At 38.8% G+C, this 72,089-nt stretch overlaps 2 protein-coding genes and 1 long non-coding RNA gene across 5 annotated transcripts; all 3 read left to right on the top strand.

Moving 5' to 3' along the window:
- The first annotated feature begins 3,152 nt into the window (after window positions 1–3,152).
- Window positions 3,153–4,287, top strand: LOC121398345 (protein kinase C theta type-like). Its single transcript, XM_041577511.1, has 2 exons — window positions 3,153–3,335; window positions 3,908–4,287. Exons 1-2 carry the CDS (start codon window positions 3,213–3,215, stop codon window positions 4,037–4,039), a joined length of 255 nt encoding a protein of 84 aa, XP_041433445.1. The 5' UTR covers window positions 3,153–3,212; the 3' UTR covers window positions 4,040–4,287.
- Window positions 4,288–29,055: 24,768 nt separating this feature from the next.
- Window positions 29,056–47,495, top strand: pitx2.S (paired like homeodomain 2 S homeolog). 3 transcript variants are annotated; one of them, XM_018232456.2, is made up of 5 exons: window positions 29,056–29,272; window positions 33,169–33,222; window positions 33,624–33,764; window positions 42,736–42,941; window positions 46,087–47,495. In XM_018232456.2, exons 2-5 carry the CDS (start codon window positions 33,177–33,179, stop codon window positions 46,642–46,644), a joined length of 951 nt encoding a protein of 316 aa, XP_018087945.1. In that variant the 5' UTR covers window positions 29,056–29,272; window positions 33,169–33,176; the 3' UTR covers window positions 46,645–47,495.
- Window positions 47,496–50,209: 2,714 nt separating this feature from the next.
- On the top strand, window positions 50,210–51,747 carry LOC108706704. The gene is made up of 2 exons (XR_001934126.2): window positions 50,210–50,282; window positions 51,050–51,747. It is a non-coding gene; the product is annotated as an uncharacterized LOC108706704 (long non-coding RNA).
- The last annotated feature ends 20,342 nt before the right edge of the window (window positions 51,748–72,089 follow it).

Genomic DNA, 72,089 nt, shown 5'->3' on the forward strand with positions numbered 1-72,089 from the left:
TGGCCTCCCTATATGCTGTACATATAGACCTGCAATATAAGCATGAGATCAATTAAAACAAGCAATATGTTGCATTAATGTTTAGAAAAAAAATCCTGGATTGTAACACAGTAAAAATATTTTACTTAAATTGAGTAATTACTAGTAAAATAAGTTATTTTTATTTTAAAGGGGTCATGATGTTTATTCTTAACGAGGTTGTTCTGTAATTTTTTTCCCCTGAAAAAGGTTCTATTCAGCAGAGATGGCGTGTGGCCTGGAGTTCCTGCATAGTAGAGACATCACTCATCGGTAAGTATTACTCTTTTATTTCAACTCTGGTCTCTTGCTATCTTTTTACCTTTACCTCTCCTGGTCTGGTTTTTTACATTAAAAAAGTGTAAAAAATGTAAAGGGAATGAGTTGTAATGCTTTATCTATATGCCATTTCATGAGTCTTAATTTAATGGGGCAATACATCTTGCTTATAGAGCTGCCATTTAGCCAAGTATCACCAGTGAATTCAGAAGCTGACACTCTTGTGTCATATTTGCACAGTGCAATTACCACGTACCAAACAGCAGTGTGTTTCCTATTCAATGGTTTAACAAGCAGATTAAGGGAGACACAGACATTCATGGCTTCCTTTCCACAACTACTTCTTTTTTGTGTAATAACTAATTGCATTAAATCTATATTCCAGAGATCTGAAACCAGAAAATATTTTGCTGGACCAAGAAGGCCACATCAAAATATCCGATTTTGGCCTAGCAGTAGAAACATCATTTGGAGAAACCATCACCAGTAAAACAGGAACCATAGGCTACATGGCACCAGAGGTAAGGAATACAGTTCTAGAGTACTTTTAACATAGATCATGTAACAGGACCAATGCCTGGGAAATGTACGCAAAATATTGTGATTATGATATGTATCTCAACCAGAAGCTGTCATTCACAATTATTGGGATACCTAGTAAAACTAATGTGTAGTGAATGGTACAACTGCAATTAATACATTGCACTTGATATGGCCACAAACTTGGCCTTTGATTTGCACATTTTATTCCTGAATGTGACTATTCACTTTAAAAGGTTACATTAAATGAAATGTTCAATTAAACTTTTGTCAAAAGACATTTCAATTCTAAGTTACTTTTCAATACATGTGAATTAAACATTTCAAGTGTTTTTTTAGCTGTTTATACTGATTTAGTAGTATTATTTTTTTCGGATTTACATAGCCTTTATAGAAAGCCTAATAATTACAAGACTAAAATGATTAAAATGTCAAAAAGTCCACATAGATAGTGACAAATGGGGAGTTATTGTACTATAATGTATACTATAAACATCACTGAAAAATAATTTCATTTTGACTATGGCTAGAATCTTGCACTTATTCGGCATATCTGTTTTGAGAGACACAAAGTGCAACATCTAAAGAGAAAGGCCAAAAATAACCCATTCTATTTAGATGTTGCACTTTGTGTGTAACAAAACAGATACACCGAATTAGTGCAACATTCTAGCCATAGTCAAAATGAAATTATACAATTAACTAGAAGTATCTATCTCTACCCAAGATCTTTCAAGAAGAGGAATATAATTCGGCAGTGGACTGGTGGTCCTTCGGTATCATCACATGTGAAATGGCCACAGGAAGGTCCCCATTCTTTGATGGCCATGACAGAGAGAAGGTCATCACGTCCATCATTCGCGATGAGCCCGACATACCAGATTGGCTCAGTAAAGATCTACAACATTTTCTGCAAAAGGTGGGTATGAACAGAGTTACAGAGAAATTCTAACCTTTATAAACATACAATAATGCCTGTTTCCATGACATTAGAGGGCAAATTTACTTAAGGTCGAATATCGAGGGTTAATTAACCCTCGATATTCGTCTGCCGTATTGAAATCCTTCGACTTCGAATATCGAAGTGGAAGGATTTACCGCAATTCGTTCGATCGAACAATTAAATCCGAATGATTTTTCTTCGACCTAAAAAAGATAGCAAAGCCTATGGGGACCTTCCCCATAGGCTAACATTGACTTCGGTAGCTTTTAGGTGGCGAACTAGGGGGTCAAAGTTTTTTTTTAAAGAGACAGTACTTCAACTACCGAATGGTTAAATAGTTTTAGTTGGAATCGTTCTATTCAAAGTCGTAGTTGAAGGTCGAAGTAGCCCATTCAATGGTCAAAGTAGCCAAAAAAAAATTTGAAATTCGAAGATTTTTTCCTCTATTCCTTCACTCGAGCTAAGTAAATGGGCCCCTCGATGTTTTAAACATAAGAGCTATTGCTTATGCTGTGTAAAATGAAATTTGAAAAAAAAGCAGTGTAAAAAGCTGTTTAAAATAAATGGTGAATTTATCAAGGTCTGTTTTATTTTACACCATGCAAACACCAGATTTGCTTTGCTGCTGGGGTTCTCTACTTTAGATCTTTGTAAAATATCACCGTTTTTACACCTTTATTTACATGGTGTTGCCTTGCAATCTGTGGCAAATTATTCCGCTGTTTTTACACTAAGGGGCAGATTTACCTAGGGTCGAATATCGAGGGTTTATTAACCCTCGATATTCGTCTGCTGAATTGAAATCCTTCGACTTCGAATATCGAAGTCGAAGGATTTAGTGCTATTCCTACGATCGAACGATCGAAGGAATAATCGTTCGAACGATTCGAAGGATTTTAATCCATCGATCGAACGATTTTCCTTCGATCAGAAAATTGTTAGGAAGCCTATGGGGACCTTCCCCATAGACTAACATTGGCCTCGGTAGGTTTTAGGTGGCGAACTAGGGGGTCGAAGTTTTTTTTTTTAAAGAGACAGTACTTCGACTATCGAATAGTCGAACGATTTTTACTTCGAATCATTAGATTCGAAGTCGAAGTTGTAGTTGTAGTCGAAGTTCGAAGTAGCCTATTCGATGGTCGAAGTAGCCATATTCGACCATTCGAAATTCAAAGTATTTTTTCTTCTAATCCTTAAGTAAATGGGCCCCTAAATAATATATCTGCCCCTAAATGTGCAGCTACCATCTGCAAATTATATGTTATTTTAACCTTTACCATCTTAAATTTTGAAAATATGTATACCACTGATAATGTGTTGCCTTCACTTGTTGAAAAGCACATAGATATCATTAACATTAAAGGTAATGTCACATGCACCAGGATTGTTTTAAAGGGAAAATAATTTTTTTTCTGTTTCACTTTAGCTACTGATGAAGGAGCCGCACCGGCGTCTGGGAGTCTATGGAGACATAAGATACCACCCATTCTACTCGTCCATCAATTGGGTGGAACTGGAACAAAAGAAGATACCACCACCTTTCCAGCTAACAGAAGTAAGTACATGATTGCTGAATAGTTATTAAAGTCAGGGAAAAGGGGAAGACAGGGAAACACAGGTGCAGTACTGAAGTAGAAGATCCTAGGCCTGTAGGCCCTGAAAGGGAGGAAAATTCCTAAGTATCGGCACACACAATTTTGCCTGATTTGCATGAATTTTTGCAGCCTGCACTTTGATCTTGCAATAATAAATGTTAGTGACAGGTAAATAATAAAAAAAGCCCCCCCCCCCAAATAGGGATACAAAACAGATTTTTCAGAATATCAAATGTTTACACCATGTAAATAGTATAATAAGGTGAATATGCCAATAATTACTAGAATAAACACAAATTACATGAGGGGATAGCTGCCACCTGTTTCATCTAAAGGGATGTATCATCCAAAATATTGGCATCAATTATAGTTAAAGACAAAAAATATGGTTATCGTTGAAACTCAATGGGTTAACTCATCGTGTGCCCAGTATATTCATACAGTACATTTTGTTTTCAACTATGACTAATTACTAGACTATAGCCTTTCTGCAATACTGTTAACAATAAAGGAAACAATGTTTTTCTTGCAGCCATCAAGTGAAGACGTCACAAAGTGCACAGGAAAGCGACTGTCATCATTCCTGAAAATTAACGAGTCAACAGAGAAAATCCACAATATTCCAGACCTTTCTTACATAGGTTCCTCTTGGCAGAACGAATGAGCAGACTCTGTATCGCTGAGGCTCAGCTGTGCATCTGATCCACCTGATGCACCTAGATCATACCAACGCCATCATCACCTGCTCCAGCACCACACAGATTGATGGTCGTCCATTAGTCCTGCATCAAAGTGGATAAAGATTGTTAAATAGGATAAATAGATAAATAGAGATAGGCATAGAATCAGTTGTATAAACAAGCTAAAAGTTATAAAAGTTATAAGTATGTTCAATTTAAGAAACCAGCATCAAGTTATCAGTTAATAAATTAAATATATAAAAAAATAACTTACCGTGTTTTCTGTTTCTGTCCCATTACCTGCACAAATGTTTGGATTTTCTTACAATGTATATGTGTGTGTACAATGCTTAAATCCTTCCTCAGCTATTTAGCATGCTTGAAATCTAATGGTTGTGATATAAATATATCATAACATATACAGTATAACATAAGTCTATGAAGATCTCCGTTATGATTAAGATTCTCTAAAGAAAACGAGGAGTTCCGACTTTCTAAATAAAGGGGGAATCAAAGAAGAGTTTGCAAATTAGTAAACAGGGAGTGATTGGGCGTGTGTGTAATAACAGTGATGTTTGCACTCATTAACATTTTCCACATTAAATAAACATGGGCAGGTATGACAGGCACTGTAAAAAGTGGGAGCCAGAAAATGACGTGTGTGAAATAGTATGGTATTGAAAATATGCAGTGGGTAACTTGTTCTTTGGGATGGGTTTCAGAATAAGGCTGAAAGTATCTTATCTTTCCATTTAGGCCCTCCTCTATTTAGATTCCTGTCTCTCTTGCAAACCACAGTCTGGTTGCTAGTATAAATTGGATCATAACAACCGGATAGCTGCTGAAATTACAAAGTGGATAGCTGCTGAATAAAAAGCCAAATTATTCAAAAACTGTAAATAATACAAAAAAAAACAAACAGCTGCAAACCAGTTTCAGTCTCAGAATACATTATACTAAACATGAATTTAAAGCCAAACAACCCCTTTAAAGATGATGTGCTGCATGCTTCAGAAAATAATTTTCCTGTTATAAACAGATGGGTATTTGGACTGGCAGGACACCAGGAAACTACCCAGTGGGCTCCGGCCCTCATGGGCCCCACCAACCCAAACCCACTCCCTAGAGTTATGCCATGGGTGGAGGGACGGGTGGTAGAGCTTGTGATTGGGTTAGGGGGGCCCAGGGCCGGATTTATATAATGGGCGCCCCTAGGCCCACTGCCTATCATCACCCCTGTCCCCTCCCCTTTATTTATGCAAATTTTCATCAATGGGGATTGGCAAATAGTAAATTTAAAAAATGGTCGTATCTCCAGTGCATCTCCAGTGTTTTTGAACCAATGTGGGTGTGGTTGGGCAGCATGCCGTCCCCCTAAAATCCTGCCGCCCTAGGTGGCCTTTCCATAAATCCGGGCCTTGGGGGACCACAACAGGGTTAACCCCGTACATTCCACTCCGATACTAAGACTATACAAGAGGAAAAGAAATGGTTCATGTATCGTTATGGATAGAGAATCGCACAAAAGTTCTACAGCATCAAACATCATCCTATTTATCAATAAGACTACTGTATCAGAAGGCAAGTGAATGATGTATAATAAGTAAAATTCGGTAAGTTAGGTTGAAAAAATTCACACGTCCATCAAGTACAACCTTTTAACTTGCCTAACTGCTAGTTGATCCAGAGGAAGGCAAAAAATCCATTTGAAGCCTCTCCAATTTGCCTCAGAGGGGGAAAAAAAATCCTTCCTGACTCCAAAATGGCAATCGGACTAGTGCCTGGATCAACTTGTACTATGAGCTATCTTCCATAACCCTGTATTCCCTCACTTGCTAAAAAGCCATCCCATCCCTTCTTAAAGCTATCTAATGTATCAGCCTGTACAACTGATTCAGGGAGAGAATTACACATCTTCACAGCTCTCACTGTATAAAACCCATTCCAGATATTTAGGCGGAACCTCTTTTCTTCTAATTTTAATGGAATGGGTAACCTTGCACCAACTGGAAAGACCTACTGGTAAATAAAGCATTAGAGAGATTATTATATTATCCCCTTATATATTTATACATAGTTATAATATCACCCCTTAAGCTCCTCTTCTCCAGCATGAACATCCCCAATTTGCCCGGTTTTTTCTCATAGCTAAGATTTTCCATACACAGCAATAAAACCGGAAGTCGGAAGCCGGCAGTGTAAGGTGCAGCAGCACGGATCCCGTGGAAATCGTCCATGTAGTCCTACCCTAACTGTAACAGGAAGAAGTGTGGAAGCAAAAGACAGAACTCTTTTGGCTCATGTGACCTAACATGTATAGTTTGTTAGGTATGTTTGTGTGCATTGTGAATCCTACGATCCCAGAGGGCTGCCCTTGTTTTTTAAAATGGCAGTTTTCTATTTATAATTACCCAATGGCACATACTACTAACAAAGTATATTATTATGAAAATAGTTTATTTACATGAAGCAGGGTTTTACATATGAGCTGTTTAATGCGATTTTTTTATAGAGACCTACATTGTTTGAGGGGTATAGTTTTCCTTTAAGTTTAAGGAGCATTCATTTTAAGATCTCTTTACCTTTAAATGAATGTCCATAGTCCTTTAGTGATTGCCTTCTATTCTTCACTTGTGTACTCCAGTTAATAAAGAAAGACTAAATAATTTTCACATCCAGTCTCCTGCATTCACTAATACCATTTCATTATTTATCCCTCCTGTTACAATATTGAACTACCCTGCCCGCCATCCTATTGTTTCTCTCATATCTTTGTAAAGGAAGAAGCAGTTGCTGTAACACTGAGGGTACCTCAATTTCCAGCTGCCACAGAGTCTAACTTCCTGGAAGTTTAGGCTGGAGCAGAGTTCAGCCAATCAGGAGGCAGTATGTTATACTGTCACGTGCAGAAGCAAGGGCTAAGTTCAACCAATCAGCAGGCAGTGTATTACTGCAAGCGGTAGGGCACTGTTCTCTTTCCATAGGGGCCTTGCCGCTGCTTTATTAAAACTCTCAGAAATATGTTCTATTTATACTATACATTTATTTTAGCTCTCTTCGTCCCAGAGGGAAGGCACAGATTTTTCTAATAGTATAAAAATAGCTTCTCTCTCTAATATACACTTGCATATTATTTAACAGTAAATAATAGAGGCAGCTCCATCATAGCAAATGTATTTGACACCATGTGACCCTTTTGTGGCAGGTGAATGATTATTATATATTATTACTATGAATTGAGTTTCTCCTACACTCCAAAAACATACAGGTCCACACTGAGATTCATAATTGGCCCTGGCATTTCAACTATGCAGAATCCCAAACAACTCTCCATAGGCCCAATAAATAGGAACTGTCTATGGCAGGGCTGTCCAACTGGCGGCCCACGACCCCCCCTTCTGTGACCCCTCCATATGATGAGTCTGTTCACCATATGTAAAATTTAAAAGGTATCACTACAGAGATTAAGTGGCCCCTGCATTGTTTAAACCTCAAATTCAGACTAATCCCCTGTATTGTTCACACCTGTGATCCCCCTGCATTATTCACACTTGCAACACCTCTATTGTTCACACCCCTACAGCCCTGTACTGTTCACACCTGAGGTCCAGACTGAAAGGTTCACACTTTATTCAAAATGCTAATGGGGCACCAGCACTGTGTCACTGTTTGTAGTACATATTAGAATGATAGCTTTCCCTGTCTCCTGCTCTGTTCTGCCTTCCCTCCCTGTGTGTGCCATTGTCTGCTTGCCCAGTGCTGCTTGTGTGTGCTATTCTCTGCTTAATCAGTGCTGCTTGTGTGTGCCATTCTCTGCTTGCCTAGTGCTGCTTGTGTGTGCTATTCTCTGCTTACTCAGTGCTGCTTGTGTGTGCCATTCTCTGCTTGCCCAGTGCTGCTTGTGTGTGCTATTCTCTACTTGCGTGCCCTTCTCTGCTTACCCAGTGCTGCTTGTGTGTGCCATTCTCTGCTTGCCCAGTGCTGCCTGTGTGTGCCATTCTCTGCTTACTCAGTGCTGCTTGTGTTTGCCATTCTCTGCTTGCCCAGTGCTGCTTGTTTGCCATTCTCTGCTTGCCCAGTGCTGCCTGTGTGTGCCATTCTCTGCTTGCCCAGTGCTGCTTGTGTGCCATTCTCTGCTTGCCCAGTGCTGCTTGTGTGTGCCATTCTCTGCTTGCCCAGTGCTGCCTGTGTGTGCCATTCTCTGCTTACTCAGTGCTGCTTTTGTGTGCCATTTTCTGCTTGCCCAGTGCTGCTTGTGTGTGACATTCTCTGATTGCCCAGTGCTGCTGGGGTGTGCCATTCACTGCTTGCCCAGTGCTGCTTGTGTGCCATTCTCTGCTTGCCCAGTGCTGCTTGTGTGTGCCATTCTCTGCTTGCCCAGTGCTGCTTGTGTGTGCCATTCTCTGCTTGCCCAGTGCTGCTTGTGTTCCATTCTCTGCTTGCCCAGTGCTGCTTGTGTGTGCCATTCTCTGCTTGCCCAGTGCTGCTTGTGTGTGCCATTCTCTGCTTGCCCAGTGATGCTTATGTGTGCCATTCTCTGCTTACTCAGTGCTGCTTGTGTGTGCCATTCTCTGCTTACTCAGTGCTGCTTGTGTGTGCCATTCTCTGCTTACTCAGTGCTGCTTGTGTGTGCCATTCTCTGCTTACTCAGTGATGCTTGTGTGTGCCATTCTCTGCTTACTCAGTGCTGCGTGTGTGTGCCATTCTCTGCTTGCCCAGTGCTGCTTGTGTGCCATTATCTGCTTGCCCAGTGCTGCTTGTGTGTGCCATTCTCTGCTTGCCCAGTGCTGCTGGGGTGTGCCATTCGCTGCTTGCCCAGTGCTGCTTGTGTGTGTCATTCTCTGCTTGCACAGTGCTGTTTGTGTGTGCCATTCTCTGCTTGCCCTACGCTACCTGTGGGATGTAAGCCTGTTAGGGGTTTGTTCTTGGGGTTTGTTAGCATTGGAAATTGTTGTTAAGGGCCCCTAAGGTTTTTAATCATGTGTTGGGGGGTTGTTGTATTATCCACAGGGGAGGATTAGACATATGGATTTAAGGGTATGTTTTTCACATATGAGAGATTTCCCTGCAGTGAGCACCAACTATTTGGTTTTTTGTTGGCCCTCAGTACCATAGAAGTTGGACAGCACTGACTTAGAAAGTTTCCTTATTTTATTGACAATTTGCTCTCTATGGAATATTTTAGCAATGCAGTATGGTAGAAGAGAAGGTCAATAAACTGTTTAGGAACAGTAATTTATTGCCCCGTGAAGCACAAAAGATTTCAGTAGCAGTTTTTATATAATGAAATCACTGTTATTTATTTATAAAAATATATGGGGGAATGTAATATGGGGGAATGTAACTAATGCAAAAATCGTTCACAATCCCTTGCCTTTGTGAACACTTTGCCCCTCATACGACAGTAAAATAGGGATTGCTAATTTTATAGTTTGTGATAGTGTGCAGTGTATGTAATAACATTTTGCAAACCATTTTTTGCAACAAAATATTTAAACGAAAATGCAGAGCAGGTTTTAAAGGTTGGCAATGCGCAATTAGGATTCGCAATGCCATAACCTAACGAAAAATATTACATTGCGACAGGTGAATTTTTGCTTTTTGATAATTATATTACATTTCCCCGTTCTGTTTTACCAAGTTGTTTAGCTGTGAAATAACGTATTTTTAAGATGTGTCTATTTGACCACCAGCAACTGCATTTCTGAAGACAAATTAAAGCAGTGGTTTGCCTTGTAGAGAAAAGCTTTTTTTAGCTTACAGAATACTCTGCAGCAAACAAAGTTTTGCCACAAACAGGCATTGAAGTCTGCACATGTCAACTAGCTACATGTATTGGCTGCATACATTTCTGTTCCTGTGAAAATGTGGGACCTTAAACGGTTTAGAGAAACAAAAAATGAAAGTGTTTTAAGGTAATGAAAATATAATGCAGTATTGCTCTCCACTTGTATAACTCGTGTGTTTTCTTCAGAATCACTACTATAGGTTTTAGAAACAAGCTCTTGTGTAGCCATGAGGATAGCCATTGAAGTTGGAAAAAAGGAGAAAAGGCACAGGATACACAGCAGATAACAGATACGCTCTGTAGCATACAATGGGATTCTTCAGGACTTATCTGTTATCTACTGTGTATCCTGTGCTTGAATGGCTGCCCCCATGACTACACAACAGCTTATTTATATAAACTATAGTTGTGTTTCTAAAGCAAACTTGCCAGATTTACCAGTGCAGGGCAACAGTAAACACTTTCATTTTTGGTATCACTGTTCTCAATTAGAATTTGAGAGCAACAGATCTTAAGGAGTCACTGTGAAATATGCTAATATACTTTTATGGTATCCCATATCTCACTATGAATAAAGTTATGTTTTTTTCCTACCACTCCAGGTCATGGTCTTTTCTATTGATGACCATTTCTGGTCTGTGCACCATAGTACCTCCTAAGGGGATTGTCACACTTCAAAAGAGCTATTGCAGGAGATATGGATGTTTGTGTCAAGAAAGAAAAGTCCTGGAGCTATTAGCACAGGGGCTGCAGGACAAGGGATCCAAATGACCAGCAGTCAGATTACACTGGTCTAGGCAGAATCACATGTGTTTAGTTGAGAAGGAATGAGTTAAAGGAATTGTTCAGTGGAAAAATAAAAAGTGGGTAAATAGATCGGCTGTGCAAAATAAAAAATATTTCTAATATAGTTAGTTAGCCAAAAATGTAATGTATAAAGGCTGGAGTGATTTGACGTATAACATGTCAGTCAGATCAGTACTTTCTGCTTTTCAGCTCTCTTGGTTTACACTGACTGGTTACCAGGCAGTAACCAATCAGAGACTTGAGGGGGGGCCACATGGGTCATATCTGTTGCTTTTGAATCGGAGCTGAATGCTGAGGATCAATTACAAACTCACTGAACAGAAATGTACCATGTGGCTCCCCTTCAAGTCGCTGAATAACTCAGAGTTATAGAGCTGAAAAGCAGGAAGTTGGATTCTGGTTGTTTTATTAGACATCCAGTCACTCCAGCCTTTATGTATTACATTTTTGCCTAACTAACTATATTACAAACATTTTTTATTTTGCACAGCCTATTTACACAGTTTTTATTTTCACACTGAACTATTCCTTTAAGGCAGAATATGGCTGGGCCCAACACCATTGGGTTCAGGAAGGATTTTTTTCCCCCTTGAAGCACAATTGGCACTGGATACTGGCTGTGTTTTTTTGTTTTGTTTTTTGCCTCCTTCTGGATCGAAACAGTGGATAAATGATCTATTTTAAGTTTTATTTGTCACAGCAGTAGTAGGACCTTGCCAGAGTAGTGCACAAAATATTTTAGAAGAGGGAGAAAGGAGGTTCTCTCCTGTGACTGCACTGTGGGTTGATTGATACAGGCGCTACTACTGCTTGCGCTAAGTGACAGCCTGCTTGGATCATCATCAAGACACTGCAGATTCAGGGCAGACAGCAGGGCAGGGCTGCTGAACTTCTCTCATGTATAATAGCATAATATTGTTAAATTCTGGCTTTAGAATATTGCCTTGAGTTAGGTCCTATCTATATTGATGTTTAAGGGCTCATTTACAAGTGCATATATATATATATATATATATATATGCTGTGCCTACAGTTGGCAAATCAAAGCTAATATTAAATTGGCTGCTATAGAAAATTCAGACCCAATGTTTTTACTGTTCGTCATAGTTTCACAAACTCTGAAACTGGGGTGCATGGTTGTGTGCTTTTAGAATGATGTTCTATATATGTTTGTATGGATGTGTTTGTATATGTGTGTGTGTGGTTATACATACAGTATATTTTGGTGTATTTCTGTGTCTGTGAGCTGTAATTTCGGAACAAAGTCATTGCTCTATGTTTAGAAAACTTAATGTTATTCCTACACATATTGCTAATATACATTTATTTTACGCTAGATTAAAAGTGAGAATGCATGTCATGATATAGTTGGCATGTTGCCTGATATTTAACTATAATCTTCATCCATCTGAGCATATAGCAATTTTGGCATGAGCTTTTATAAGGGTCCACTACTGAATTACAGTTGATCTGTATAAAAACAAAACTTCATCTGCTGATGCTTCTTCTCCTTTGGTTGAAGAACCATTAACAAATGTAGAACTGAAAAGATGCATAGTGTTGGTTACTTACATACCAGAATCTTATTATTAAACAAGACTCTAAGGGGCAGATTTCAACAGTCAAAGTGAATTTTCAAATTCAATAAATTCCAATTATGAGCTATTTTTTTGTGTACTTCGACTAGAGAATAGTCCAAATTTGATTCAAATTTGAAAAAAATGTACTGTCTATTCGCCATCTAAAACCTGCTGAATTGCTGTTTTAGCCTATGGTGAACCTCCTAGACCCTATTTGGAGTCAATTGGTGGACTTTGAAAAATCTACATTTTTTTGGGGGAAAACTTTGAATCGAATTCGATCGAATACGCTATTCCTTCGATTCCAACGACATGATTTTGCCTGAATATGGACCTATTAGATCAAAAATTGACCTATTCGACCAAAAAATACCTTTGACTTAATTTTGGTTGGTCTTTTTGAATTCGAATTTCAAAGTTTTTTCAATTCGAAATTCGACCCTTGATAAATGCCCCCCCCCCTAAAGCTGGCCATAGACGCAAAGACCTGATCAGGGGCTGAACATCGGCTGGTGGCAGGTCGGGAGATGGGGAACAGGGGCGATCCTGGCCCATCCGCTGCCTGAGGCAGCAGCAGTTGCTGCTGCCCCCCCTCCCCCGGAAATTCGCTCTTAAAGTACCAGGAGCAGCATTTTTGCTGCCCCTGGTACCTAGTGGGGTGCTTCAGCCTCAACTTGCCTCATTGGCGAAGCACCCCTGATGGGGAAGACCGATCGTACGTTGATTCGTACGATTGGATCTTTGCGTCTGTGGCGAGAATTTCTGGAAAACATGTTGCTCAAGAAAATGGTTTCCTGAGCCCAACTGTTGCAAGCCTTGTAGTCTATCTATACCAACTGTAGACAGGGTGTGAATTTCTGTAGCTATAGTCCTAACTCGTGTCCTAATTGAGGTTAACCCTTTGACCTCTGGTAGCAGGGCCTTGATATTATATGAGCAGTGTCGGACTGGGATGCCAGGGGTCCACCAGAAAACCTTAGACCGTGGGCCCACTTTCCCAACTATTCCTCCTCTCCTCACTCTCCTATTCTTTTATCTCTACATACTATACTCTATTCTTCCATTATTAAGCCTCTTAAAGAAATAGGGAATGGCCATGAAATAGGCCAATTGATTAGAAGCATGAGGACCCACTGACACCTGGGCCCACAGGGAGTTTTCCTGGTATCCCGGTGGGCCAGTCTGACACTGTATATGAGCATAGTTTTATATTGCTTTACTGGAGCACCATTAACCTCCTGCACCCACCTGACTTAGGTTTTGTCTCTGCGTATTAAGAAACTGGGGGTGCAGTTAACATTTTATATTATATTATTTGTCCCTTTATACAGACAATTACCCATCATGGGTGGGTGGTTCCCTTCAATAGTTACTTTTAGTTTCTGTTCAAATCCATGCAGATAGGCACATTTCAATAAAACCCAACCCTTCAACTTGTGGGCTGATTATCTGAATATCCACCTGTGCATAGCCATATTAACTACAACTTTCCTTTAAAATACAAAAATAAAAGTACAAAAGGTCCCCTTCTCTGCACTATTGATCTACAGCGCAGGCTTGAATGACTACTTCTATTCCATTTCCCAATAAGGCACTCAACTTAAGAAGATCTTTTTATTGGTCTCCTCTTAATGTCAGGTTTTAATATACTTTTCATCCATCTACACCTCTTCAATCACAACAACATAACAAAAGGTTACTTTTAGCAGAAGCAATGGTGGGACATTATTACAATTCGTCAGAGTGCCATTTTTTCTCCACAAATTCTTCTACTTTATTCATATACTGGCATAAAAATGAAAGGCCATAAATTAAAGGGATTAATTTGGAAAGCAAGTGCAAATCATTTATATAGGGCATGTATAAAATGATGTATAGCATTTCTTATTTCACATTATGAAATAGTACACCCACAAACCACAAATGCAGTGTATTTCCTACCACAAAGAGTTTACACAACCTGAATCTGACTGGAGGATCCCCATTCCTCTATGGATATTGTTGCCTTGCACACCAGAAACCAGCTAAGCAAACACATTCTCATTGCTCACTTGTTTATATAGCTGATGATGTCACTGCTAAATATATGTATATACTGGAATTTAATGCTGTTAAACATAGCACCTATCTGATAAATTAGGAGTTGTGTGTTGACATTATATAAGCTCTTCTTTATCCAAAAATGCTTTCATACCATCAAAAATGGAACCCTCAATTTTAATCTGATTTTATATGTTCACTTTAAAAAGACCTCTTAGCAAAATGTATATAAATTATTGCACTAATGTATATATAAAAGATGACAGGCGTATCCAGTGGTATAATGGAAAGCATTTTGGGAAGTAAGCATGGCCAGTATGGAGTGTGTGGTAGTGATGAGACAGCGAAAAATTTGTGAAACGCATTGAAGTCAACGGGAGTCAAAAATAATTTTCTGCACTTCCATTTTTTTCGCTCCAAATGCATTAAAGTCAATAGCTGTTTTTTTGCCCAAATGTATTAGGGCAGTAGCACACAGGAAGATTTGTTGTCCTCAATTTTTTAGATGTGGCTGCGGGCGACAAATCTCACAAAGTTTGCTCTGGAGGCATCTTCAGGCTATTTAGCGATCAGTTAGTCATACCACCAGCGATTTTAATATACAGGCATTTTTTGGGAGATTTGTTGCATTCAGTCTTGTCTAAAAAAAAAAACACGGGCGACAAATCTACCCGTGAGTCACTGCCCTTAACGTCAATGGGCATTAATTTGTTGCAGAGTTTTTTTAATTGCGTGACTTTTTTGTCATAAAGACTTTTTTTGTCACAGTAAGTTTTCTGCAGTGAATTTTTGCAGCAGTTTTGTGAAAAAAATTGCAGATGGAGAAATGTGTAATTTCACCTTAAATCCATGACTGGCGAAAAAATTCACCCATCATTAGTGTGTGGTCATTCAGCATAGATAGATACATTTTCAAACATTGCAAGCCCAGTCAAGTTGGGAACACTGCAAATTAAATGTCCTTATTATATAATTTGGAAATTTGTAGCCTTGGTAGTTGCAAGTTCCAATAAAAAAACTTTTAGATTCAATTTCTTTAATTCAACATTTCTGCATGTATACCAGAGAAAGACTCAGAAGGTTGTCTGAGATGCCACCCTTGTTCTCAACTGTTGGGTGGGGAAATATTTGAAGGTAAGGGTGATCCATCCCAGTCTCCTAACCTTTAGCTAAAAAGTGAAGGGGCTGAAACATAGAAGAAGCTGTAGGCATCATTCACATGCCTGTTCCCTCAATGCTCCCTTTCTGAGTAAGTAAATAAAACCATGACAGCCATACCTCTGCCCTATGTAATGTAATGTAATGTTTTTATGAGACCCATTCACTTCAGGTGATATTTAGAATGAATATTTATGTGCTGCCATAGACAGTTTGAAAATTTAGCACTATAGGGCTTAGTTATTGGGCACAAGTGTTAAACACAATTGAAGGAATTAATTAAAATCACAAGCGTTACTTAAAATGGTGTTTTTGCGAATCTGTAGCACTGAAAAAGCATTTGCTGGTGAACAGGTCTGGACTGAGAATTAAAATAGGCCCTGGCATTTCAGGTACACAGAGGCCCAATCAGCCCACAAAGAGGCCCAAACAGCCCCCACCAGCCCACTAAATACTGACTTTCTATGGCACTTTATAGCCGCCCCTCTGTCATTTGCCAGAACCCACAGATTGCCAGTCCGGACCTGCTGGTGAATATTACATTGCGCATTATTACTAAGCAAAGGTTAGATTTAACACCTGCTCTGGAATTTCGTTAATTATTTTCTCGCAATAAAATGATTGTGCGATTGTAATATTTTATTGCATAAACTGCAAATATTTGTAACAGTCATTTGGTCACAAACTTTGCAAGGAAGTCATTGAGGTCTGTAATAAGTCAAAATGGGATTCAAACTTGGTCTCTAACATTCAAACGTTTTTTGCGTTAGAAACACATATTACATTGCCCCAATGGAGTGTTTGCTGTCCTGCGTATATTAGACTGGTTTCATTTGTGAGAGTGTATCTGGCTCAGGGTGCTCAAGGGAACTTGGAACTTGCATTCAAATGTCATTCAAATGAATGGTATGTAAATGTTGCACAGCAAAAGGGTTGCCATATGTCTGCCCATAAGACACCTCTTGCTCTGCACTTATTTTGCTCTGAATTTCAAATTCCCCTTTGAGTTACTTTTAGTATGATATAGAGAGAGATGTTCTGAGACAATTTGCAGTTGGTTTTTAGTTTTTTTATTATTTGTGATTTTTGAGTTATTTAGCTTTCTATTTGACAGCTCTCCAATTTGCAATTTCAGCTGGTAGCTAGGGTACCAATAACTCTAGCAACCATAAATTGATTTGAATAAGAGACTGAAATATGAATAGGAGATTCGTAAATTGAAAGATGAGTAAGAAAATTTAGCAACAACATTAAGGGTGTTATTTATCAAAATCCAATTTTTTCTGGGTTTTTTGTAAATAAAAAAGTCAGACTAAACTAAAACGCACAATTTGACCTTATTAAAAAAGCAAAAGTTAATGAAATCGGGGGAAAACTTGATAAAATAGAGCGAAACCCCGAATCACACAATTTTTCAGAGGTTTTTCCTGAATTGTATGATTTTTTTGGGATTTTTGCTGAAAAGCCCGAAATACTGTATATACTCGAGTATAAGCCGACCCGAGTATAAGCCGAGGTACCTAATTTTACCTACGAAAACTGGGAAAACTTATTGACTCGAGTATAAGCCTAGACACAACTACAGCCCTGTCTCCCAGCAGCGCACATTCCACCAAAGTGACCCCCCCCAGCGATCAACCAGATTTCTTTGCAAAGTTGATGGTGACAGAGAATTGCCAAACGGATTACTGTGTGCATTGTCCCACTGTCCCACTACCATGTGCAGAGGGTGCTGTATGATATTGCCATCATGGTTAATATATATGTATAACCAACAGAGGGCGCTGTGTGATATTGCAGTCACTACTATTCTTTCATATAACCAACAGAGGGCGCTGTGTGATATTGCAGTCACTACTATTCTTTCATATAACCAACAGAGGGCGCTGTGTAATATTGCAGTCACTACTATTCTTTCATATAACCAACAGAGGGCGCTGTGTGATATTGCAGTCACTGCTATTCTTTCATATAACCAACAGAGGGCGCTGTGTGATATTGCAGTCTCTCCCCAAGCGAACTGTTGGTATAGGAAAGATTAAAAGTGACTGCAATCTCAGCTACTGCCCACTGACTCGAGTATAAGCTGAGGTAGACTTTTTCAGCACATTTTGGATGCTGAAAAACTCGGCTTACACTCAAGTATATATACGGTCAGATTTTCAGGCTAAATCCAGCACAGACCACAGAAACTTCCGAATAGAATAGACCTCTCCCACTGACTTATGTACAACCTCGGCAAGTCTGAGATGGCGAATTTTCAGATTCTGACTTTTTGCAGCATTGGACTTCCCAAAAAAATTTGAGCTAAAAAAAAAAAAACTAAAAACTTGAGTTTTGCACCAAAAAGCCCAACCGGACATTAGTAAATAACCCCCTTTATTCATGTGTAGGGTTACAGAGCATTTGTTTTTCAGATGGGTCATGGACCCCCACTTGAAAGCTGGAAAGAGAAAAAAGGAGGCAAATAATTCAAAAACTATTAAAAAAAAAAGATATAAAGAAAACCAATTGAAAAGTTGCTTAGAACTGACCTTTCTATAACATACTAAAAGTTGACCTAAAGGAAGACCACCCCTTTAAAGCTGTGCATCCTATACCAGAATTGTAAAGATTTGCACCAGACATTGTTAAGTGCAAAGAAGGTGAGTACAGTACATTATGGGCAAAAACACGGCACAGTTTTTTAACTTTGCATCTTTTTTTTTTATTATTGGTGAACCCTTATGGCTTTTAAAATAATGTGTTTGTATATCTGCAACATTGTTTATTGTTGTGTAATGGGGGGACTCACCGATTGAAATCAAGAAGCCTAAAAACATTTCCACTGCTATAATACATTTTATAGCACCTTCTAGCAGATGGGGCAGGAAAGATGAGATATTTACGGAGTGCTGAGATTACATTGTACTTGCCATCATTTGTATTATGATTTTTGCCACATTTCTCTTTACTAAACGCACATTACTAAAATAGCAAAATGTATCGAAAATGTCAAATATAGAGCTGAATGTTCTATTGGCAGAACATATTTAAATACTATTATACACAAAAATTGTGTTTGTGTATCTGTGTTTGCCCTACCAGCTTACTTGGCCTACCTTACTTGAATTGAAGAGGTAGCTTATTATTCACCATCGTAATTTGCATGAATTTTAGATGCTGAATTCTCTCCCTGAAGCATTTCACAAGCAGATACATATGATAGTTTTAAGGATAGATTGGATGCCTTTTTATCAGTTGAGAAAATGTGAAGTTACTGATAGCTATGCCTTTAGTACAGAGTTGATACAGAGGCCGGTCTTATTGCCCTATTAGAATTAAGAAGGATTTTTTTCTAATCACAGGCAAACTGAAGATACTTCAGATGGATTCTTTCAAATGCCTCTGCATCAGTGGATCCTTGGTGGTCTAGTGTGATGCCTCCTGCCTATCATAATTGCATGCAGGCATTGTGCAGGGAAATAAAGCCACACTTCACCTATAACCAAAACAGTTGGTTTGTTTGTTTGTCTAAATCTCTGTGGGAAATGTCATACATTATACCAGAGCTTTCTGGATAAATGGTTTCCAGATAATAGATGCCATACCTGGACCATGGATTTTTGTATCATGAATTCAGATTTGAAATTTGTTTTAGCTACACCTAACGTGTTTGGAAAATGAAATACATGTGTTGGAAATTGTACAGTGTTCATATGTGCACACAGTCTAATCCATTCTTTCTAATTCATCTGTCTCTTGAAGCTGTCTTGATCACACACCTAGGGGCAGATTCACTAACTTCGAGTGAAGGATTCGAATGAAAAAAATTCGAATTTCGAAGTATTTTTTGGGTACTTCGACCATCGAATTGGTTAAATTCGTTCGAATTCGAACGAAATCGAACGATTCAAAGTAGAAATCGTTCGACTATTCGACCATTCGATAGTCGAAGTACTTTCCCTTTAAAAAAGAACTTCGACCCCCTACTTCGGCAGATAAAACCTACCGAAGTCAATGTTAGCCTATGGGGAAGGTCCCCATAGGTTTGCTAACCTTTTTTTGATCGAAGGATTTTCCTTCGATCGTTGGATTAAAATCGAAATCGAACGAAAAATCCTTCGATCGATCGATCGCAGGATTAGCGCTAAATCCTTCGACTTCGATATTCGAAGTCGAAGGATTTCAATTCGAGGGTCGAATTTCGAAGTATTTTTAACTTTGAAATTCGACCCTTAGTGAATCTGCCCCCTAATGTACTTTATCCACCTCTTTTAACTTTGCCCATCTCATCCTGTTTTAGCCTTTTAAGATAAATCTGAGTGAAGTATTTTATATGCAAATAGTGCACTTTAGGTGTGTTTGTAATCCGCTGAATGATTGTCCTGGAGGTTGCAATGAGCATCCAATTAGTCTAAAAGGCCTTACCTTAACATCACACTTGTTATACTCCATACCAGCATATGTTACCGGCTTAGCTTCAGTAGGCAAAACAAATCCTTAATTTGATCCCTCTGTGAAGAAGACTGTTGCAGATCTAGTAGTACAGACTTTTCTTACAGTATGGATTTTGTTAATCAAATATATGGTTTTGGTTTGGTTTTTGTCACTTAATGTTGTGCATAATATTTTACCATTTATTAAAGGTATAGGTATGGGATCCACTATCTGAAACCCCATTCTCCACAAAGTTCCAAATTATAGGAATGCAGTGTCCCACGTACTCCATTTTAATCAATAATTCCAATTTTTAAAATTGTTTTTCTTTTCCTCTACTACAATAGAACAGTACTGTCTCTTTGATCCCACCACAGATATATATATAATCCTTATCAGAGGAAAAACAATCTTATTGGGTTTAATTAATGTTTACATTATTTTTTAGTAGACTTAAGAACCCTTATCTGGATAACCCCAGGTCCTGAGCATTCCGGGTAATAGGCCCCATACCTGTACTTGCATCTAAAGGTGCTCCTTGCACTTATGTATTGTTGCTCCTGGTGCTGCTGCCTTTGCCCTGGAGCTATTGCCACCTCCAGAGGTGCTGGTAGCTTCAGAGTTCCCTTAAAGAAGAACTAAAGCTTAAAGGAGAACTAAACCCTAAAGTTAAAAAAACCCTACCCCCCTACCCTACATAGATTCCCCTCCCTCCTTTTCTCCCCCAGCCTAACTGTTACCCCGGGCAAATGCCCCTAAGTCTTTACTTACATCTCCGTGCAGAATCTGTCCAGTGGAGTTCACGGTAGCTATCTTCTTTTCTTCAGTAATCTTCGGAATAAGACTGTACTAGCCCAAGGCAACCACAACCCTTTAGCAGGGAAGATCTGTGTCTCCAAAGATGCCCCAGTATCAGTGGCGTAACTAGTTGTTACTGGGCCCCATAGCAAATTCAATTTAGGGCCCCAAAATATTTATAAGTTGGCCTATTTTACCAAGAAGATATATTAAAATTGCTAATTAATTAGGGTCTCACCGGGCCCCCTACACTCCTGGGCCCCCCTGCAACCGCAGGGTCTGCTTCCTCTATAGTTACGCCCCTGCCCAGTATCTCCCCATTTTTATTTCTGCTGATTTACTGCACATGCTCTGTGCTGCTGTCACTTACTGAGCTTAGGGACCCACTCACAATATTCAGTACCCATAGAATAGAAATGTCACAGTATAAGGCTGATTAGAAATTAATACAGATAATTAATACATGGCAGCACAGAAACCAGTGCAATAGCATCCGAATTTAATAATCAGCCTTGTAGAATCAGCTTATATTAAAGGACAACCTCATTTTCTGCTTGATAATTTGCAACGACCCTGAAGCTTAGCTTCTCAACAGCTGCTCAGAGCCCACTGAGCTTGTAAGTGTTGCAGACATTTTCCAAGATGGTGACCCCCTGTGACCTAGATCATTGCTGCTATTGAGAAGCTGAAACTTTAGGCTGGTGCAATAAGTTCAGTATATAAAATATGGCATTTTTAGCCATTTTCATTTTAATGGTTCAGTTCTCCTTTTACTGCCTTCACCAATAGACACATGGCACTTGTGCCTAAATAATTGTGTACAGACATAATTTGGAGGCCAAGTGCTGAAAGTGACACCATACAGATGTAGAAAATTGTCATTGTAAATGAGTTGACAGTTATCTAACTGGGCTGCAACTGCATCAGGTGCATTAAGAACGCAGTTATACGGGAATTTAAGGGGTGGTTAACCTTCCAACACTTTTTTCAGTTCAGTTGGTTTTAGATTGTTCACCAAAAATAAAGACTTTTTCAAATGACTTTCTATTTTCTAGTTGCAACCTTTTTTCTAATATTGAAGTTTAAAGGAACATTTTTCACCTTCTTATGTCTTTCTGAAGTAGCTCTGGGGGGTCGCTGACTCTGTAAGTAGCTCTGGGGGGGTCGCTGACTGTAAATTGTTCTAAACTGATGCAAAGTTGATACATTTGTTATTTTTGTCCCTGCTATAGAGAAACCCTGATGCGCCTGAGAAATGTATCAATTAAATGTAGCACACTGTAACAATTGCTACAATTAAATGTAACAATTCAGAGTCAGCCAGACTGAAACACCAGGGACAAGAACATTCAACTTTAGACTTTTTCGCACCTATTGACACATGCACAGCGACGTATGTGGAAGTAACATCACAATGTACTGCAGATGCTTGTGATGTCACCCTGCTGTGACCCACACTTAATATACCTACCCCCCCCCCACACACACACACACATCTGCAGCAGAATTTCATGGGAATATATCCAGCAGCAGGAGAAGAGTTTTTTTGTTTTGTTTTGTTTTTTTTCTATTTTTGTAAAAAAATATTATTAACCATTCAGGCCTCCAAAGGCTGCCCCCCTTAAAGCTGCTGGCCTAGGCACAGACCCTGTAGTCAGGGCCGCCATCAGGGGGGGGGCCCCTGCCACCAATGTTTTTTTTTTACATTTTTTTTTGTTGGGGCCCCAAGTTTTTTTTTAACTTATAAGGGGGCCCCTGCCACCAATGTTTTTTTAAAAAAACATTTTTTTTTTACATTTTTTTTTTTTTGGGGCCCAATTTTTTATAAGGGTGCCCTGACCATCAATAGCTTTTTATAACTTGTGGGGGGGGGGTTACTTTTTTAGCGCTGATGTCTGTGTGGTCTTTTAACTGCGATGTGGAGTGGGTGGCATATGGGGTGGAGCTTGGTCGTCAGTGTGGGTGGGGCCCAGGGGGCCCCAAAAATTTTGTTGTACGGGCCCGTGATTTCTAATGGCGGCCCTGCCTGTAGTGCCTATATGGGAAATAAGATAAGCAAACTATTGTGGGTGAAAAAATATGCCAACATGAAATTACACTTCTCTTGTGGAAACTAAATCTAAATGATCCCTTATAACTATGTCCTTGGTTGCAAACAATCCAGATAAGATAAGCAGATAAGAAGCACTTCTTTCACTAAAGATAGCAAGGATCTCACTTTTATATATCTACTGTGTGCCCTCGTAAAAATATTCTAATAATTAACGCTAGCTAAAATGTTCTATATGCTCCATTAGATTAATAATATTTGTACAGGTAAGATTATATTTAGCATTGAGGGAGAGGGTTACTGTAAAGCTGATGCCACTCTCCAACTCATTTGAGCTAGAGAATATTGTACCCTTCACAAGCTGGTGCCTTGTATAAATTGGCAAATTGAGGTCTGCCCTTATTAGGCAGCAATGCTCAGGGGACAACAGAGCCTGAGCACATAACGGTGCCAATATTACTCTGGTTATGATACCTGATCGAAACATATTCTGCTCATCTAGCGCTGATTTATCTCTCTGAGTAAAGACACAAGTCAGGAGTTGAAGGTTAAATCTCTTTGTGATATAATGTAGTGAAGATGAATCCAATCGATTGGCATGCTAGTGGCCAAGCAAGGTGGGTTAGTAGCCAGAAGCAGGAGGTAGAGAGAGATTAGTAAATGGGGCAGGGGAGAAGGCTGAGCCCTGCTAATTAAGATACAGGGGTAGATGTCTGCAGCAGGTCACTTCTCGGATTGCAAATACTTGCATGCGTCCTTGCGCGCAGCCAAAGATGAAGATGACAAGTGCAGATCAATAAGTGTTTGAAATAATAAAAGGGCAGCGAGTTATCCCCCCAGGCTACACATTTCCCATCCCAAGACTTTTTCTTTCACTTTTTTCCCTGTCTGAACTTCTAGATTCCGCCACAGATCTTCTCTGTGAAGAAGCAGCTGCTTTGGTTTGTTGTGGTCTCCAGGCGCAGGTAGGTTATGTTTTTTACGATTAAAGTCTGTCTGTTCAGCCGCAGCTAGGGCAAGGCAACTGTTTTGGATTGGTGGGGGGGAGTGATGCTATAGAGAAAGTAACATTAAGCAGAAACAGCTGCGCTGGGGCTTTAGGTCACCAAAACGCATTGGTTAAATTGAGATCAAACCTTGTTATTAACAATACAACACTCATTATTTTAATAGTGGAGTCTTATGACAGGCAAAGTTGCAGTGATCAGACTCTCAGCACACACACACAATATAAATATGTATATAGATATATATATAGTCAGTGATAAGTCATATACTAATCTGTTTATTGATGCATAACCCTTCCCCTGCCAGAAACTTACCAGATGGGCCTCTCTCTCCCAGTAATAGGGTGACTGCCTTATATTTCACTGAGCTCAGCGATCCTCATGCCCACTTCCCAGCTCTATTCTAACACTCTATTTTTATTATAGTCTCAACATAAACATAACCGGCTTCTTACACATGTTCTTTGACAGCAAGTGATGATGGAATATTTAATGAAATGGACAGTGAAAATATCACTATAACTCCAGCCGAATCGGTTGTATTTAGCAGAAATGAGCTGAGGGGCAGATAATTTTAATTTATATGCAGATCCATTAAGCTTTTAAAATGTTTTTCTATTTTTTTTTCTAGCTGGGATTGTATTATGGGAAAAGGCATGGATGGGTAACCATGAATGAGCACATTATTACTACAGGGATGACAATTTCGAACATCCATCAAATCGATACTGTTTGGGGTTGTTAAACAGATAGCGATGTGTTATTTACATATACCTACTTGTCAAGAATCTAGTTAGGAAAATGCCTGGGCACAGTTCATAATCCATCACTGATGAAAGCAAAGTGCATGTGCTTTCCCCAAAGCTCTGAATGAATAGCAGATCACTGCCCTTAACATGGTACTCATCCAGCCGTGCAGCTTTTTCTAAGTCACTATACTGTACATATGTAATCGTGTTGTATGAATGTAATAATATTGCTAAACGCAAAGACCATATTGACAATGATGCCTCTCCAGCAATGCCTTCCCAAACCAGTGCATAGATAAAGAGAAACTATTGTGATAGAATTAGTAGTAAAATGTATATATTGGCAAAGTTATTTTTTTATTTCTTTTTATTTCCAAGACAGTAAGGAGCAAGTCATAGCTCATGTTATATGATATAATCGCAATAAACAGTGATAGGTTAGTCATTTATTGGCAAATTTACAAAGAACTCCCACCCCTTACATCTTTTAGATTATGTAAAGAGAGCTATATATTATGATAAATCATGAATAGACAGAGATGACAGAAAGAAGATGATAGATAGAAGATAGATAGATAGACAGACAGACAGACAGACAGACAGACAGACAGACAGACAGACAGACAGACAGACAGACAGATAGATAGATAGATAGATAGATAGATAGATAGATAATAAATGGATGGATGGATGGATTGATAGAGATAGATAGATGATAGATGATAGATAGATAGATAGATAGATAGATAGATAGATAGATAGATAGATAGATAGATAGATAGATAGATAAATAGATAGATAGATAGATGATAGATAGATAGATAGATAGATAGATAGATAGATAGATAGATAGATGATAGATAGATAGATAGATAGATAGATAGATAGATAGATAGATAGATAGATAGATGATAGATAGATAGATAAATAGATAGATAGATAGATGATAGATAGATAGATAGATAGATAGATAGATAGATAGATAGATAGATAGATGATAGATAGATAGATAGATAGATAGATAGATAGATAGATAGATAGATAGATAGATGATAGACAGTGAGATGAGGTTCTAGTGTGAGCAGAGACACCCCAACCGAGCTCCCCTGTGTAGCCCTGGCCTCTGAGCCCGTAGCTTTATACAGCAGCAGTAATGTGAGAGTGCACGGCCTGTCTGGATCAGTCTAATCGGGTTATTGCTTTGGATATGATTTGGCACAAACAACAGGAATCTAGGGCTGGAGTCTCCTCCACGGATTGCACTGAGCTCTCTCGGGCCCTCCTTTGCGAGCAGCATATCTAATGTAGAATTCCTTGGTGATTCGGGGACATTAATTAGTTGTTTAATGGGAGTATGACTAAAAATGTAAAAGAAGGATTAGGAGCGTGAAACGTATGTCCAGCTCGTTCCTCACACTCGAGAAGGGGATGAAAATCATTCTGGATCTGTTATTTCTTTACGGGCTAGTTCCATTTTTCAACAGCTGCTCACTTCAGCTGCAGCCAGCACTCAGCCCAGTCACAGTCAGTCCTTCCCAGCATCCCATTAGTGGCAGTATGAACAGCCTGCCCTTCCCACAATGCACCAGGGTTAGTATAAAATCCCCAGCAACCCATTAGTGGCAGGATGAACAGCCTGCTATACCCACAATGCATCAGGGTGAGTATAAAATCCCCAGCATTCCTTCAGTGTCAGGAAGAACAGCCTGTTATACCCACAATGCACCAGGGTTGGTATGAAATTCCCAGCATTCCTTCAGTGGCAGGATGAACATCCTGTTATACCCACAATGCACCAGGGTTAGTATAAAATCCCCAACATCCCATTAATGGCAGGATGAACAGCTTGTTATACCCACAATGCACCAGGGTAAGTATAAAATCCCCAGCATCCCATTAGTGGCAGGATGAACATCCTGTTATACCCACAATGCACCAGGGTAAGTATAAAATCCCCAGCATCCCATTAGTGGCAGGATGAACATCCTGTTATACCCACAATGCACCAGGGTTAGTATAAAATCCCCAACATCCCATTAGTGGCAGGATGAACAGCCTTTATAAGTTATAGAGAAAAAGAACCCCTTATTAACCAATATATTAAATTACCATTCCCTAGTTAGGGTTAAAGTTATAGGATGAACAGCCTGTTGTATCACAATGCACCAGAGTTAATATGATGTAGTCAACATCCCATTAGTGACAGGATCCTATTAGTGGCTAAGATGGACAGCCTGTACTACCCAGAATGCACCCTGGCCCTGGGTGAGCCATAGTGATGCCATCTTCATTACATAAAGACACAACTTCATCAGGGTCAGTTTGACAGACTTGCTGCTTACCATAACACCAAATCTAATACAAACAGGCACAGCTTGCCCTGTCCAAAATACATACCATGGCCAGTATTACCAGACAACGGTAACCCTTTTTATTGTTTCTACAGGGATAAAAACTTCATTACCCAGGATACATGCAGGGCCAATGAAGACTCAGCTTCCCTTCCTTACACCAACTTGGCCAGTATAAATAGATGGAATAAAAGTCTGATAGAAACAAATAGCACGAGGAAACATTCAGAGAGACCAGTAAGAAACAGCAAATTATATAGCCTAGACTCCATGGGAACAGACAGTTCCTATGACATTGGTACCCAAACTCAGAGATGCTTAGAGTCATGGCTGAAGACTAGAGCCCAAGCCTCACCATAACTTAACTAATCAACGGCTGGACCCCCAAGGGGAGGGTTCCTTGGTGGCATGGTTAACCAGTGTCTTGTTTTTGAGAGGTGGCTGAATACTGTAAATCTTTGAACCCCCTGGTACATTCTTTAGATATTTTTAGCTCCAGATCCATCAGAACAGCCACTGTCAACTTGCAGTATTCAAACCAGAAGCCTATATTATATACAATGATAATCTGCCTGTAAGAGGAAAGGATTTCGCTAGCACAAGTTGATCGTTATATGGATACTCGGGCGTTCGTTTCTATCGACGGAAATTGGCTAACATGTGGGTACACTGATCGCTCATTCTGCAGCAAACGAGAATGGCAAATAAAGACAGACAGAAAATGCAACTGTGCCACTGAATGTTTGTGGGTTTTGCTATAATAAATAGATGTCGGTTGGAGGCATTATGCAAACGAAATGTGCTGTTCATCGGCTTATATAACCCCTTACAAAAACAAACATGCTTTTCCACTATACTCCCCTGTTATTTATATGTCATCTACAGTATATGTTAAATACATGTGTTGTTTTCGTTATCAAATAAGGACATGTTTTTATTCTATTACTTATTTATTCATTTGTCTACACTGATGCATTATCACTTTCCCTCATAAAAAAAAACGTTTTTATGCCAAATAAATCCAAGTTTGGCCGGGACTTTTTCTTGTTGGGGTTTTGTCCCACAAAACAGCAAAAGAATAAATAAAGCCATCATTAAAGAATGATTGTACATTTTATTATTAAAAGCACAGGGCATCATCATTTATATGTGTATACATTCTACCAATTATTTAACAGTCAAATTGAATACAAATCCGATTTTTATTATTATTATTACCTTTTGATCCCTCTTATTAAACAGGAGAAAGAATTTGTCTGATCCCCAGTAGTGAGTGAGTGCAAGGAAGCTGCCATACATCCCACTGCTGGTCGCTCTGGAAGAGATTTTCCCACCCTGTACGCTTGCCTGTTGTTTAATACTGGTTTCAGTCTTGACTTTAAAAGAAAAATGACTTATCAGTGACCCCGGGTGAACTTGCGGTTGTATTTACAGCAAATGAAATTCAAGCCTTAACTATGCTTTTTTTTTTGGGGGGGGGGGGTCTTGTTCATAGCAAGACCTCTGTCCGCGTAAAACGCATTGCAGTCTGTAGCAGAGTGTCCATAGATTCGCAGGGCCCAATTTTACGCACCGATCCATATTTCTCAGACTTGCTCTATATCCATTTAATAATCTAGCACACACACACACATTACATTTTAATCCTTAATTCAGCATGGTTTCTTTAATCGTAGAAATTAACGGAGCACTATTTGCTGTTTTAAACCCTCAATAAAAAATGTCGGCTCGTGTATGTGCGTGATTGTTCGTGATTGTACGGGCTGTTGTGTATCGAACAATCTCCAATAAGAGAACCCTGGCTTTAATTTTGCTGGGAAGTGCCACCTAGAAGGCTAATGAATTCCCTTGGCTGATGTAACCTCTCACCCATCCATTTTTATGAGATTCTGCAGCTACTGTCTCATTTCCTTGATTCACTTTCATTACTTGACTAATCCCCTAGTACTGATTGTCTTATTAACTTTTCATGCTCTTTTTTATTAGTATTATTTCTTAATCATTTTTTTTTTCATAGTGTTTGCCAGATTTCACTAATGTTGTCCCTGTCAGCCTTTCTCAGTTGTCCTGACCCCCTGATCATTGTTTGCTCCCTAACCTGCCTCCCCTACCCTTGCCTCCTGCTCCTGATGTCTATCCCTGACCCCTCTCCCCCCTCCTGCTCTGCCTGAGTTTGGTGGAATCTCTCCTGACGTCACGCCCTTCCCTCTGCAGCAGGAGAAAGAGACAGGGGGAAAGAGAGAGAGAAAGAGAGGGAGAGAGAACTGTGAATAAGGCACCTCGCATCTCCCAGCTGGAGCTCCCAACCCACGGGAACTTGGGATATTGTCTTGGGTTGTTTCCCTTTGCCTTGGATTGTCCTTTTCCTATGCGCTTCTCTGGTTCCACAACCAAAAGTGCCTCCAGGATTTCTCTGCAGCAAGGAAAGCAGAGGGCAGAAAGCAGAGGGAATCTACTACTAAGTCAACCGGTAGGTACATAGCCAGGGGTCTCCCTCCTACCCAGACCCAATATAAAAGGATTTTTCATCCCTGTGGGCTATGGTCACCTTTCCACCTGTATTTCCAGCCATCTCTGTGTTGCAGTACTGCAATGCTTGGGCTGAGTTCTAGATAGAAAGGCTGCTGGAAATTGAATATTTCACCTATTAGACAAAAGAATGCAGTTTACATTTATTTCACATGGCAACTAACATCACAAGCTATTAGCCAATGCTAATCTGTAACGTGGTTGGGATTGTAAAAAGAGGTTTTGCGTCTCAGCGCAAGGCCTTGCATGGGGCAACTGCAATGTGAAACTTTCATTGCAATATATTTAAGAGCAGAGAACAATCTATATTACTCGGGGCGGGGGACACTTTGGGTAACGTTGTAACAGAAAACTAATCCAAATGGGTCCAGACAAGAGGATATGAGTGTATGAATCTGACTGTAGCAGAGGCATAAATGTAGCAGTAATGTGCTTCCCTTTCCTAAACCGAATGTTGCTAAACTTTTAGACTCGATAATATATTTTCAAACACACCCGCACTGTAATTCAGCAAGGCTATTGCAATTATCGGGGGAGTAAATTCGCATATTGAATCTGTTTTCTTGTAAAACACTTTCAGTTTCAAGAGACTTTTGCATCTAGGAATCTTCTATCAGGCTTTGTTTCTATTTGGGCCCTGGTATGTTGTTACAAGTATTTCCAGATGAAAAAGCCCCAGTCAAACGGAATAAAAGTCACTCTGTGCTTGTAGAGTAGCGACTAAAATCAGAAAAGTAAACCTTCTAAGTGAGCTTTAGGCCTACACGCTCTCTACCTCAACTGGAACTTTCTACCAAAGGGAACTGCACTAATGGCTGTTATTATTTGGTTTTACCCTGCGACGACATTAGCTGTGAAAAATACAGGCATGTGTAGATTTATTAGAAATAGATAGATAGATAGATAGATAGATAGATAGATAGATAGATAGATAGATAGATAGATAGATAGATAGATAGATAGCCGTCCCCATAATAAACTGAAAGTGTATTAATCTTCTATCTATGTCTATCTATATTTCTCTCTCTGTGTAATTTGATATGACATTAATTAATAAACTTAACACCAGTGCATAAAATAAAAGTATTGGAAAATATGTCTGCCTGTTCTGTATCTGTCTATCATCTATCTATCTATCTATCTATCTATCTATCTATCTATCTATCTATCATCTATCTATCTATCTATCCTATCTATATGGGTATTATATGTATCCATTATCTTTACTCTATCTGTATCACCTTATAAACATTTATCTATCATTCAATCACAAACGTTAAACTGAGACTGTAGAGCAATATTGTTTGTGGTGGAATTTAAGATCATGTTTTTAAATTCTATATTTGGCTGTATTTTAATATGTATTAGAATAGTTGCTGCCTAGATAGACAGACGATAGATAGATAGATAGATAGATAGATAGATAGATAGATAGATAGATAGATGATAGATATATGACAGATAGAGATGACAGAATGTGCTGATTAAATCCCCATTCTTTATAATAGTATAATTTATTAAAGGTCCATGGGTTGGGGTCAGGGGGGCTCCATCAAGCAGACGCTAGCTAATCATTGAGGCAGTGCAGACATTAGAAAGAAAAAGATTACAGAGATGATGACATGCAAATTTCCACCCAAATTATCATAAGTAAACATTTCAATCCTGGGCTAATAAAATCCCATCTGTGTTACTTCATATCGAGTTAGTAGGGAGCTGTGATAATGAATTCTGTAATATCTTCCGGACAGACATCTCAATCAGTTACTAATCCTGCGATTTTACTGCAGAATCACTCAGATCTGGGGCAGCCAAACGCCTGCTCCCTGGCACAGATCTGGGCAAAGGAAACTGCACCAGCACCGAGGCAAATGGGAGCAAATAGTAAACAGAGGGGAAGGTGGGAGTGAGCTGGGGGGGGGGCTGCAATTGTCCTTCTTGTGCCTCAGAATAGTATCCACTTGCTTCAATCGCTTGCTCCTGTCACACTCCATTTCGGCAGCAGCTCAATTATTGGCCTGATCACAATGAAGATAAAACTATCATGCCAGCACTGGAAGAGAAATAATCCACGTTAATATAATGATTTTGCGCAAGTGATCTTTATGGGCGAATCACATAAATGCGCCCTAGCCTGTGTGCTTTAAATTAGCTCAAATAAGCGCACAGGCGATTTTTTTGGTGTACAAACGAAATTGTTTCATTTCATTGCACACTTGCACGTTAATTCGGGATTGGACCGATTTACAGTGTAGGTGAAAGCTTATTATTTAAAATCTAATTTCGCACTGGCTTGTAGATGTGGTAGGGCTTCCTATAATTAGCCAATGTCTAATTACTAAAGGTAATTACATAAATTAATGATGAGGAATGCAGGAGGATGCACAATATACTATTGTTCTTGGTACATTTATTGTGCTGTCATACTGAGGATGCTGCAGTCAGTTATATCACAATGTATTTACTGGTGACTGATTCCTAATTGCACCCCAAAAATCCTTACATGCTGTCATTCCAATCTTCTTTTTATAGTCACACATCTCGGCATACATATAAAGCATGTGAGCTATTTAATAATCTATTGTTTAGTCATTCCTAAAAGGATATAAAACCTATATCTGCAATGCACAGGATATATGACCTGTATATCCAATGTTTGTCTGCAGGAATGGGGAAATAGCACAGATGTAAAGCAATGGGCGTTATTCACTCGGTGGTTATATTTCCTCGTAATCTTTCCTTTTTCCGTGGTAAAGATGCATAGAGTTTTTCCACTACCATCTGGCATTAACGAAATTCCCTTTAACAAAAAGGAACGGACATAGAGCGTGACACTGATCCATAATAATTATTACTAACTTATCCATGATTTACCTATAAAATGAGCTGGGAAATTTTTCACCAATAAAATGAGCCAGCAATTTAGATCGTTAGTATTAGCGCCTCTGGAGTCGTGTTCTACATTAGAGTAATCAAATACAAGAGTCCTCTGTATTAGACACCCACTGGTGTCTAATAAAAGGGCAGCCAAGTATGGAGGTTTACTTTGAAAGCAGGAAGTTAAGTTGCAGGTAAAACCAAGTCCCTTTGTAAAATGTATAATGAAGCAATAGAATTCTTAATGAATCAGATAAAATTGAGCATAGGACTGGCCAGATATGGGATGACTTTGACGTAGTTGGCCAGCTTAAATATATTGCAATATATGGACAAACAATCCCTGTTTTGTTTAAAGGGTAAGGCATTTTTTAGTAGCAGTATGCACAAAATGTCGCTGTCTTAAATATATTGATAATGGGTTGAGTGCAGAGGACTCTTGTATTTGACTATATGTATTTTGTGGTCACACCCTCATTGCACCCCCGCCTAATGGTTTTAAAAAATAATGGTGAGCACAACTTTCCCTTGTTTGCTACATTAGAGTAAAACATAAGCATTATATTGCCCACCTATAAAATGGAAAACATTTATAACTGTATTATATAACACTTATTTTGTGTTGTCCATTACATATCTGCAAATAAATCTGTTAATCCATTTTTTTTTCCTATTTATTTTCAAATAATAAATCCTGGCCTGGCCTGATGTTCATTTAATTTTTCTCGTTATTTGGCCTAATGTAAAATAAATTTTTAAAAAATCAGCCACCTGTTCAAATAAAATAAAATAACATTGTCTTCTTCATTGACTGCCTTTTATTGTGTGTCTTTAGTGTTAGGTTCTGCACACATTGTTTATGAAGCAATTAATTACATAATTAAGATCTTATGTTATCAGTCTGTACGACTGTGGTTGAATACAACGGAATTCTATATTTGTGCCTCTTTTCTCTCGCAGGTAACAGAATGGACAGCAACTGCCGCAAACTGGTGACAACCTGTGTCCAACTAGGTGAGCCATTCCCCATTCCTTTGTGTAGGGATTAGGGAAGATCTGGAGGGTTAGAGATTAGGTAGAAAAGGTGCACATTTGTTTTTCATTTCATTTGCTTTTTCATTTCATTTGCAACCATTCCACCAAAAAAAATAAAAATAAAAATATTGATAGAAACGGTTTCGTGTGTTCTTTTAACAGTAAATATAATAATGCACCGCTCACAAGACTTTTAAATCCAACAGGTGATTTATTTGGGAACAAGCCAAACGTTTCGGCTGGATCCCCAGCCTTTGTCTAGTATAGTTAGGATCTCATTGTCATTTTTACGCAAAGAAAACTGAGGAGTAGAACTCAGAGTTACAACATTTGCTTTATGTTAGTTGTGGTCGTAACGTTGTTCCTGTGTGTGATTGCAGGAGTGCAGCCCTCGGCAGTGGAGTGTCTCTTTTCTAAGGAGTCTGATATGAAGAAGGGGGGTTTTCCTGCTGCAGATGGAACCGAAGGAAACCGCAAGGAAACTGGAAAACGGTTTAGCCGGATTCACCAAAGTGGCAGTGGTAAGGCCTTGCTTTGTCTTGAATTGAGTGTGGGATCAGGGTGCAATGATTACTTTACAGGGCTAAATAAGGAAGTTCAAATAATATAAATTGATGTAAAATGGTATGCAGGGTTATTTCATAGAGGTACATATTTAGCTTTTGAGTTACTTTAAACCTTGCAGCTAAAAATGTTCATTAGACGCGGCGACTGAAGGGACTGACCTCCCTGCGATTACTGGTCCCCAGCTGTAAGATCGCTTTGTGCTGGGACCAGACCAGCAGTTCATTTTTGTGATAAACTGATAAATTAAGGGCCTGGTATGTTGCCTCTTAGCCATGATCTTAAAGCGCCCTCTGGTGGCAGGCAAATGAAGGGCAGGAATGAATGCTAAAGTTTGGTGATGTCCAACCTGCAATAGTTAATCATCTGGTGGGATTACTTTCTGAGATTGGGATCCCGTTTGCAACCTGTACAAAGAGGAAAGCTGGGATCTGAGAGTTGTAGGTCAGGCTATATCAAAAAGGTTTGGCACCAGCCTTACATATGGAGAGACTAAGGCAATGGGCACACAGACTTTTGGTTCTGGCTGTTGTCAGTCTGCGTATTTCTGCAGGCTGAGAGAAGCGGATCTGCTCAGTGTCCCTGCTCCATTGATTTGAAACCTATCAGCCTGTGTGCTGTCACACAAAAACAGTAAAGCTGAAGCTGAGCTTAGTATTTGGGCTGACCTCAGCCTGTGTGATGAGAATCATAAAAGTCGTACACTAAATTACCCAAGTAAATCATTATAACATGTAGATTCGTGTACAAGGTTTCTGGCAAAGAATGAATTAATAGCTTCATTACAAGAAGGTTACTGTATGTAGGTGGCAGGTGGCAGGAGGTGACCCTATAGCAATATAAAATTTAGAAGGTTCTTATCTGGGTATTCTATCCTGAATCACAGACTGGACATGGATTGGGATTTCCATGTCATTTATGGCAGTTCATAGAAATAGGAAGCCTGAATTATTATTATTTATATTTCTTTGTACTGTAGTTCAGGAGTAGTTCACCTTTCACAAGACACACCAGCACAACATGGATAACTCCAGCAGGATTTGACCTTGCTCGTTTATTTGCGGATGCAACGTTTCGGGGCGTGACCCGCCCCGAAACGTTGCATCCGCAAAAAAGGTCAAATCCTGCTGGAGTTATCCATGTTGTGCTGGTGTGTCTTGTGTCTATACTGCTTCCGAGGTTGTCCAATTCCTCTAAACATCTAGCACCTGGAGTTCGTTTGACTTCGGACGGCCAGGGTGTGCGAGAATAAGTTTTTCTTTTTTGTAGTTCACCTTTCAAACACTTTTCAGTTTCATTGTTTTCATATTGTTCACCAGAAACAAAGACTTATTTCAATTGCTTTCGTTTTTTCCTAAACTGAAGTTTAAAATATAATGTTTGTGTCGCTGGCGTCTCAGTCTGGCAGCCCAGTGATCCAGGAGCAGATTCTGAACTGTAACAATTGGATACATTTAGTAGCTACATGAGTTGATACATTTATCCGAGTTGTGTTTGGAATATTAGCAACTATTGTATCAATTTTAACAGCTGCCTTTAATGAAACTCAGGGATGCTGCTCAACAGGGACAAAGGTAAAAAATGTATCAGTTTAAAACCGCTTCAGAGTCGGCGACCCCCCCAGAGCTGCTTTAGAGTATGAAAACTGAAGTTTTACAAAAGATCACAAATAGAATATAGAAAGTAACTGGAAAAATCTTTATTTCTGAAAACAACTAAAGTGGGAAAAGTTTTGAAGGTGAACAACCCCTTTAAATGGGTGGTTCACCTTTATGTTAACTTTTAGTATGTTATAGAACTTTTAAATTGGTCTTCATTATTTTTTTTTATAATTTTTTCCAGCTTTCAAATAGGGGCCACTGATTCCATCTAAAAACAAATGCTCTGTAAGGCTACACATGTATTGTTTTTGAAACTCATCTTTTTATTCAGGACTCTCCTATTCATATTCCAGTCCCTTTTTTAATTCAATGCATGGTTACTACTGTAATTTGGACCCTAGCAACCAGACTGCAGAAGTTGCAAACTAGAGAGGTGCTGAATCAAAAACTAAATAACTCAAAAACTACAAATAATAAAAAAATGAAAACCGATGGCAATTTGTTTCAAATTATCACTCTGTACATCACACTAAAAGTAAATTCAAAGATGAACAATCCCTTTAAGGGTACTCTGCTTAAATTTATAAGATACTGAAGGGAAAATACCATTGTTGTAAGATTAAAAAAAAGTAACATACTTTGTACCATAAAACAGCCCATGCTCATGTGACATGCCAGCTGTACCTGCTATTATGAAGCAGTTAGTGAGCCCTATTAGTAGTTACCTTGCCTATTTGAGATTATGTTAATGGTCATTTTGCTTTGCCGTATAATCCTTTAATAATCTCTGTTCTGTGACGCCATACCAGCAAAGTAGGCTCATTTTCACCTAATCCCATTTTTAACTATAATCATTGGCCGCCCTATACGTGGTATTATAATCTACATTTCTGCCAAAGTCACAGCATTTATAAGCTCAGAACATTCACCCAATCTCTTTGACAGTGATAAAAAAAAGACTTTGAAATCCACAATATATAAAGAGAACTGAGAATATTCCACCTTAATAGATGATTTCATATTAAAGTGGGTGCAGAGGGAAAATCGTATGTTTAAAATTAAAACTTCTGCTTTTTAAATGGAAATAAATTGTTCATAGTAATATGTTCACATATAATACCATATATGTGTGTGTCATGTGACTACCTGTATGGCTGTTTTTCTGTATAGTGTCCATATATGTAATGGTTGGTGTCACTAGTAAATGAGTTATTTCTGGCTAACTAAGCGCATCCTTGTTTTAAAAGCAAATGTGTGGATAAAATAATTTTGGTTCTTTTTTTTCTCCCCGTTGCAATAATATATGCAAGAATTGCTTGATGACTCCAGGGAACAGGAGATGTGCAAGGAGAGCCTCTCCGTGAGCAGGAATATACTAATGGAACAATCTCATGTCTGCTTAATCCTGCGTAAAAAGAATTGTCTTTTGCTTAATATTGACTGAATAGGTAATTAATGGCTCTCCATCAGGGACTGGGCAGTAATGTGAATGGCAGAATCAAGAGACAGGGAGACTAGCAGGAAGGCAACGATTTATCCCTCAGGGGCATCTAAATGCAATAACTGGCAAATACTAGTGTGCAGTGGGTTTGGGCAAACACATACAGGGCAAAGAAATACTATTAAGTCCCTATTTATCTGTGTATAGCCCAGCACTGGGCAATTCCTCATTCACTCTCACAAATTAGTGCCACATGGGTGCCTAGATCTCTAACTAAATATTGTATTAATGGAAGAAATCAGTGATATGGAAGAATGCCCAAGGTTTGCGCTTGGATTTACAGTGAATAGCAAGGTGTCTGGGTATACTGCCAATGGGTACGGTTCAAAGGCTATGGCCATTAGCTGGTTTTGTAAATTAGGGTTATAATGTTCACTAAAGGGGTTCTCAGCCTATAAACTTCTTCTTTTTGCGCAATGAAAAGAAGTCAGTTGTCCTCCACGTCTCGCTTTCTGCTGCATTGGTTCAGGAGTCAGAACCGGCAGTGCAAATATACAACTAGACGGGCACTGTTTTCATTAAAGCTAAGGTTCTTCATAATTACATTTTCTTTCATGATGAAGAAAAATAATTTGGGTGTGGAGATACCCTTTAAAAAATGTAATTGTTTATAGTTAATGTTTGATCTTACTCCTTTAGAGAAGTATATGAAGATACAATGTATGTATTTGTAGAATAAAGAGAAAAAAATTGTAGTTTTACCTTTTACCTTCAGAGAGGCAGAAATCCGAATATTATGGTAAATGTTATATGCTGACTGATAACCGGTTCAAACCAACCCAGTGCCACTCACATTTAAGGAGTAAGGACTATTAGAAACCTTCACATTCTCATAGACCTTTTAGCATAAATTTTGTTAGAACAATATACCTCCCTTAGGATCAACCATATCATAAGGCTTATATCACCTTAGCCCTGATGTTTATATGTAAGATCCAAGCAGAGTTCTAGAAGATTTCCTTTGTGCATATGTACTGTACTGTATATAGCAACAGTGGGGTTGTAGATATTCTCCTATTCGTAGTGACTGTTACCAATCATCTATTTATTTGATTGATGGATGTGACTCTTTATACATTTGTCTTGCACTGGTCGGTTTAGTTTATACAGAACGCATATGCGATCTGGTAATATATATGTAGATATTTGTAATAATAAAATCAAGACATTTCGCTATACTTTTTTTTTTATATTGCTTCTGATTCATTTCATTTTGCAAATCAAAACGTGCACTTGAAAATATGAATCGAATTCTTTCTATATGCAAATTCTTTTATTGATGTAAATATAGTGATAATAAATATTCACCTATTTATGAATGAGTGTAGGTTGTGATATACCATCTAACCAAAGGGCCATACAATGTTACAATCACATTGACATTTATTCACCTGTAAGTTATTATTGCTAAAATTAACAATTTACGATCAATTTCATTAAATATTATAATTTAGCTCTAAGATATGTCTTCTGTAGGATTCGCTGCTTCACAAGTCACTAATGATGGTTTCAGAATGCAGTTCTATTAATTTGAATAGAAAACGGTTGCGGTGTAAATTAGCATCTTGGAAATATATTTACAAAAATTGTGCTTTAAAATATTATTTGCAATGGTTCAGTGTGGTAATATAAACTTTTATATAGCTTTTACCTTTAGCTAAAGGCCTTTAATTGTCCTATGGACACTGGTAGGTGATATAACGATATATATCTATTTACCTATCTATCCATATTTTTTGCCATATCGTATAGATATTATTTATGTGTATTAGATAAGCATAAAGGGGAATGTAAAGAATTGGAGCTGAAATTATATAAAGTAATTAAAATGTATTTTTTTTTTGCTTTTTCTTTTCCCATTCCCCTTTCCCGTGCGTGTGTGTGTTTAATTGTGTAGAGTAGTACATATATAGGTGGATAGAGAGAAGGAAAAACATACGCACCCTCAGCTCTGGTCTGTAGAGTCCCAGAAGACTGGGCTGGTGCCCCCTGTCACACACACCTATAATAATCTATGCTAATAGAGCACCGGTTAGTGATGTAAATGATCAAAATTAGCCATTATACTCTCTCCAGATTTTCCCACCCATTTTGAGACCTCCCTCTCCTGATCCCCCACTCACCTAAGATATATAGTTAATAAACAAATAGTTCAAGATTGATCCAGAATCACGTTGACTTGGTTATAGGTCATCAACAGCAGAGTGGAAAAAATGGAAATATTTACTTTCACTGTATACTTTATCATCTGGTGGGAATTAAAGGAAATTCAATAAGAAAAATGACAAGGACCAGCCTAAACCCCTATTTAAAAGACTTAGGCAAATGAGAGTCTTATCAGATTAAAAAGCACTAGAATTGGAAGTGCATTGTCTCTGCCGAAACGCTGTGGGGTCTGAGAGAGATTCTGGGCCAAATCTTAGGCTAAGGCCACACTAGGCGATAGCGCCGCGATTTGATAAAAAAAGCACCATTTAGGCATCAGATAATGAAAGGAATTTAAATTAATTTAACCTAATGTTATTTCTCATTGTTTGACTGCCAAGGGGCAGATGTAGAGGAAAGAATTGATAGTTGATATGAGTACAGATATAAGTACAGATAGATAGATGATAGCTAGATGATGATAGATAGATAGATGATAGATAGATAGATAGATAGATAGATAGATAGATAGATTGATAGATAATATATAGATAGATAATAGAGAGATAGATAATAGAGAGATATATAGATGATAAATGGATGGATGGATGATAGATATATAGATGATATATTGTTTAGTGTAAATATAAGGCCTTATATAACTGACTGCAAATGGAAAAGACATTTGTATCTCTTTCTCGGAGACAAGTTTTGGGGGTAAATAAATGAGAGTGTAGCAGTCTTCAGATTCCGTCCCTACCTACAGGTGTAAATTTGCAAATCAGTAATTATTATTTATTTTTTTTATGACCTTTGGCGAGACTTTTTTAATTGTAAATATCCGGACTGTATAAAGAATGTAACAGTATATAGAAATTGTTACAACTTTCTCAATAAAAACAAAGCAGCTTCCCCGTATAGCAATGCAGTTGTGAAGATCCCCTATTTTTCTATGGTAGAACATGAATCTCCTTGCCATTTCCAAGTCTTCTATCACATTCAGCCGGGTGTGATCTTGCAGGAGTGATCTCCCCGCGCGCTTCTATCTGTATTGCACCAACTGCTTGGGGATGTCAAGCTTAGAGCCCGCCCTTACCTACTGCCGATTGGCCACTATTATTACAATCGCCACGCCCCTGGAGACCACGTTGCCGGTCGATATCCTCCGATTGGCCAATACGAGCCCTGCAGGACGGACGAGCCCGTTAGGGAGGGGGCGTGATAGCGGCCGGTGACGTCACAGTGCTAGGGTAGGACAAATGTCTGATGTGACAGGGTTAGTCAAATAGGGAAGCGGCTGAGCCTTCGCCTGGGTCTCCATTGCGCTGCTGTTAGTGAATAAGAGCAGCATCCCTTGTGCAAGTCCTGAGGCTGGATACAGTTTAATGCCCCAGCTCCAGCATGCAATGTGTGGCAGCTCTTTAGGAGGATTTCCTTGCAAGATCCTGTAGCAAGAAGCGGGGAGGGGAGCCCAGCAGCTTCATTATTACTCTAGTGGACCCAACAGGACTTACATGTAAGGCACCTTAAGCCTGCACTTAGCAAGGGACTTGCTGCTCACTAGCTCGCTCTCTTACATATCCTGTTGGACTCACAGTAGTGGGATTGAATTTCATTGCTTGTTGCGGCAGTTTTCATTCAGCTGTCTGATTATTGGACTTGGATATTTTGGGAGCCTACTGTATTCTATTTCTACCCCCACCATCCTCCATGAACTCTATGAAAGAGCCTTTACATTTGGATCATTTGGCTGGGAGTAAAGTGGCTGCAACTTCATCCCATCACCAGCACCAGCAACACCACCAGCAGACAGTGACCCTTGTATCCATGGCTTCATCTTTGGGTCAGCGCTCTGGCGAGTGTAAGCCAAGGCTAGAGGTGCACACCATCTCAGACACCTCCAGCCCAGAAGCTGCAGGTAAGAACATGGGCCAGCCACAAGAGAAAATGAATGGCCTCTTGTCACTTGCTTTCTTTTCTTTTTTTTTCCTCTTCATTTATTGTGTTTTTTTCCAACAAATACATACATTGTATCTTCATATACTTCTTTAAGAAGTAAGATCTAACATTAACTGTAAATCTAACAACAACAAAAAAGTCACTTGCTTCCTTATTAAGTAAATGCAATCTTCATAGTGTAGTGAGCATGCTTTTTTTCTGGGGGACTGCAAATATGTCACGTCTTTGTAGGCTCCCTACAACTGCAAATAGCCTATTTCTTCCATTTTTTTGTGTGTGCGCGTTTTATTTTCATTTATTCCTTTGTGCAAAAACTCTAGTTCCACACTATCCCCTTACACGGTAGCTCTCATTTTCCCATTTACATTAGACTTTGTGACAAGCAGCATGAGCACATACATCTACCCAGGGCATTTTTTTCTAATTTTGTATCCCCAGTGTGTGATCAGATACCAAGTTTAGAAATGACAGGCCCATATATTGTTCTCTCTCCTATATATAAGTGTATATCTATCTATCTATCTATCTATCTATCTATCTATCTATCTATCTATCTATCTATCTATCATCTATCATCTATCTATCTATCTATCTATAGTTCTGTTATGGTGCACACAAAAAACATAAGGAAAAATGCCTGGGTGCTGGTAAGATTGTTGCAACATATTAAGTTTTAGAAAAACAATCGCACTCACAGGTCTTGTGAAAAATAAGTGGGTTTATTTAACGTTTCGGTCCCTACATCGAAGCCGTCATCAGGAAGTGAAAATAATGCATAATACCAGCATAAAAAAAAATATATATATATATATATATATATCTATATATATCTATATATATATATACTGGGGATTCATACAGAGAGAGCAGGAATACTGTTAACAGTTCTGCAGGTAATTAGGTGAAACAAATGACTATGGGTCGCTTAATAAAGTCTTCAGAATGACTGCAGATAAATGAAAAGAACAGGAGGGACTTGGGAATTGTTTTATTATCCCCAGGGGGGGAATAGTGCCTCCTGGTCGTTTGTAAATTCAAACACTAAACTAGTCCATATATTGTAAGTTTGAATAGAGCAACGAGATTTGCATTGGTGCCAGTTGTTTTGTTTGAATTCATTCTCACAATTTCTAAAATTTCACAATTTCTAAAAAAAAACAAAGAAAAACAATGAAAGATCTATTATAAATTGACAAGGAGCCACGTGACACAGTAAAGGAGAGACATTTGCATTCATTGTGCTCACAGTTGTGGGAATGGGAAATAATACCTGGTTGCATCCATTAAAAGGAAACACTTTTTATCCTTATTAATTTATACTTGAAACACCGTTTTGAAACACAAAACGGTGATAGAAAGTTGCCATTTGGAAGTTGAGCCGTTTGTTACATTGTGATTCGTTTTGTCGCATTTCGTGAGAATAATCAGATGTGAATGAGAAATGGTCGCGCTTACTGTGTAGGTAGGTGCCGTAGGTAAAGGCAGGCCGGCTGTGAGCTGTTTCTTATCGTACAACTCCTATTTACTGGGGTTAATACAAACAAGTCAAACCGAAGGAAGGGAGATTCAAACTGAGCCCAGAGATGGGAAGTGTGTGAAATCGATTTGCCGCTGTACGAAAGTGAAATCCGAGTTTAGGCGCATGTTATGTTTTGTAAATTTGCGATTCTGAGCAATAAATAATAACAATATTAATAGCCACTGTTTCTTTCCTCCTGACAGATAAAGACAAAAGCCACCAGAGCAAGAACGAGGACAACAGTACAGATGATCCCTCCAAGAAGAAGAGGCAGAGGCGACAGAGGACTCACTTCACCAGTCAGCAGCTGCAGGAGCTGGAAGCGACTTTCCAGAGAAATCGTTACCCCGACATGTCCACCAGGGAGGAAATCGCAGTGTGGACCAATCTGACAGAGGCCAGAGTCAGGGTGAGTACAGACAGTTTCCAGCTATAGTCCATATATTCATTTTCTGCTTGTTTTCACAACACTGAGGATTCAACTGCACTTTTTAGAACGTCAGCACCTTTGTAGAAACCTGATATAACATTAAATACATCATTTCTTTCCTTTGTAATGATTCCATTCCGTGCCAAGGCTGACACTCTAGCACAGGGATTTGGTGGAGGCCTTGGAAATACCTTGCGATTGAAATTAAAAAAAAAATCCACCTTTTTATTGATTACTTCCGGTTCCGAAATATAGTTTCGCTACAGTCAAGCGATTAGAAAATAAATAACATTATTCACCATATAGCGGCCCATATGTCACCTACTGTAGAAAAAAATCAAAGTAAGAGTCTGTATTTATTAGTGGAAGGATTTCTTTTTAAACAGACCTTTCCTTTTTTCATTGCCCTGTACAGCGAGAAAAGAAAACAAATGCTGTTTTTTATTTATCAATTTATGTCTGAATTTGTGTTATACAAAGGGCATCAACTTGGCTTGAATTCTAGTGTTCCATTCGTGTTTATTATATATTATATATATAGACCGCTTTGTAGTTTACATCTGGGGCGCAAGAGTTATTGGTGCGGTGCTTGGGTATCTGGGTGCCACAGTGAATTCTCAAGGATTCATTTCACAATCCGTGGTACCGGTTTGCCCCTTTGATATTTGCAATAGGACACGCGTTCAAAGGCCTCGGTAAATGATATATACTCAGTCTACACAGGGCACAGGCAATTTTTACTTGCACATAATCTCAGCCTTGGGAAAGATAAGATTTTTATTGTGTCCAAACACGGACCCTGCATGAAAAACAGCCTTGGACACAAATTGCGCTATTCTTTGGTTTTGCAAATATTAACACAACAAGAATAGGTTGTAAAATGGAAAATCAACGGACAGATCCCAGAGCCAGGCAGTGTGTAATATAAAAATGGCAATTAGTCACAGCACACGTCGGTAATATTCTCTAAATTAGATAAACAGTATTATACTTACTTATCATCCACAATTGTTCCATAGGATTTTGTTAATTTAATTATTTTCCATTTGCATGTGCTTTAAGCATATATATATACTGAAGCAGGCTGTGGAAGCTCAACTTTTATTTGCATAGGTGTTAGAGCTCTAAAAGCGGCCGAAACGTTAATATAGAAGATAATTCAATAACACACAATGTATAGATGTGTGTGTGTGTGTGTGTGTGTGTGTGTGTGTATATATATATATATATATATATATATATATATATATATATATATATATATATATATATATATTCCTTGGAATAACAAATAAACTTTATCTCTTTTTCACCATATTTTAAGACCTGTGAGTGCCTTGCTTTACATGATATTCTATATGACTTTTCTGCAGTGTGCACTCAGGCTTTTTCTCCAGTAAGTGAAGCTATTTTATATATATATATATATATATATATATATATATATATATATATATATATATATATATATATATATATATATATATATATATATATATATATATATATTAAATTTAGAAATTAATCATCCCAGGACCTTTATCAAGGATAACATCCAATGTGCAAAACAAGCTTTAAATGTATATATATACACTTTGTTAATTGATTACCAAGGACCAGAGCTATTTTATTTATATTTAATTATTATTTATGCATTCAGCAGTGTTCAGTACTTCCTGAGCTAAATAGTGCACAGTTTTCTGTATCGCAGATCTACAGAAACAGATTTGAACTGACCTCAGTTGAGAGGCTTTCTTTTTTTTATTATTTTATGAATAGATAGTTACATCAATAACATAATGTACAATAACAACAGAAAGTACATGCAAAAAAAATGCAATAATGAATAATGAATAAGGTAATTAATACAAGCATTCTTGATTTGAAATATTTTATTTGGTTTTCACAATAAACCATAAAAATCAATATGATAACAAATAGTATGCAGCATAAGAAGATTAATACAATGACATATGAAACAGAATGTATAATTTACAATGAAGTAATATGTAAAATAAAATAGAAACTAACAAGAACTATCACTAACTAAGCCAGTGGACGCATAGAAATACAAGCATTCTTTTTTTTTTTTTTTTATTCTTTTATAAATAGATAGTTACATCAATGACATAATGTACCATAACAACAAAAATACATGCAAAACAAAACAAATGCAATAATTAATAAGGTAATTAATACAAGCATTCTAATATATTAGCATTCTAATATATTCAGAGAGGGTTTCTTGGTGCAGTGAAAGCAAGCATTTTATCAGGGCTGTCAGATTAGTACCATTTTGGGAATGCAAGGGGTGCCTTAAAATGGCTAATGGGCTTCTCCTGCACTGAGTGTGAGGGATTAATGATAGAGTTGACAACGATGTACAATGTCCAACATGATTTGTATAAACAGGGCTCATTGAGGAACTGCTCAATACACAAAGTCGTACTGCGGGGGGGGGGGTGACTGGCCACTGAGACGCACAGATGTGGATTGGAGAGATGGGAGCAGATTGATAAGTGAATTCTCAATTGTCTGGAGGGAGGATCTAGGGATCTCATTTAGCACATAGTTAAAAGACAAGTCTTGCCAACAAGCCGGAGAGGACAAGTTGGGTCAGAAGTTTCTTTGAGTCACAGCAGATTAGCACAGGGGAGGATCTCTGAAGGGTTCATACCAGACAAACATTTGTTCTAATATTCTTCCTGAAAAAAAAACGACATACTGCTCCCTTGTCTCTGCTACAAATCCACCCAAACGCCTTGCTGACAGCAGCAGGCGATTTCTAAGGTGATGGCTGCAAACCTCATATAAAACCTGACACATGCCTAGTACTTGTTGTAGCACGGCCTCTGCTGCAAATATTGTTGCTGCTGTCGCTGCTGCTAATAAAAGGAATTACTCTGAAGTCATTTTACTTGTGTTGGCAGAGCTAAACATTCCAAAGCAGAAAATATAGAAACAGCATGCCAATGTACAGTATGTATATTTGTATTTATACTAGTGTATTTAGAATTCTATTATTATAAAAATTTAACTAAACCATAACTTTGGACATGAGCAAATCTGAATTTTGTTACAGTGGCACAACTAACCCAGACGTTCTCTATTCTGCCTCCTACAGGTTTGGTTTAAGAACCGCAGGGCCAAGTGGAGAAAGAGGGAGAGGAACCAACAAACTGAGCTCTGCAAAAACGGCTTTGGCCCCCAGTTCAATGGACTGATGCAGCCATATGATGATATGTACCCCAGTTACTCGTACAACAACTGGGCAACCAAGGGCCTGACTTCAGCCTCTCTGTCCACTAAGAGCTTTCCTTTCTTCAATTCTATGAATGTCAACCCACTGTCCTCCCAGAGTATGTTCTCCTCGCCCAATTCCATTTCTTCCATGAGCATGTCCTCTGGCATGGTCCCCTCTGCTGTTACTGGAGTGCCAGGCTCTGGTCTAAATAGCTTGAATAACCTGAACAATTTGAGCAACCCTTCCCTCAATACTGCAGTGCCAACGTCGGCCTGCCCTTATGCTCCCCCAACACCTCCCTATGTCTACAGAGACACATGTAACTCCAGCCTGGCAAGCCTGAGACTCAAAGCCAAGCAACACTCTAGTTTTGGCTATGTTCAAAACCCAGGATCCAACCTCAGCGCCTGCCAATATGCAGTGGACAGACCCGTGTGATACCTGTGTATATGTGTGAGCCTGTATATATACTGTCCTGTATGGGAAGTACTCTGAAACCTCTAAATCACATACCTGGGTCACTACCAAAAGAGATCAGACATGGAGGAACATGCAGAAACGCCAATTTTAATTGTTATTCCAGCGGATGTCCTGCAGTGAAACTAAAACAGACATTGTAATACTCCGAAATAGAGATCTGGGCACCAAAGACTGGACGTGGCATTTTAATATTATTTCTGGCTTGAATTTTCTTTTTTTTTAAATTTTAATTCAGCATCGATCGTCAAAAAAGGACTGAAAGGCTGTATATATATATATATATATATATATTGAAATGTCAAATTAATTTTATAAAAACGTCAGTAATATCTTTACAGTGTTAATAGCACACAATAGGTTTGAGATTAAAGCATGCAAACGAAAGCCCAGCAAGACGAATGTATATAATAAACAAGAACATTGTATTTCATAGAGATTACTGTCCTGGGGTGCCTCTGTATATAGGGTGCGCTCTCATCAATAATAAATTACTGAGCAATTGGTACCCTAAAGGGAGTAGTGAAAATGCTCAGCAAAATAATTAGACGAAGTCACCCACCAATATCCCGAGGACTCGAATTCCCTCCACGATTTCTTATTTTTTCCCCCCTGTGTAATCCCAACAAGGTCAACTCGCTGGACTTTTTAATAAATTCAGAAATGTCATTATTTATTTGTTGAATTCCATTCTGGTTCATATATAACCGAACTATCTTGGTTGTAAAATAAAACTAATGTATTGTTTTAAGGTTATTTGGCAAAAAAAAAAATAAGGGAAAAAAAATAAATGTATTTCTTTGGGAAAAAAATATTAACAGCCTCATGATTATGGGAATGTACATAAATACTGTCATCACGCCATATGCTCCTATTTGAATGCGTATCAGGTTTAATATACGGGTTTATTTTAACTCTTGGGCCCGGCGCCAGTTTTATTATAAGGATATAAAAAGTATTTGAAGAAGGTACTGAATACTTCGGTTAAATTGCAGACTAACTGGATCACACTTATGGGGGAGAAACATTTGATACAAAATAATTACAATTACATTTTATTTTATTTAATATATATTATATTATATACATTATATTTTATTTATATGTAAATTAAATGTTTCCTAAAATTTATATACATACACAGAGACAAAGACCGAAACGAATTTTGCTATAAAATAGAAATACACACATAAATTATAGTCGTTTTTTTTAATGAATACATATAATTAAATTTAAAATGTTATATTTACCTCGGTTGGCAAGAATATACAAAAGTTGATACTGTTACTCAGTAGTTTCCATAAAGGGTTGTACAGATGAAAAATAGTTGATGCGTTGAAATCGCAGTGTCTGTCTTGCTGGTCGCCCTGAGAGTTCTAGGGAGAAATCGCCGACGCCCTAATCCAGCAAGGAAGCCATTGTTCGTGAGTCAATACCCTGCCACGCTTGTTCCACAGAACTAAATCTGATCCCAGATTGATGGTGCTGTTTTATGATGAACGCTTGTACATTAACTAGAAGAGACTTTGGTAAGAACAGTTGTTGGAGTCAAAAGATCCCTAGCTCCTGTATTTCTCCTGCCTCTATGTTTGGGGGGGAAAAAAGAAGAGATGAGGGCAGACTGATTTGTGTATTGCAGGCAATCGAGTTTGGTGGCAGTCAGTTCCACCCAGGACATTAAAAGGGGGGTAAATGTTGGTTGAATTAAAAAAAAAAGTGCAGAAAGCAGAAGAAGAAGTAGATAGAGATCAGCTCAAAGTCCTTTTATATAGCCCTGTTAGGGCTACACTACACATGAGCACACATGTTTAATGTGAGTGTAATATATATATATATATATATATATATATATATATATATATATATATATATATATATATATATATATATATATATATATATATATATGTGTATATATGTACACACACATACAAGTTTTTATAAGGGAAGCATGGCAGGCTCAGGAATTCAGGAGTATTATGGAAAGGAGATCTTTTTGCCGGATTTGGGTCTTCAGTTCCGCACCCTCCTAAATTGATTATTTCCACTGTGTCAACAGGTTTTATGGGTAAGTGCTGTGACTTTTTATTCATCATTTACAATTTATTCCGACGGTTTATATAACTACCTGGTACAGAATCGCCCGGGGCCAAACAGTGCAAGATGTTAACAAGATCTATACATGCTTGTATTTCGCGAAAATAATTCGATTTTACTGTATAACATACATAAGACAGCGCTTTGAATGATAAACTATAACCAGGAACTATTTCTACGTTTTAGCCTATCTATATACATGTTTAATTTCTAAACAACGTTTCGGCTTTTGTCAAGAAGCCGCGACCCCCTTTACTTATTGTGTGTGTAATAAATACTACATGATCTCTATTTGTCCCCGTTATAAACATCCCCGTGAGCTCATTTATGAATCATTCTGCCTTTAACCTGCACATTCCTTTGGGAAACATAAATATACATTTTAGGCCATAGGTATTATTTTTGCAACGTGTTAAGACAAATATTCTTTGCTTGGTGCTTTATCCTGTGGGTTTGAAAGGACAAGTTTGGCAGAGAAAAACAAAACAAACATGGATTTTTTTTCTGGTTAATAAACCCTTGAGTTATTATCTAGAGACGCTTGTTCTTTTGTATCTAGTCTATTAAGAAGCCAGATAGGAAAATGGTAGGACCAGTGCACTCCGCCCAACCCAATGTGAATACACAAACCTGTCTGTAGCCCAATACACATCCTTTGGAGAGGGACAGCATTGGTTGCACTTTGGCTCCATATATATTGCTACACTGAAGTTGTCCCAACAGAGGGGATCCATCTACTGATATCATTCACAGATGCTCTGGGAATGTCATCTATAATCCAATATTTATATACACAAAAGTATAAGCAATCACATATCCAAGCTGATTCTACTTTACACCAAAACCCACCTAGCCATCCACTAAAACCAGTAATTTTGGACTATCTTTAGTACTTTAGTAGTAACTACCCTGGGAGATATACAATTTATTTTTTTTATTATTTAATTTCTTTTTGTATGTATGTATTTGTTGGAAAAAAACCCCCAGAATAAATAGAGAGAGAAAATAAAAACTGTCATCTTATTTGATGGAATTGTTAAATGCCCTTTAAAGAAAATATTTTAATTAATGCTATATTTAGCTTTAATTGCAGGTGATCCATTTATTGTTTCAGATACAGGGAGACAAAATGAGCAAATGAACAAACCACAAATTGTTTGAAATGTAGTGAGGGTTGGGGGATAAGGAGCCAGCAATTGTTTTTGGCCAGTATAAAATCCCCAGCCTTCAGCAGTAGTAGGTCCCTAGTGTACTCCTTGTAAATTAGCAAATGTATAAGTAAAGACTCAGGGCTTCATTTGTTTATCTGGTACATACACCTTAATTTCCATGATTTTAACAAATAAGTATCCATTAAGAGGTAACTGAGTGTGTGATTGTTCTGGGGGTGGGGTGAGGGGTTGGGGGTGTAGGATCAGTAACAAAAAACATTCCTTTGTGTTACAAGTGTGCCATCAGCCATCGTGAACGGCAGGGATACCTTTCAAACGCATTCCTAAAATGTAGGTATATTTCTTAATTATCCACCCCTCTTTGATCAAATATATTACATCTGTACCTATAGACTTTTGTCTAACAGTTTTATAAGAATAAAAATAGTATTTCATAAATATTAGTTTTTCTCTTGATTTTTTGTGTTTTACCAACAAATACATGCATTGTATCTTAATATACTTTTCCAAGGAGTAAGAGCTAGCATTAACTATAATCTAAATAAAATAACAACAAAGAAATGTATATCTCCCAGGATAGTTACTACTAAAAGTAGTCAAAGACAATGTAGGCTTTATGTTTTGGTCTTAGATAGCCAAAGCCTATATGTTTCCTCTATTATTCTTTTCTCTCTTAGACCTCTTGGCACTGCTTTTTCATATTCTAAGTTATTAGTTACTTATTTTGTGCTTGGTAGATATTTGGAACCTTCCCTTTTTTCCCCAGTTCCTAGCTATCAGGAGTTTACAGGTATTTAATACTTGGAAGGTCAGCATTTCCAGGCTCTTATTTGGAAGTTTGTCATGCAGCATTGCTTCAGGAGATAGTGGAATATTGTGTTGAGGGACCCATGTAATCAATGATCTTGCAGCTAGCCAGAAACCTTCTATATAAATATCTTTAAGGTAAGCGTGAGTGTAAATAGTGAGTTAAAAATACATAACAAGGAGTCTTAAATGTAACTATTTTTGCTTTGAGTTAAAGAGTTTCAAACTCACATTTTTTTTATTTCTCCTTGATGCAAAATATTTTTTCTAACATGTATTCTATGTTACAGGCTGAAAGGAAGATATTCCATTTTTTTATCGTGTCCTTTATTACAATTTCTAAAGAAGGGTGCGGGTAAATATTTGAGTTATTAAATCTACATGCGCCGCCGGTGCAAAGTGAATTATGAGTACATATGTCCAACCCTTCATACAGTGCTTGGGCTCAGCCGGCTGTGAATTCCCTCCTGTGGGGCCCTCTGGCTGGTAAGCGCTGCCTCTGTTGCGCCCCATGGTGACTCTTGTACATTTATTGGAGCCTCGAGCATTGACTTATTAACACTTCTGACCCAGCCAGAAACAAGACACTGAGAGTTAAAATCCTCCAATAGATCAGACAAATTGCCTGACATCGTATGGAATAAACTGGGATTTGCCTAAACGAATGTTGACAAAAGTTGTCTCCATTTGGCAAAGGAAACAAAACGCATTTATGAAAGGGCGCAGGGGATTTTGGAGAATATACAATTACAGAAGGAAGAAGATTATTCCCCCATACAACTACAGATCTGTTGCTGATATTCCTGAATCTCCCATGTCCCTCAAATATCGCTATTTATACGGGTTTTTATCCGGGTTTTGTCAGACAAAATAAAACTGAAATACCAAGATTAGAATGGAATTTGTGTATCAGACTTTATTATTTGTGTGCGCGTGCCCTGCACTTATATACACATATAACCCTGTTAAATAAATTAATTGCACAGCTTCCAGTTTGTATTATCATTATTACCGATATCCATCTACCAGATCCTGTTAATTAATTATCACATTTCCTTATCAAACCCCCTACTGGCAGTTGCAGGGGGCACCCATGTCCTTTCCTTCCAAAAAAAGCTCGTGGCATGTCCATGTTCTCACAGTCTGCATCGCATTAACTCCACGCAGCGTTAATTGCTAATTAGTTTTGATGTTTACGGATGCAAATAGGTTTATTGTTTATCTGAAAATCTGCACCCTACAGAGTATTGGTTTATTCTGTGTCTGGCCAATACCCTACTGTGTGTATCAAGTGCAGTGACTAGTGAAGATGATTCAGGTTGTGCAGCAGAGAGTGCATGAAATTCTCTTAATTGCTGCTATAATAGACTTAAAACATAAAGAGGAAAGATTTCAGAAAAGACTCCTTTCATTCTGTTCACAGCTTTTTTTTGCTTTGAAGTAGTCCTGGCTACTGTATATCTAAAACAATGCCAGTCAGCAGCTGTAGCAAATTTGTATATGGACTGAAACTCTTTTAAATTTGCAGTGGACCAGTACATTTTGGGGATGGGGTTTCACTTAAGGACGAAGTGGCTAACGCTAGCGACAATTTAACAGCGTTGCCACCCACAGGCACCAATTTGCTAGCAAAAGAGACCGTCGCTAGCGTTCATACGCACTCTATCGCCAGATGACTTTTCACTTTATCGAAAGATCGTTACTCCGCAAATTCGGTAAAGTGTGGATTTTACTGAACGTTACCACCTCAGACCAGGCAAGGTGCTATAAAGCAGCTAGATCTTCCTCAATCTTCTGTCACTTACATCCTGTGTGCCGAAAATACATTTAAGTTCCAAAACCGCTGGCAACTTTTCCTTTTTTGAAGCGGAATTGCCTGCAAAAGTCCTTACAATCTTTTTTTGGGTATCCGGTTTTCTCCAGACATTTCATAACATATGGAACATTCATTTTACAGTGGGCTCATGTGTAGGGCATTATATTAACTCTCTTGTCTTTATTAAGGTTCCCTGGACATTTGTAATACAAAGTGGTAACTTTAAAGCATTTGCACTAACATTTATGATAATTTATGACCTTCATACAACTTTAAATTACCCGTCGTATGTAAATTGACCTAAGAGCAAGATCAAGATCGCTGGCCACAAACGAATGCTAGCGCATCTACGCTAGGAAATGCTCGCACTGCTGAAGTAACGCTAGCAAAAAGTCGCCTCGTGAGGTTTAGCGCAGGCCACTTTTCATTATAGTGGATGGGAAGACACGCAAAGGCAGTTCGGGGAGATTGTCGCCCAGAAGAAGAGGCGATTAGTCGCCAGGCGACAAAATCTACCCGAGTCTCCTCATGTGAACTAACCCTTAATAATGCATATTGCTCTGCTTAAGGCTTCTTCATGAGAAAGGATCCATGTTTGTATTTTTTGCAGGACAGGCCAATGGAATAGGGACCATAGAACATTAAAAAAAAAAAGTATTCTGTGTTAGTCTCACTTTCTTTTTTTTTTTGGATCCAATCAAATTTCTAATTTATTTATCTATCTATTTTCTACCTACTCTATTTCAATAACTTCCCTAGAAACAGGGTGCCAATTGCAGGCAAGTTATGGAAATGGACGCATCTAGTCCAACTAGTGTGCAGAACTCCATGCTAGGAAGAAAGTGGCAGAAAATGGCAGCTGCTTCTCGAATAGGACAATTTCATAAAAGCCAGGTGAGCAGATAGAGCTGTAAATCTATATTTTTAAGTAAATTGGTAAATTTTACTATTGGCAATATTTTTAGAGTTAAAAACCCAAAGGGTTTGCAGCCTGGAGAATGCATGGGATGCTACAGAAGAATGAGGTGTGTACTATTGTGCTGAGGAACAACTTCAGACGTCTCACTGGATGCCTATGACATGTACTGGAATAAAAGCTTTGCAGGCAGCTGTAATCCTAATTGTTGTATAGGTAAATATGTTTTTAATTGAATGGGTGAGGCTGGGGTGTGAGGTATGACATGCAGTAAATGTGAGGCCTTCGGGGGGAAAAAGGCTGAAAACCTTTAGAGAAATGTGGTGTGTGGGTGGGAGTGTGTATGGGTGGGAGGGTATGTGTCATTGTTTGTGTTTCCAGATCCCAAAGCTTAACAAAATCCTCCTCCCTATAAAGTCCCTTAATATCTTGTGAGCCTGAATGAGATGAGAATTAAGGAGATGGGGAGGGCTGGTGATTAGTGCATATCTGCATATCTAAACACAGCGAGCATTTAAAGCCCCTGTGTTTTTACATTGCACAGCTAAATGCAGCTAAATGAATGGTTTTGCTATATACAGTCAACACAAGGATGTGTCTTATTTACTTCTGTCCCAAGGATTTGTAGCCTGACCTCCTCCCCAAGTAATCATCACCACATATCTACTACCACTTTGCTCTGGCTGAGAAAGTGTCGATATTGGTGGTGAATATAAATAAAAGAAAGGGGGTTTCCCCACTGCAGAAAAACTGGTGTGTGCGGATCCATAATTGTTGAATTGCTGTTGCTGAGAAAGTGTCTTCCCATGCAGGTTTGAATGGAGGCAGGGCAGCTTACTCAATTGCCTATAGCCAGAGTAAGTTGATGTCAGTATTTAATGAATATAATGCAAACAACGGGGCAAGTTATTATAAATATCACTAATGTATTCATTTTAAATGTGCCTTTGTAGATAACTTTTATAAGTGGCCCTTTCTTGCAGCTGTAAATAATTCTTTTTTTACAGTGCCAGATACGAGTAGAACATTCTCCCATGGTTTCACACTAATTCACCATTGCATACTTGTAACCCATTATGTTCCCACAATCCCCCATTCAGAGATGCTAAATCTTCTAGTGATACAGGGCCCACCTGCATAACTAACACCCATATCCTATGTGCATAGTATAATCTGGATATCTATCAATCTGTGAATATCCTTTGCCACTTGCAGCCTTCATATTCATTACCTGGGTCAGAAAGCCCTGAAAATCAAAGAATATTTTTAAAGGAGAACTAAAGCTTCCAAAACATTATGTCCAGGAATGCTGTATTTTATATAATGAACTTACTGTACAATCCTAGAGTTTCAAAAGCCTGTAACAGTAATGATTCATGCCTTTGAATATATCCACAGCTTTCTGGTTGCTAGAGTAACCATAACAATTAAATTGTAGTCTTACAAAGAAACCCCCAACAACCATGTTAAATTGCAAAAAGGGACAAAAGAGGGAGGCAAACTATTACAAAGAAAACAAATACACTTGAAGCATTGCTAACAATATGAAATGGTAATACATTGTAAAATACATTTAATGGGGTTGTTCACCTTCAAACAACTAGTTGTTTTCAGATAGATCACCAGAAATAATGACTTTTTCCAATTACTTTCTATTTTCTATGTGTTACTATTGAAGTGTAAAGTGTAATTTTTCACCTTTTAAAGTAGCTCTTGGAAGGGGGGGTCGCCGACCCTGTAAACTGTTCTAAATTGATATATTTAGTTGATACATTTGTTATGTTTGTCCCTGCTGAGCAGAATCTCTGGGTTTCATTACAGGCAGCTGTTAGAATTGATACAATAGTTGCTAATATTCCAGAGATGCTGCTGAGAAATGTATCAACTAAATGTAGCAAAATTGTAACAGTAACTGCACCTGAATTACTGAGCTGCCAGACTCAAACACCAGAGACAGGAACGTTCAACTTTAAACTTAGATTTTGGAAAAACAGTAAAAAATAAATAATGGAAAGTAATTGAAAAAAGTCTTTAGTTCTTGGGAACAATCTGAAAACAACTGAACTGAAAAAAGTGCTTGGAAGGTGAATAACCCCTTTAAGGTTGTACTGTCGCTTCCATTCACCTCATTGCAGTCTGCCTACAATCTCCTGACAAACCCCCATTGTTCAGTTTTATACTCACTTTGTTATAGATGGGCCTGTTCTAGTCCGTTGGACTTCATTATGTATTTTGTATGTTTTTATCTTTTTATTATAATTGGTAGTTGAGAATGCTTTGTTCTTGTCAGGGTCATTGACCTCCGATTCTTTACTATTCTCAATATCCCTTGCATTTTTTAGGTCCTCTACTATAAGGTCACATCTCTTATTTTATGAATATGCGTCTTCCCTGAGAACTGGCACACACAGGCTGTGTGAAGAACTTAAATAAACAACATAAGATTGTTGGTTTGCTTGAGAAATATTATTTTTTATACCCTGACCATGCCTTTAGTGCAAGTAGAACCTGACTGGATGTGCACATCTTTTGACATGGAAATTAATTATTGTTTGGCAATTTAAATTTAACCTTTCAAAATTTCAGGGCAATGACAGACATAAAATACTTGTAAAATGGGGATCAGCAAAAAACGTTACATATGGAGATCTGGTTTAATCATGGGAAAAGGCTTCTTTCATTTACATTTTCCCACAATTAAACCTTTCACTTGAGGCAATACCCATTTGTCTGCCCTACAAGTTATTTCCAGATACTTTGTCACCCACAGGTGAGACAATCTCCTCCAGGCCACAAACCACTACTGTCTGTCATGGCCCTGAAAGATATGTAATCCCTATAAGGATATGAGCACACAGGCTGAAGGTTCTGAGGAGAAGCAGATCTGCTCAGTGCCCCTGCTCCATTGATTTGAATCCATGTAAGTTTATACACAGCGGAGCTAAAGCTGAGGTCAGCCCAAATACGCGAAAGGAGGCAGGCTGACAGCCAGGCACATTTCAGGGGCTGCCGTCACCTGAGGCAACAGCCCCGATGCCGTCCCTGGTAACTGCCCACTCTGTGCCGCCTGAGGCCAGGTTCTCACCTTGCCTCATGGCCGGAGAGGCCCTGCTGACAACAGCTGGAGCCTTCGCCCTGTGTGCCCATAGCTTTTGTCAGTCTGCCTATTTTTGCAGGCTGAGAGAAGTAGACCCCTACATATTTAATAATATCTCATGTGTCCATAGAACATTGAAGCTATTTGAATTTGGTATAGGTGAGAACGTGGTGCCATGAAAGCCCCAGTAGCACCTATTTAATATAATAGATACTCACCCTATTGACATAAATTCAGCAGTTGTACACAAATGGCTAGGATACATCAGTATGAGAATATGAAAATAAACAGAAACTGGAAGACAGACAAATATTTGTCAACAATGGAAATCTGAAGTAAAATGAGGAAAATCAACATCCATAAGAGGATGACTTGTGCGATGTGCATTCATAGTAAGCCAAGAGGGTGGGTGGGAAAATTCAAAAATTTTGGGCAGTGTTGACAGTTCTGGATGAGGGCAGTAAAAAATAGAATATTATAGTTCAGCCCGAGGCAGAGATGTCAACCAGCAGTTTATTTCAGCTGCAGCTAGGATTTCCACTTTTTCGGTAGATCTGGACAGGGGCGGGGCAGACCCGGTGATGGCAGAGGCAGACCCGGTGATGTCGGGAGCAGGGTTCTGATATGGTGATCAGCGATTGGCTAATTGCCATTAGCTTCAACGTCTTGTCCTGATTTCCTAATTTGAAAATCTGAACAGCCCTTCCAAATACCAGGCTGTCCAGGTCAACACTGGACAGATGGCAACCCTAACTGCAGCTCTTTTAGCTAGAGTGAAGCTCCTTCTGTTGAACTCTCCTTCTCTCTCTGACTATACATCAAAAGAGGTGCCTACTGCACATGCCTGATTCATTTCCATGAGAAAAAAAGCAGTAAGCATACTCAGCATACCCAGTCCCGGATTTGTGGCGAGACCACAAAGGCCCAGGCCTAGGGCAGCAAAATATTAGGGGTGGCATGTTGCCCAGCTACTTTCTGAGGAGCACTAGGGACTTGGACTGCGTGGCCTTGGGGCGCTTGCGCAGGTAATCCATCACTGAGCAAACCTCTTTGAGGGCTTCATAGTTGGCGCTCAGGGGGAGGAGCTTCAGGCTAGACAAGGAAGTAATTAAAAAAGCTGCAGTCCAGCTGCTTGTATTAGATGAAGAGGAAATAAAACCAAATGGAGGGAGATTGGGACTGTTTAGAGTAATTTTAGGGGAGTTAACTAAAAGTTAAATTAAAAAAAGGCTTACTTATCCTTTCAATAGAATTGATGGGTGCACAGAGGATGGCTGCATATAAGGGCTAATAGAGAATGAAATATTTAAGAATGGCAGCACATCTGTATGTAGCCTGAAGCTATATTGTATTAAAAAGAGAGGCAGAGACTTTCTGGAGATGTTTGATTTATTGCGATGTTATTACAGTTGCAGAAAGAAGATAAGAGACGTGTGAGATTGCAATGGCAGCTCTCCAGAAAGCAAAGCATCCATTAGATTACTGTTAACTGAGTCCAGGCACATGTCCTGCATGGGAAGTTCAATACCCTGCTTTCACATACACAGCCAGTGTTGATGATCAGCATAGAAATTATGCAGAAAAGAAAAAGCCAGATGCAAAGTCACTGGAAAGTGATAATGGTAGAAATTGCTATTTTCTAAAGGTCATGTTGGAACATACGTAAATAGAGTCTCGGGGGTCGGCATTTGAAGTGGGGAAATATACATACATCTATGATATTTAGAGGAAAACAATACCCCCAAAATGGATAATTTATATCATTAAGTGGCATATTAAAGCATCTTATCAAACTGGAATATACATTTAAAGGGGTTGTCCACCTTCAAACAACTAAATGTTTTCAGAGATCACCAGAAATAACAACTTTTACCAATTACTTTCCATTTTCTATGTGTCACCGTTTTTCTAATATTGAAGTGTAAAGTGTAATTTTTAACATTCTATAGCAGCTCTGGGAGAGGAGGGGGGTCCCCGACCCTGTAACCAGTTCTAAATTGATATATTTAGTTGATACATTTCTTATCTTTGTTCCTGCTGAGCAGAATCTCTGGGTTTCATTACAGACAGCTGTTAGAATTGATACAATAGTTGCTAATATTCCAGAGATGCTGCTGAGAAATGTATCAACTAAATGTTGCAAAATTGTAACAGTTTAGAGTCTGCGCCTGAATTATTGAGCTGCCAGACTCAAACACCAGAGACAGGAACATTCAACTTTAAACTTAGATTTTGGAAAAACTGTAAAAATAATGTAAAGTAATTGAAAAAAGTCTTTATTTCTGGGGAACAATCTGAAAACAACTGAACTGAAAAAAGTGCTTGGAAGGTGAACAACCTCTTTAGGTAAATATTGCACTTTTACATCTCTTGCCTTGAACCACCATTTCGTGATGGTCTGTGTGCTGCCTCAGAGATCACCTGACCAGAGAAACTGCAGCTCTAACTGTAACAGGAAGAAGTATAGGAATAATAGACAGAACTTGGTCTGTTAGTTCGTTCATGCAGGGCCGCCATCAGGGAGGCACAAGGGGTACATTTGCACCGGGCCGTGTTGCACTTTTCGAATTGTACATAGTCCTGTGATTACTGATGGCGGCCCTGCGATCATGTGACCTAACATGTAGGGTTTGCTCGTGTGCACTGAGAATCTTGGGATTCTAGCCCTTAGTTCTTAAAACTTTCTGTTAGGATTATCCATTGGCACATACTACTTAAAAGTATGGTTTATTTACACGAAGCAGGGTTTTACATATGGGCTGTTTTATGAAATGTATTTTTAAAGAGACTTACATTGTTCAGGCATATAGTTTTCCACCATCAACTACATCTTTACCTACCGCTTTAAAGGCTGTTGTATAACATTTAAGTTTAAAGCAATGTTAGCTGTGTGTGATGAGTACAGTTTATTTGCTCTTTTACTGGCCTGGGCTGCACAGGTGATTAAAGGTTGTCAAACATGGCCTGGACCCCCTCATGCTCTGCTTCTCTTCCTCATTCCCCACATTCAGGGTATTTGTTTTCTATTTTCTATTTTTTTTGTTTTAGAATTAATGTACTTCTAATGGTACTAAAGGCAACTATTGTACTTAAATATGCTGAACAAACTCTTCCAGATTATATTTGAAGAGAAGCAGAACATTTAAAATAATGTTTAGGCTCCAGGAATATGAATACCTAGCGGAATATTTCCATTCACTAATGTTTTCCACTAGTCCAGCCATGTACTATGATCTGCATCAACATTTTTGTTTTTTCAACTTAAAACTGTTCACTTGCCTTATATACTGTTAGAAGATATACAGTGACCCTGGGCACGGGTGTATTAAAGATGTAATTGCATCAGGGCTCGTGCTCTGCACCACAGTGCTGGTGGTGCAATGCAGCCTTGAATGATGTGAATGTTAAGAAATGGGCAAGGGGGAAATAAGTAATATGCCTACATGGCTCCCCTTACCCACCCCTTATAAAAACAATGTTGACTGTATTTATGAGGCATACTCAGGGGAAAAGGTGGAGGAAGAGGTGTCACATGTCTGTCTTAGGTGGTGATAAAGCAGGAATGGCAGATGCCCAAAAGAATAACACCTGACTCCCCCTTTCCCAATATTGGCATTTAATCATATGTCCTACTTCTCAAGACATAATATACATGTTGGGGAACAAAGGGATAGCTGCTGGGTTGGGGATGGGGTACTCAGGTCAAGACTCCATCTTTGTGAAATTTATTTTTTCATAATCCGGTCACATTGATGAGGTCTGATCCTTTTCACTAACCAGGCCCATATTGGTAATCTGTGGATTCTGGCAAACAGAGCCGGGCCAAGGTATTTTGGCACCCTAGGCAAGGGCTTCAATCAGTGCCCCCCTCACGCGGTCCTGCATTACCCCCTGTGCCAGCAGCCATCATATTGCCCCCATTTGTACCTGTGCCAATGGCAGTTAATCAGATTTCCCCCAAGTCCCCAATCTGTACCTATGCCAGCGGCAGCCAAAAAATTCCATTATGTTGCCCCTAATTTGTACCTGTGCCAGCAGGAGCCACACATCCATCATATTGCGCCAAACATCTGTGTACCTGTGCCAGCAGCCACCATATTACCCCATGTACCTGAGCCAGCAGCAGCCAATCCCTCATATTGCTCCAATCTGTATCTGTGCCGACAGCAGCCCAAAATTTATCATATCACCCAGAAATACTGTATGTATTTGTGCCAGCAGGAGCCAAAAATCTATCATATTGCCCCAAATATGTACCTGTGCCAGCAGCAGGGAGATGGAGAGTGTTTCCGGCTGCAGTATGAAACAAGGGCCAGAGAGGGTTGGAGCAGGAGGTTTATAAAATGGAAAAACTATTAAATGCCAAGCAAACCAGGGATTAAAAAAAAAAGAAATTCACCATAAAAGTGCCCCCCCCCCATGATGGCACCCTCGGCAGCCGCCTACTCTGCCTACCCCTAGTTCCGGCCCTGCTGGCAAATGCTAGAGGGGCTGATACAAGATTAGGCAAAAATTTGCACACGCACACCTGGCCTCTCCAAACGATTAAGTACGGTGCCTGGGGTATAGGAGGACGGCCCCTCCACAGTTAATGCATACAAAGTAACTCCAGCACACGTAACATGCTCAAGGGATTGCTCCCGTGTTTAATGTCAATCCAACAATACAACGTTTCGGGGGCGTGCCATAGACGCCCCCGACGTGCCATAGACAGTCCCTGTTTAGTGTAAGCAAAGTACATAGAGCCATAACACACACCAAAAACACACAAAACTTAGCTGCATATAATTTTATTGTACAGGTATGGGATCCCTTATCTGGAAACCCATTATCCATAAAGCTCCGAATTACAGAAGGGCCTTCTCCCATAGGGGCAAATTCACTAAAGCGTGAAGTGGCTATCGCTAGCGCAAATTTGCCAGCGTGATGTCATTTTGTTACTTCGCCAATTTACTAACGGGCGCTGGCATAAATTCACTAGCGAAGTGGACCTACTCTAGTGCTACTTCACACCCTTACGCCAGGCGAAGTAGCGCTATGGCGAATGGGACATAACTACGCTAATTCACTAACTTGCGCATTTTACTGAACGTTACCTCTTGCGCCAGACTTGCCTTCGCCAACTGAGACCAGGTGAAAGCAGGGGCGATCCTGGCCCCTCTGCCACCTGAGGCAGCAGCAGTTGCTGCTGCCCCCCTACCCCGGAAATTCGCTCTTAAAGTACCAGGAGCAGCATTTTTGCTGCCCCTGGTACCTAGTGGGGCGCTGCCGCCTGAGGCGACAGCCTCAACTTGCCTCATTGTCCCCTTTTTTAAGGGTGATAGGCTGAAAAAGATCGTAAATTTTTTTGGGGGTTCCCTCCTTCCCCCTTACATTTCCTAACATATGGCACCCAAACTATACAGTGGACACATGTATAGGGCAAAATAACAACTCTATTTTATTTTATGAAGCTTTCCCAGGCTTGTGTAGTGTAATGTATTTGCTGCTACATATACGTCCATTGTACTTTAACTTGGCACCGTATGCAAATTAGGCATCGATAGTGTAACTTCGCTTTGCTTGACGAATTAACGCTGGCGCAACTTCGCTACCGTTCGCCTCCCTGAGCGCAACTTTGCATTTTAGTGAATTTGCGTAGCGCTGGCGAAACTACGCCTGGCGAAGTGCGGCGGAGTGCGGCGGAGTGCGGCGGAGCTGTCGCCGGCGCAACTTCGGATCTTAGTGAATTTGCCCCATAGACTCCATTTTATCCAAATAATCAAAAAATGTTTAAATGATTTCCGTTTTCTCTGTAATAGTAAAACAGTTCATTGTACTTGATCCAAACTAAGATTTAATTAAACATTATTGGAGGCAAAACCAGCCTATTGGGTTTATTTAATGTTGACATGATTTTCTAGTTTCTGGTAGACTTAAAGTATGAAGATCCAAATTACAGAAAGATCTGCTATCTGGAAAGCCCCAAGTCCCAAGCATTCTGGATAACAGGTCCCATACCTGTATATGCCAGGTCTCAACTGGGAGTTAAAATGCCATGGTATTTCAAGAGGAGAAAACAGCCCCCACCAGCTCACTGAATAATGACTGTTAATGGAAACTTACAGCAGTACCTCTGGCATTTGCCAGAATATACAGATTGCCAGTCCGGGCCTGGTATGCACAACTTGCTTAGATCATCAGCACATTGCTGTCTGGGTCACCAGTGAAATACTGATGTGACCATTTACTGATCAGAGACATTTCTCAGTAATTACCACTTGTTTCAATTTTTAAATAAATCTCATGTCCATTCTTTATTCTATTATAGTAAATCAAGGCAACAACATCACTGAGGAGAACAATACCATGAAACTTGAAATACTGCTTTATTCTGTCATAGAGATTTCTTACACATAGCTTGTTTGTCTTGTTTCTAAAGAGGCGCATACACAAATACTGATTTTCAGCTAAACTTCCCCTTGCATTTGAAACAAAAATTTGGAATTAAATACTTAGGATAAGCTAACTATTTGACCAGACAAGGATTTTACTGATTTAGGGTAAGGTGACATTTTTATCTTCAGAATATATATTTATGACCATATTTTTACAAACTATATTCAACATTTGCACTAAACAACTGTAAACTCAACTTTCTCAATGAATATATCAGTTAGACAGCAGCACTTTGGCAACATATGCTGCTTTGCTTAGCCCTAAAAGGTTTATATGAATTACACTGCATTACATCCAAATACTTCATAGCTGTCTCCTTCTAGAAATGGAATTTAAATCATCCTGACCAAAGCATACATCAGAAAACGGAATATTTTCCAATCCGTATTGTGTCACCAAGTGTACCTATAAGACAGTAACAATAATATAATCCAATTATTTTTTCAGCAGGAATGCTATAAGGTTTATAATGATAGTTACAAATGCATTCAATAAAATGGAAAAATACTGAAAATGACTTTACTGTCACTAACATTATTGTGATATCCTGCCATTGGAATTGTTGTATGTACATGCAAGATTAACCCTGAAATAAATATACTGTATATATATATATATATATATATATATATATATATATATATATATATATATTACTCATACTTCTGCCACAAGGAACTGCTGTTGTCAGGGCTCCTTTTAGATATTACTATGAATAACATGCTGGCATTGGTGGCACCACAATCTTCACCACAGGTAAATTATGCAATTTGAACCCACATTAACATTTCTGGTACATCACATGCAAGGTGCAGCAGCACATGCTACCTTGTTGCCACTTGCATTTACATTGGTGCTTAGTGCAGTGCACAGCCAGATCGGGACAAAGGTGCTCTGTGCATGAGTATTAAGGGGCACAATTTTTGCCTCGTCTACATAAAAGAACCCTTTGGTGTCTTAAACTTAACAATGACAGTTTTGGAATTTATAGGAGCGCTGCCCATTGACCTAATCCTTTAAATGAGAGGACTTGTACTAGTGGTGTAACTAACAGAGCCCAGGCAATTTATTTGCCTGGTCCCCCTCAGGGGAAAATGCGTATGAGACATGATGCAAAAAAAAAAAAACATGGGTCACCTGTAGGTCCTACAGAGGAAGCAGATCAAAGCCCACCACCGTCTTCTGCATCATCTGTAGTTATGCCACTGACTTGCACATAACACATATATACAAGTGAAAAGGAAAAAAAATAAAAGCCAGTGAAAAACAAAAAACAAAAAATACAGGGACTGTATATATAGGGCCTAACAAAGATTAGGCATCATTCACTGCCACAGTGAAGCTTACAATCTAAGGTCCCTATAACATTCACAAAAGAAACTGACACAGACATGCAAAGAAAAATACAAACTCATTGCAGACACCACTCGCTTCTCCCTCCATATTTCAACTACTTCAATTTCCAATTCTACATCAACCACTACTTCAACATTACTCTGACTTTGCCCAAGACTATTTAAAGATGTATAAATAAATTCCCAATATAAAACAGAACTATGGAAAATACTTGCTATATTATAAGAAGTATTTATTACAACAATTGCTTAGATGAGGATTCCTCTCATAACAGTGGTGGGCTCTGATGGTCCAGTTTAGGTATGAAAATAATTTTTTAGAACCAACAAGATATACTTTAATTTCAAGCTTAGCCAGACCCTGATGTGTTCATATTTTTAAACTGGGATGAGATATCATTCTGCATTGCTATTAAGTTACCAAGCATGAGTAGACACTGTCTTTCAAGCTGGGCCTCTCAAGACAAAGATGATTGCACAGTACAGGGGTTTATGATATAATTTTAATAGAACAGAGTCCTAATTCCTGCTGCATGACAAAATAAGCAGATTTATATATGTAGAAGTTTGGAGCTCAAAGGCAAAGCATGACAGATAGATGCGGTTACATGAGCTTGCACAGTGGCTGATTATTTAATGAAGTCTGATTTGGCCCACCACTTGCTCAATAGCTCAATCAAATTAGGCAGAGATGTAGGCATTTGGTAGTCTGTCAAAGTGAGCAGATCTGATCATGCATCTACGAAGTTTTCATGGTTATGCTACTCCCATAAACCTTGGGGCAACTGTCTGTCGAATTGTATCCAATGCTGTCACATTTCCCTCTGAAGAACACAGACACATTTTTACACAAAGTTTAATACCTCACTTTATTAACAGGGATCCCTATAATTGGCGCTTAGCCCTTCTACTTGCTTTTATACTAGTCTTCTATTACTTCTACTATCAGTGTCATATTGCTCCATATTGATTTTTGGGGGTTCTATAATTTGTAGAAAACCGCATACCAAGTCGGCAGCTTATTAGCCAGTGTATGGGGCCCTCCAACAGACTTTTCTGACCTATATCTGAACATAAATCCTCCAGATTTCAATTGGGCAGATTGAAAAATTTAGTTGGCTCGAGGATCGGTTCGTGGTTGTGATTGTCACTCCCACTATCTGAATTACTGGCATAGCCTACATTTCTGCCAATTCCCTAGGGGTCACAATCGGATCAGCCCGATATTGGCCACTCAAGGTGGGCATATCAGAGCAAGATCAGCTTGGTTGGCAACCACTCCAAAAGAGCGTATCTGCCCATGTATAGGCAGTTTTAGACCAATTAGGCAGTTTATCTGCCTGTGTATGGGGACCTCATATGGGACCATCTGATCAGTATCTGGCCAAAATTGGACAAATGTCAATAAGGCTGGTTTAATTTTCCTGTCGTATCAGAGACCACATCAGTTACTTGATGCCACCCTCGCTCCGACTTCTTGTATGCCTACCTCTGTAATCTGATCATGTGGCCCTAAAGCTAACAATCGGATTAAAACTTGATATCATCCACCATAGTTGGGCATATCGGGGAAAGATCGGTAACTCTGAGGACTCACCAAACGAGTAGATCTTATAATGTATTGCCAACCAGTGTTGGACTGGGACACCAGGGGCCCACCCAAAAACCTTAGACCAGGGGCCACTCTCAGTACTATTATTCTTCATCTCCTCAATCAACCTCTATTCTCCTAGTCTGTTTTCTTTACATACTATAATCAATTATTCCATCTATTTAGCCTCTTTGAAAAAGGGAATGGCCATGAAATTTGCCAAAAGTTTAGCAGCATGAGGGCCCACTGACACCTTGGCCCACCGGGAGTTTTCCTGGTATCCGGTGGGCCAGTCCGACACTGTTGCAAACTTTAGATGAGAAATTCCAAATTGTGCTACCAGCATAGAAAATGGTGCATAATCCTTTTGCTAGATCTAGTGTAGGCCTGTCCAACTGGCAGCCCAGCGGCTTGCGACCCCCCCCCCCATTGTGTAGCCCCTACATGAAAGTCTGCCTGTTGTGATGCCTTACCTTATGTAAGATTGAAAATGGTATCAGTACTGGAATAACTGGCCAATGTATTGTTTACACATCAAATTGAAACAGTAAACTCCTGCATTGTTCACAACTGTTATCCCCCTTCATTGTTCAGACCTGTAACACTTCTATTGTTCACACCCCTAAAACCTTGGAATGTTCACATTTTAGACTCAGACTAAAAGCTTCCACATTGTTCAACTGCTCACACCTCATATAAACTACTGGAGGGGACCAGCATCGTGTCACTGTATTTAGTACAGTATGAACTGTCCATTTTAGAGTTGTCCTGTTTCCCTGTCTCTTGCTCTATTCTGCCTGCCCTATGCTGCCTGTGTGTGCCATACTCTGCCTGGTATACGCTTGGTTTCTTGCATTTTGTAGTCTCATTTCTAAAATGAGATGATGAACCCTAAACAATTGTATTGCATTCTGTGTCCAAATAAATAATTTGTGGTAACATTGAATAACAAATGAGATTGGGCCATGGGTTCTGCAGAGGGTTCAAGCAACAAGACTTGCTGATGTCCCTGTGTCTGCCATATTCTGCCTGCCCTATGCTCCCTGTGTGTGCCATTCTCTGCCTTCCCTATGCTCCTTGTGTGTGCCATACTCTGGTAACATTGAATAACAGATGAGATTGGGTCATGGGTTCTGCAGAGGGTTCAAGCAACAGGACTTGCTGATGTCCCTGGGTCTGCCATATTCTGCCTGCCCTATGCTCCCTGTGTGTGTCATACTCTGCCTTCCCTATGCTCCCTGTGTGTGCCATACTCTGCCTGCTCTACTCTGAACCCTGTGGGATTTGAGGGGGGAGGGGGGTTCTGTGTTATCCACAGGGGAGGAGGCAGCATATGGATTTAAAGGTATGTTTATTGTATATTTAAGGGTATGACTTACATTTTTCACATACGAGTGTTGAGTGATATCCCTGCAGTGAGCACAAACCATTTGTTTTTTTGGTGTTTTACGTCATTAATGTGAACATTGTCTTAAAAGTTCTTGTTATAACATGGGTGTGGTTTAAATGGGTGTGGTTTAAAAGGGGGAGTGGTCAACACTGGCTTCCATTATTGGCCCTCCACCATGAAGGCCAGAAAGATTCCGGCCCTCTGTACCACAGAAGTTGATCACTGATCTAGTGTGCCAGTCAATGTTGTGATTGCAAATTAATGCCATCTATTTATGCTTTAGGCTTTTATCACACTGGCCTGAATCGCTGACCTCAACCTGCTCCAGTGTCTGAACTATAGTTGGACTGGATGCAGACACACGGAGTGGATTCCATCAAAAAATGCATATTCACATGATTCCTAGACAAAATCTGGTTCATGTGTCTGACTGTAGCATTAAGAGTGTCATGGATGACTTCATGGACAAGACAGTTATCCAGGGCTATAGTAATGTCAAGATCTACAGTTAGTTTTATATGTATGTATCTGTGTGTGTTTGTCTGTATTGATAGGTCTCTGTAGGTATGTGTCTATATAAATTTTCTGTGAATAATTTGCAAGGCTTAAACTTTATAGACTATTATCTTTTTCACACCAAAAGTAGTTATGTAACTATGTAATGGTCTGAACAAATGCTGAAAGGACAGGTATCAATCATGTCTAAAGTTTTTGCAGCAATGTAATTCTGCACGGATATAAGTACAGATTAGTCTCTGCTGTTGGGTTTTGCTGCATGCTCCTTCTAGTGGCAGAATACCAGTATTAAATAATATTTATAATTAATGATTTGTATTAAAATACAAAAAAATACATCCACTTCACTGTAAATAGTAAAAATGTTCAAAGAAAGATTATAAAATATATATTACTACAGTATATATCGAAAGGAGGGTGCCCCTATTCTAACTAGCTAATGTACTTGTTGTTGACTGGGAAATCTCACGTAAAATCTTTTAAAATAATAGAATAAGACTGTACCTGGCCACAATATACTGCTGCGTAGTTCTATAATACTATGGCAGAATTAGATAATTGGATAAAGGATTGAAGGCCAGCAACATTCAAAACGCCTAGGTATATGTTGTTTGCATTTTGTAGCCTTTGACCATTTCCAAAATGAGATGATGAACCCTAAACAATTGTATTGCATTCTGTGTCCAAATAAATAATTTGTGGTAACCTTGAATAACAGATGAGATTGGGCCATGGGATCTGCCGAGGGTTCAAGCAACAAGACTTGCTGATGTCCTAGTGAATGAGTTAACAGTCCCTGAGAAGTTTCTTTGCAAATGGATGTATTTTGGTCAAACAGATTATGACACCCAAATAACCTTTTTTATATGAGTATATATAAGCGGTTGCAATATTGGTTTTGTTTTGTTTAGGGACAGTGGTCATTTAGTGAGAAATAGGTGCCATAAAGCACTCTGGGCCAGACATCAGCCCTTATCTATGCTGTTGTCTCTGAATCACTATGGAGGGGTTTCTTCTTCTAGAGGTATATTTATTATGCTGTGTAAAAAAACAGAGGGATGATGCACCACACATCACCAGGCTTCACTGTGTAAAAAAACTGCGTACATTTTCTACACGTTTTTTCTTAGAGTGACTTCCCAGAAGCAATATCAAAGAATGCTGCGAAATCTGGTGTTCGCATGGCGTAAAATAAAACATTTAAACATAGTTTAAAATCTGAATTTTAAGTGGGAAAAAACCCTCAAACTTTTCAGGATTTATTAAAGCCCGATGCTGCAAAAAATGCGAATTCGAAAATCTGGCATCTCAGACCTGCCGAGGTTGTATATAAGTCAAAGGGGGAGGTCCCCATCCTATCTGGAAGTTTCTGTGGTCTGCTCTGGAATCATCCCAAAAATCCTACCCATTTTTGGGCAAAAACTATAAAACGATTCAGGAAAAAAACACTGAAAAAATCGTACAATTTGGGTTTTCGTTTGATTTTAATGAATTTGTCCCCGATCTGATTAAATCATGCTTTTTTAACAAAAATATGGTCACATTGTGGATTCTAGTTTGGTCGGACTTTTTTATTTTAAAAAATCGTAAGAAATAGGATTTTGATTAAAAAAAACCCTTAATGTTTAAATTCATTTTAAGCAGAATTAATGTATGGAGATCCAAATTACAGACAGATCTGGAAAACGCTAGGTCCCATACATTCTGGATAATAGATCCCATACCTGTTTAATAGATTTAAATATCGAGGATGTGCAGACTGAGAACTTGATTCCCCCTGGCTGTTATTAAACATTTCATGATTGTAAAAGAGGAAAGAGGGAATGCTCCAGTAAATACCTGACTGACAGCAGGCTGCCCTTGTACTAAGCTTTGTGTTAGGCCTGGCGCGTGCATACTTTGCATTAATTAATCAACCCTACCGACCCACAAGAAGCACTTGAAAATGAGAGAACGAGTTTATTTCAGCAAATTACATGGCTCATGTGTGCATGGAGGCTGAAGTGAATTAGGTGAATTACTGTAACGTTTGTTTCTTAAGTAATAAAGTGACATCCTGATCCTTCACCCACACGCCATGTTGCAATGAGGTACTTCACATCAGGGGAATGGAGAAATTAACTACTAGACATTGTAAGCTGCTGGTGCTTATATTCTTGTGATATTTCCATAATATCTGATTTTGAAGGGCAGTGCCCACAGAACCAATCACACAAAAGCTAATTGAAAGATTCGACTACAACATTTGGGGGCAGAATTACTAAAGGGCGAAGTGACTAATGCTGGCGACGATTTGCCAGCGTTACCGATTTCAGGGACTTTGCTGATTTAAAAACGGGAGCAGGCGTCACTTTGCTAGCGAAGGAGATAGATGTTAGCTGTGATTCGCACTCTAACACCAGGCGACTTTTCGCTCTTGTGAATGGACAATACTCCACAAATTCACTAAAATGCGGATTTTATTGAACGTTACCTCTTTCGCTAGACTTGCCTTTGCAAGTGCAATGGAGTGCAAAGAACTTCCTCAATCTTCAGTTATTTACATCATATATTTTGAGTGGAAAAAACTCTAGCGTCTTTTCCTTTTTTCGGTGATAGACTGCAAAAGTGTTTAAAAATTGTTTTTGTGCAACCAGTTTCTCCCATACATTTTCTAACATATGGGAACATTATTTTACACTGGGTTTTGTGTAGGGCATTAAAACAAATCAATTGACTTTATTTTTTTTTTATTTTTTTTATTTATTACTTTTACATATTTTACAGTTAAACATTAGACACTTTATAAATAATCAAAAAACAATATTCAAAGAAGATACAATGTACAGCCATTGAGAGAGTGTGGATTGACTTATGCTAGTGTTGCTATTCTAAAGGACGGATCCCCGTCCACTGGGTGTCAGTGATTCTACTAGTGTTAAAAAAAAACAAAAAAAAACTACTACATGTCCATGTTGGCATATAGCTAATACCAATATTCCAAAGTGATACCCTTCCAGTGTTAAAAAAATTAAATAAATAGGTAAGTAAAAAATAAAAAAACCAAAAAAAAAAAAAACCCTGGTGTTTATATAAGAAGAATTTTTCATATCATTGTGAGGGACTGATGTCCATGTAGTATTAGAAAACAACTTCCTGTATTATTTATATAGTGTAAGTGCCATTAGTAGTATATACAAAAAACAGTGCTAGTGTCTTAGTGTGAGACATTGCCAGTGTTATCGTGAAAGCCCCTTACCCATACTGATTAGGGGGACTGATGTGATATTGTTTTGTTTTGTTAACAATTTAGTGTTATAGTGAATAAGTGTACATTATTTCCCCAGTGGGCTTCCCCCTACCTTACACTTAGCAGTACCACAGTCTCACAATGTGAAGTTATTACTAGCTGTGCTTCTTGAGGAAAAAGGGGAAGGAGACGGGAGAAAAAGAAACATAATAATAATAATATTATATATATGTATAAATATTTGAAAAAAAGAATATATACATAAATACTGAAAAGAAGAAAATAAGATTTGAAGTAAGATAAAAAAGGAATTAGAAAAGTTAAAAAGATAAAGTTAAGAAGATAGATCTCCCATCTTTACACGCCAATCTTGGCCTCTATATATGCTCCTCCACGTGTAGATAGTATCTTTTCTTCCACTCCTCCCACAAATACTTGGAGTGTCCACACTCCTTCTTTACGCGACACTCACCAACCGACATTTGCTCGTACACTAAATTTAAATCAATTAGTGAGATCAATTCCTGTTTTTGTGGGACTTGAGCCGTCTTCCAATACTTTGGTATTAATAGTCTGACTGCTGTCAGAATATGAAATATAAGATGCTGTACTAATTGACTTTATTATGGTTCCCTTGGCATGTGCAGTTATCAGTGTAAATGTAATGCATTAAATGCAGCATGTAACATAAAGCATGTAACTTAAATTTCCCGCCACATGCAAATTAGCCTGAGTGCAAGACCTCTAGCGAAGTTGCGCTAGGCAGAATTGAAGGCTAGCGCTCCTACACTTTGATTTGCTCGCATTGCCGAAGTAACACCAGTGAAAATCCGCCAGTGTCCGTTGGCCAGAACCAAACTTCGCATTTTAGTAAATTAGCGCTGTCCCACTGTTGCGACGGGTGCGAAGCCGTCGCTGGCGAATTTTCGCTGCTTAGTAAATTTACCCCTTGGAGTCTTAGTACAGTAAATCTTAAAGAGAT

The sequence above is a fragment of the Xenopus laevis genome, chromosome 1S (genome assembly GCF_017654675.1).
Source record: "Xenopus laevis strain J_2021 chromosome 1S, Xenopus_laevis_v10.1, whole genome shotgun sequence".
NCBI classification, from domain to species: domain Eukaryota; kingdom Metazoa; phylum Chordata; class Amphibia; order Anura; family Pipidae; genus Xenopus; species Xenopus laevis.

Bases quoted from the DNA above. Each gene is read 5' to 3' on its own strand.
- pitx2.S (XM_018232448.2), top strand. From the start codon at position 40,765: ATGAACTCTATGAAAGAGCCTTTACATTTGGATCATTTGGCTGGGAGT. The intron at 40,973-42,735 runs GTAAGAACATGG...TCCTCCTGACAG, and splicing joins CTCCAGCCCAGAAGCTGCAG to ATAAAGACAAAAGCCACCAG. The intron at 42,942-46,086 runs GTGAGTACAGAC...TGCCTCCTACAG, and splicing joins TGACAGAGGCCAGAGTCAGG to GTTTGGTTTAAGAACCGCAG.
- LOC121398345 (XM_041577511.1), top strand. From the start codon at position 3,213: ATGAAGGAGCCGCACCGGCGTCTGGGAGTCTATGGAGACATAAGATAC. The intron at 3,336-3,907 runs GTAAGTACATGA...TTTTTCTTGCAG, and splicing joins CACCTTTCCAGCTAACAGAA to CCATCAAGTGAAGACGTCAC.